Below are 70,000 nucleotides of genomic sequence, written 5' to 3'. Positions count from 1 at the left end.
GTCCTGCCGTCCCGATGACTGGTGGAGCCCGCAGAGCGCCTCCGTGCTGAGTGACGAGCCCAGGGCTCTCACCCAACCTCCTCTGGTGCTTTATACATCAGACCTTTTAAAGAAAGCAGCTGTGGCAGCCCGAGGACTACTGGGCACAAGGCTGCCCTCACCTGTCAGCCACCCCGTGAGCGCCAGCTACCCCCATGGCCCTGAGCTGCCTTTCGGAGCTGGCGGAGGAGGAAGGGCCACACTGGGATAAGGGCAGCAGCCCAGCAGAGGAAAACCCGCTCAGGTCCTCAGACTCTCCCTTCCTGCCTGACCAGGGGCACGCGACTCGCACAGCGTCCTGGGACAGTCCTGAAGCCCTGCCCCCAGTTGGATAAGGCAGCTCACCGGGTGGGAGGAGAGGCTGGAGACAACCTTCCTGCTTCTGCATGGCTCTCGGGGCCATGCCCTCTGCCACCCTCACATCAGCTGCTGAAAGGAGAATACTGATCCTCCTAGTCTGGTCACCAGAGGGAGGGACTTTTCAAGGGCCCAGACTGATGCTGGATCCCAGACCCGAGGTCCTGGTTCCGTCGGAGACGCCAACTCCCTGACCCACACAGGCCCAGCCGTGGGCCTGACTGCGAGGGAGCTCGGTGGGAGGCGGCACCTAGCGCGTACGTACCTTCTCTGCCCCCATGCTGGGGCACTTCCAATTGTAAAGGTAATACTGTAGGTTGCCGTCCCCTATGCCAAACTTGAGCTTCTCCAGGAAGGTTTTGTTCTCCATGAGATCCAGTGCATTGAATACGTCAAACCCTTTCTGCATGGCAGCAAGGAGAGACAAGAACAGGTGAAGACAGGTGAAAGCTACCTCACCTTCCTGCCCTTTTCTATCACATCAAAACCATCCACAGGCAGCCAGGGGAGCAATCTTCCTTCAGAAGCTCCTGCTGCTTCCGTGTTACATCCAGACTGCGGCCAGCACCCCGCTCTCTGGTGGTGGTTCTTATGATGCTCTGAGCACCCTACCCGGCCTCTCCTCGGCGTGCGCCTGACTACACACTTGTGTACGCAGTGTCCAGGCCACCGCTCCCACTGTTCCTTGTTACACTTCCCTGAAACACTCTCGTAATTTCCACAGCCCTCTCTGGAGACCAAACCCTGAACCTTTTCCTCTGAAAAGCTGACTCCCATGAGCCACTGGGCATTTGCACTGCTCCCTCACTCCCTGACATTCTAACTCCGAGGCCTTTGTGCACCGAGGGGTTTTACGACATTTGATATGCTGCTTTGAGGCTGCAACAGACACTTCCTGAATCTCACCAACTCGATCAGAAGCTCTCCCAGGGCAGCGACTGGCCCGTCATTGTTCAGCTGGCGCACAGTGGGCTGGGCCAGGCGCAGGCAGAACCCATGGGGCAGGACTGCCTGGAGGCCTCTCCAGTGTAAGAGAAGCCTGGGCCCCTCCCCCCACGCCCTGTCAGCCGCTCCAGTGACTCACCGCAACAGACACCCATCTCCCCATTCCCACACTGGGGAGGTCGTAAGGAGAACACCTCCACTCCCCGAGCAAGCCTGGCTCTTCAGGCTCCTTGGCAGTGCCTACCGTGAGAATAAAACTCACTGAAATACATCAGAAGGAGTTCAATGCCTTCACTTAGTGTGGGCGCTCCTTGCTCCCTCCTAGTTTTGAGCTGCTGGCTGAAAAGTGCTAGGCTGGTGGAGCACGAGGGGGAGGAGGCCTCAAAGCCCCCAGCCTGTGGACAGCTACCTGCGAGCTGTGCTCACCACCCCCCCCCCACGGCCCCTTCCCTCTGATCCGCTCCTCACCATTTTGGCGAGGACGAGGGCGTCGCTCATGAGGTCTAGAAGCGGGGTCTGGGTGTGGACGTTGTAGAAAGAATAAGCAGCCTTTAGACTCTTGTGGGTCGGGTGATTCATGATGGTGGACGGAAGTGTATAAAAGCTCAGGAAGTCGGTCACCTCACCGTTTGCATTCTGAAGGGGAGACAATAGGAAGAAGGCAGTGTCACACAGGCACAGGGCTCCTGCAACCTGGGAGCAAAATGTTTTCTACTGCACTCCGCCACCCTCAGGCAGCTCTGCCGCTCTGGATGAATGGGTGGAAACTGAAACAGGATACGCAGGGAGAAGAAAACACACGGCCGAGGGAACGTGAGGACAGAGCTGGGAGGAAAATCCAGGCCGGGCTGTGGGCGGAACCTGCCATGATCCTTCCCCGCCAGTGGTGCTAGGGCCTTCTCACGGCTCCCAGGACCCAGCACACCTGGCCGGCGCCAGACCAAGCGGGGACAGGCAGGGAGTCGAAGGCTCACCTGACCGAGAGAGGCTCAGCTCCCTCTACGGTGAGTCCCCAGTGGGGGAGGGGGAGAGGAAGGGCTCACACCAGGTCCCCAAGGGCTCATCTTAGCCAACGCAAGCTACAACTTCCTGTCTTTAGTGGGGACCGAGCACGGATGGTCAAGGAAGTCCAGGGTGCCCACGCTCCCATCAATCGCTCTTCAGTCACCGAGCCTGGGGACGCCAGCCACCTAGGGAGGACGTCTCCCCGCCAACAGGGCAGAGGCCAGAACGCCCCTCCCCACTCACCTCCACCACAAAGGTGTCGATGATATTCTCCTGGGGGTAGAACCAGTGTTCCACCTCCTCTTGGCTCATGACTGGCGTGAGGTGAAACTGCTGCAGGTACTGGGTGAGAAGCTGGTGCACGACTGCAATATCTTTCTTCTCCATTGGTCGCAGCCCAGCTGTCTTGGGAGTCTGGAAGAAAGAACCAGAGAGCGTCAGAGGTGCTGACCGTGAGCACCCTGGCTCCCTCTCAAGTCCTACATGAACCAAAAAGCTCACACTGTCTCCCTTCCTACCCCGACCCTGAGTCTATCCACCCAGGCCCTCAAGAGAGACTCCTCAGCTTTCCTAGGCAGCTCCCTCTCACCCACTGTCCACATCCACTCCGGCACAAGTCCTGCCCCTGCAGTGTCTTTGGCCCTTTCCCTCGTGGTTAAGGCTGCCATCCTTGACTAAGGCTGCATCAATCTCTTATCCACATGGCCCAGGCCGGCTTCCTAAGAAAACACAGCCCGTCACAGCCCTCCCTGTTCCAAGCTCCCTAACACAGAACACAAGACCTTCCACCCTCGGGACCAGTGGCTCTTCTGGCTGTGATCTTCTGTCTCTCTAGCCCAGTGGCTCTCAACAGGAGCAATTTTGTCCCCAGGGGACATTTGACAATATTCAGAGACATTTTTGGTCGTCACAACCAGAGGGAGGGGTGCTATGGCATCTAGTGGGTAGAAGCCAGGGATGCTGCTAAACATCCTACAACGCACAGGACGGTCTCCGTGATGAAGAATTACCCAACCCAGGGACTTCCCTGGTGGTGCAGTGGTTAAGAATCTGCCTACCAATGCAGGGGACACGGGTTCGAGCCCTGGTGCGGGAAGATCCCACATGCCGCGGAGCAGCCGAGCCCGTGCGCCACGACCACTGAAGCCCGCGCACCTAGAGCCCGTGCGCCACAACAAGAGAAGCCACCGCAATGAGAAGCCTGCGCACCGCAATGAAGAGTAGCCCCTGCTCGCCGCAACTGAAGAAGCACGCAGCAACGAAAACCCAACGCAGCCAAAAATAAATAAATTTATTTATTTAAAAGAAAAAGAATTACCCAACCCAAAATGTCAATGGTGCCATGATGGAGAAACCCTGACCACCCCATGGATGTGCTGGGGTAGGCCCAGCCCGGTGCTACTCCTGGGCCTCAGTAAAGCCTTCCTTGGCCCCTCTCCTCCGAGCCTCGCAACCTTTTCCCACTGAACTGCAGCTCATCTCTTCCTACACCGCTCTCTCTCCTACAGACTTAGAGCACTTCACAGACAGCCGCCCAGCCACAGGCACCATGGAACCCCGGGCCCGGCAGAGCCTACACTGGATGCCTGCCTTGCCTATCCACTTGGACACCCCTACCCCAGTACTGCCCCTGGCAGGACACTGCTGCAAGTAAAATTCAGAAGAAAAGCACCAAACTCCCAGGATTTAATCTCATGCCAGAATCCCACCCCACAGCTGCTTCTCCTTAGAAAATGCTTCAGTGGAATGAACCCATGTGATGCTCCAGAGTAAATACTGGGGCTGAGGGAACATTCCCAAAGGCTTAAAACACAAAGGTGGGGTCAGCCGAATCTGAAATCAGGGTAGAGTTAGTTTATATACCTCAGTCATTGCCTGACACAACTGCTTCCTAATGCAGGAATTGCTTCTTTTTTTTTTTAATTTTATATCAGAGTATAGTTGATTAACAATGTTGTCTTAGTTTCAGGTGTACAGGAATTGCTTTTAAAACTGCAGTTCCAGGGGACTTCCCTGGTGGCGCAGTGGTTAAGAATCCGCCTGCCGATGCAGGGGACATGGGTTCGAGCCCTGGTCCGGGAAGATCCCACATGCCACGGAGCAACTAAGCCCGTGCGCCACAACTACTGAGCCCTGGCACTACAACTACTGAAGCCTGTGCACCTAGAGCCCGTGCTCCGCAACGAGAAGCCACTGCAACGAGAAGTCCGCGCACTGCAACGAACAGTAGCCCCAGCTGGCCACAACTAAAGAAAGCCTGTGCACAGCAACGAAGATCCAAAGCAGCCAAAAATAAGTGAGTAAATAAATAAATTTAAAACTGCAGTTCCAGGACCTCTAGCTGCCATAATTCCTTGATAATCCTGATGTCTCTAGGGAACACTTAGTGACCTTGTTTCTACATGGTAGCTCCCAAAATGACACCTCAAATCCTGGACTGAAAAAGCAGCCATGCTGGGGTTCTCACCCACAGGCGGGGAGATCCAAAGACGTTCTTCCAGCTGCTACACTTTAAGAATGCTCTCCAGTGGCCCAAGGGGACACTCATCATGGCTCCCTAATCTGGTTTCCTGGGCAGTGCCTAACTATGCTGCAGCGGGCTCTCAAAGCGGGGCACTAATGACCCCAATCCAGGGGTGGATCAGCCCAATCCCAGGGCGATTAATCCAGTTTGGTGGCTGACGAGTCCAGGCGGGCAGCCCTCTGATCAGCAGGCATCCAATAACTGTGCTGACACTGCCCGGAAGAGCTCTGAGGGAAGAGAAGGGGTTTTAAGATCCATTAGGCCCCTGAAGACAGGCACAACAGGAGAACAAGGAGCGTCTGTCTCACTGGCAAACTAGGCAAACCGAGGCCCAGAGGAGAAAACCAGCTCACTGCAGGCTGCCTAGTCCTTCGGCGGCAAAATCTGGGCGGGAGGACTGGGACTGGAAATCTGGGCTCCCCTCACAAACTCAAGCCACCTCTCCTCCACCCGACTCGGCAGAGGGAGCAGCAGATGCTCTGTGGCTCATTTCCGCTGGGTCCTGGCATGTGCTGCATACCAGTGAGTGGATTCCTCTCTCCATTATGCTTCACTTAGGCTAAAATTACACGGAATAGGTGTTCTCTGAGTCTGCCAACAGATGGCAGAGAAACTAGCCCACGTGCAGGCTCAGGAGAACAGAGAAAGTCCAGCTAAAATAAAAACCTTGCTACAGATAACAGAACGACAGGATGGAAAGGCTAGGAACCCGGAAACTACGGGTTGAGTTGCTTTTCTGGTAAGAGCCCCCTCCTCCCCGCCCAGGCCCCACTCCTTTCCTGCTGAGGGCGAGGCTCTCCTTGGCCTCCCTCCTGCCCCTGCCCAGGGCCCCGAAGCACCACTGGCCTCTGGAAGTCGGTAGAGCTTCATGGTGCGTTGCATGGTCATATTTCTGCTCAAGTGGGAGAACTTCACTTCAATCAGCTTCCGGGGGTTTAGGGACCGATGCCAGTACCTGTGGGGACACAAATGTCCTGTCCTCAGAGGACTATGGCAAGTCTCATTAAAAGGACAACGGCGGGACTTCCCTGGTGGCACAGTGGTTAAGACTCTGCGCTCCCAATGCAGGGGGCTTGGGTTTGATCCCTGGTTAGGGAACTAGATCCCACATGCACGCCGCAACTAACAGTTCGCATGCTGCAACTAAGGAGCCCACGTGCCGCAGTAACTAAGAACCAGCACAACCAAATAAATAAATATTTAAAAAAAAAAAAAAAAAAGGACAATGGCACGGGGATCTCAAGATGGCCGGCAGGTGGCGTAAGAGACCCGTCAGGCCCCACCTGAGCCAGTGGCGTCACCCTAGATCTCCAACCTCCCCACAGTGAGTGCAGAGTGGCCACAGCGCTTCCTATATTTTCTTTGTCAAGTTCACAAGCCACTCCTCTGTAACAGTATTTGTCTGGGAACAGCGATCCCCACTCCTGGAATCAAGTCAACGGAAAAGACTTCTAGTTCTCTGAACGTTTACCTCTGCCTCCTCCTTTCCAGCATTTGCCTGGTGTTTTCACTTTTGAAGTTCTTAAAGCAGAGTATTCAATTGTTTCAAAGAACTTTCGAAGGCAGAGGTTGTGCTTGGTGCACACAGGGATCAGACATGCTCTCTTCGGCCCACATAATATTCAGAACAAAATTGAGCCAACCATTTAAAACTTTAGGACATTTACCATAAAAATCCAGATTTGGCCTCATCCTTAAAAACGAGAACAAAACCCCAGCAGACTGACCCCCACCATTTCCAAATGGAAGGAATCAGGGGCGCTAAGAAAGCCTAACCCCTTTGGGCAGGGCACGCACTGTGCAGGCTGCTGTTCCTACAGCCTCCCCGTCACTCCCGTGTGTGCCCCACCCGGCTCCTGTGGGCACCACCCCCCACCTTATCAGACACCAGAGCAGCGAGATGCTCTAGGGCACACGCTGAGGGGCAGAACTGTGACTCACAGTGACACAAGCTCCTCAACTAGAGCGGGCATGTCTCCGTTTCTAGGACCTTGCAAAGAAGAGTTTTTTTTACCTGCAGGTGCCAACAGGCTTTGGTAATACCACCCCGGCAGTGTAAACAGCTTGGAAGATGCCCTCCAGGTGCACCCGCCGGGTTATCTCACGGATCAGGACTGGAGCCACCCTCTTGGAACGCAGCTTCTTGTGGACACACAGGAAGTTGATCTCTACCATCTTCTTCTCTCTGAAGAGGAAGGAAACAACCCAGGGACAAGGCTCTTAACAGGCAAGGTAATCCTGTCCAGCACATGGAGCGCCCTGCAGGGACTGGGGCCCCCAGCACAGGCTCCTGTTCTGCCTCTGCCTGCACTCAGCAGTCGGGACTCGGACGCCCTCCCACTGCCCTGCTCTGCTGCACCAGGCAAGGGGCCCACTCTCTACAGACTCTACCTCCAAAGGTAAGTGGGACTCAAGCAAACTCCTTTATTTAAGGCACCACAGCATCTCCCTGGTGAAGCCCCAATAGTAGGCTGGCAGGGTCCTGCCTTTAGCCGTCAGGAACCCCACAGAGTAGGTCAAGGGTTATTCTAGGATTTCAGGGGTTCTGACTCCTCCAAGAATCCACAGCCTCTAAGCCCAGAAGGCTGTGGTAGATGGTTCTGACGTTTCCAGGGAAAATGAAGAGCAGAGCTTGAAGGCCCCGTGACAATGTGGCTGTGAGTCACACCCACCCACTTCTGAAGCGGCTTGAGTGTGTTGATGCGTGAGTGGCGCAAATGCAAATGCTGAACTGCTGGTCAGGGAGTGCACCGGCCCTCAGGGTGGACTCCTTCCAGCCCAGGTCACAGACAAGAGCACCAGCAACAATTCAGAGCCAGACAGGTGGTTCCTATGATGAATTTCTATTCCCATGACCCAAGCTCCCTCCCTTTGTGGGAACTTCCCTCTTTCTTCTACGGAAAGTATGTGCATGTTCCCCCCCCACCTTCCCAGACCAAGCAGGATGGTGGGGATGCGGGGGGTGGGAGTGGCGCTGGTGCTTACGTGTCATAGATATGGATGTTTGCCGGGATGGCGCTGATGAACCCAACCAGTTTCCGACTCGAGACCACTCGAACCCCACAGTGCCACTGGGGGAGCCAGCCAGGCGGCCGGAGAGCCCTAGAGGAGAGACGGGGGCTGTAGCCGGGGTGCTGCTCACCGGCGGGCTTGGGGGACCGTCTGGGCTCCACCGCCGAGTCTGGTTCTAAGCTCGCGCTACCACCTCCCTGAGTGGGGGTGAACAGCTCAATTCTCCTATTTCTCTTTAGGGCCAAACCCTCCTGGACACCAATGGGATCGAGCCACAGCCCTTTCTTTCTGCTCAGTTCACTTGGCCTGCTTGCTCACCCAACCCAGGGCTGTCACAGTGAAGATTTCATACTGATCCAGTTTCTTTGCGCTCACTTACTCTGACAGCCTGAGCCGGAGCACCGGCCTCCTTGGCTTCGAGTCCAGTGGGTCCCATGGTCGGGAGCTGACTGTGGAGCCTCTGGGGCTCTGGGCTCCACCTCCCCGCAAGCACCATCACCTCCTCTCTTTCCGCTTGGCCAGTCTTCCTTTCCCTCCCCTTTCAGGCAGACCCCCTCCGTGCTGGCCTCATGCCTCTACCTTCCCGGATATTAAACGAGGCCCGGGAGGGTGGGTGGCCCAGCCAGGCAAGGTCATTTTCATACAATGGAGCATGCTCAGGAAATGGATCGAAAACGACCTCTTTTCTTTTCAATCTTAGCAGGTCTCATCCCTCCCTCCCTTCTTACATAAAGTCACCATACAACAGACGATCTTTTCCTCTGGGTACGAATTCCATAAAGGAACCCCTCACCCAGTCATTCTGTCTTAAATAAGGTTTCGATTCTAAGCTCCACGAGCAGCAAGTCTCCTTCAGATGCAGGAACTCAAAAATCGCATACTCATTTGTCATTAAAAGGATGGCTCTTAGCAGGGATGAAAGATCTGGTGCCCTGTCGCTGTTCTGCTCCATGCCTGGCTCTGGAACCTGAATAAGAAAGCTCTGACAACTCACCACAAAAGAAATTCGGGAGAATAATCAAATCGGAACATGTTGTCATCATCTTCCACATAATTCTCGTTCAGGAGCGTGTAGAGTTCTTTCAGCTGTAGAGAGACGAGGAGTGGCCTTAGAGGTGTCCTGCCGGGGGTGGGGACGAACTCCAGTGCCCTGGGGCCCCAAGCCTTTCAGGACAAGGCAAACTACCAAAAACTATGCTTAATCTCACAAATCCTTTTCATGGCAGGGACTCCTGGAACAAGCGCCCTAGTGCTTAACAGGAAACTGAGCCACCAAGGGTAGAGTGGCAGACTTAAGTACCTGAAGGGGCGGACCAAGAATGTCACCCAACTAACCAGCCACTCCATCGTTAAGGCCAGGGACTGAATAAATGGATGAACCAGAAAAATGAAAGCATGAAGAAAAGGTATCTGCCTTGGGGAGTGGCAGGGGTTAACTCTCAACCTGCCAGAGAAGCCAAGAGCTATTTATGTGGAGTCGTGGGCAGGCCCCAGAGCCAACAGATGGGGGTCTGCTCAGACCTGCTTGGCTCAGCTCTTAAGAGAGCCCTTGAGAAAGGCCTGCGTAGAAGCCGTCTCGATGTGACTGCAGGCCTCTTCGTGCAAGTGGCAGCCGGTGCACACTGCTGGCCCACCCAGGCCTACTCACCACACCACGGTCCCCCAGGTCCAGGGCATCCCAGGTGAAGTCCTGGGGCAGCGTGTAGGGTTCCTGGCGGATGTTGTCTTTGTCAGGCTCCACGGGGCCATGTGTGTTCACGACTTCCCCTGGAAGAAGAGCACAGCCATAAGCCTCACGCTTGGCCTCCCAGGGGAAGGAAGGGGCTCAGCTCAAAGACTGACCTCAGCAAATTCCTCCTATCCCCAGGAGCCCTCCATCTGAAGAACACTCTGTTCTTGGCAGACCATCTCTCCAGCTACCCCTGGCCCCTAGCTGAGGGCCAATTCATGGCCAAACTTAAGAACAATCAGTGGGATCCAAGGTGGTTGGTTTCTTGCACATTCTTTTAAATCTCCCTTTGGTTACTGGATGACAAACATTTATCTTGACTAGTTTGGCGTCCTGCCTCCTGGTTGGTGTAGAGTGCTGTCATGGCCCTGGCCCAGGCCCGTCGACCTGGATGGATTTATAAGGAGTTGCAACAAGGCTGCTTTTGTGTCAACAGCAACAACAACGTACTGGGCCTATTCCTGAGCTAGACAATGGCGTCCAGGCGCCAGGCTCACTCTGGGCCCTGCCAGCCTTGGCTTTGAACAACGTGGGCCACTTAACTGCCGCTGCCAGCTCAGGCCCTCGGTGTTTACAGAGCTCTGTGAGCGACTTCAGGCTGAATCACTGAGTCTACACCACGCTGCTGGGAAGTTACCCTCTGACGGGACATCTCCACCCGGGACAGACACCCTTCCCCTGTGGAGTACGTAGGAAGTGCGGGGCGTGCTGAGAAGACAGAGCCCTGATTCCCAACCCCAGCCAAATCAGACCTATCTGATAAACTCAGACAAATCAGCCACTTAATTTTGGCCCCTGGAATTATTTGGCCCTGGCAGATTCTACAATTCAGAGCTCATTCATGTTCACAACTTAGAAGAAAGAAATGTTTAGTACATTTTGAAAACAGTCTTTACAGGGGACCACTCAGTACAAGGCTCTGTACATTCTAGGCACTCGGTTCATGCTTTTACTGACATTTGGACTCCTGGCCCAAACACCATTCTAACGTGTAACAGGAAGCTGTGGACCCTCCCAGTGATGGATCTGTGGGGCAGGTGTAGTAGAAATGGCTGCATCCAGCCATGAGCTGAGGACAACACCATCAGGACTGACCATCTAACTCTCGCCCAGCACATTTACTGAACACCAGTCAGACATGGTGTACCAGGACAGAGCTGGGAAAAGACAAGGTCCCTGGCCTCATCACAAGATGCACTACCTTCTGGGGAAATATTCAAGAAATGAGTCATTACCAATGTGCTAAGGGTCACAAATTGCAAAGTACAGGCAACAGTGGGGACACAGCAGGGAAGAATCCAGCTAACTCTTATTTATAAGCTGCTCCCAAAAAGGTTTCCTTGGGAGAGCGGTTATATATATATTTTTCCCCTGGTTTAGAAATTGGGCTTTTGATTAATTCATAAAGCAGCCCTTGTGAATTGGTTTAATATAAGTCAATCCACTTTCAATTCCCTGCCACGTATAACTTTTTGAGCCTACCAAGCCAAGGGCCGGACCCTTGGAAAGTACCAAGAATTTCTACTCTAGTCTAGGTGCTAATCAATTTTCCCTATCTTGTTTTGAATTTATACCCTTTGCAAAAGACGTTTTCATTTATCTATCTATGGCTGTGTTGGGTCTTCATTGCTGCACGCAGGCTTTCTCTAGTTGCGGCGAGCAGGGGCTACTCTTCGTTGCAGTGCGCGGGCTTCTCATTGCAGTGGCTTCTCTTGTTGCAGAGCACAGGCTCTAGGTGCACAGGCTTCAGTAGTTGTGGCACACGGGCTCAGCAGTGTGGCTCGCGGGATCTAGAGCACAAGCTCAGCAGCTGTGGCGCACAGGCTTAGGTTGCTTTGCGGCATGTGGGATCTTCCCAGGCCAGGGTTCAAACCCATGTCCCCTGCATGGGCAGGCAGATTCTTAACCACTGCACCACCAGGGAAGCCCTCCAAAAGACATCTTTAAACTTCAGAACCTTTTTATCAATTTTTTTTTCCCTAAATGATTTCACGGACAAGATACCGGTGGTCTTTGCCACTACATGACAATAGTCTCAAGGCCAAATCATTTCATTTAGGCTGGTTACTAGGTCCTGCATGCACCAAGCATTTCCATTTGCGCCTTCACCATGTGTTCACAGAATCCTAGAATGCTCCAGCTCTGGGGCAGGAGCTGGCAAATGAAATGGACGCAGGTCCTCATCATCATGGGCACCAAAGAGACAAGCAAGCAGGCACCTGTCACTCAGTATAATGAGAGTCCACGACAGTGAAGTATGGTAGGAGGGGGAGGAGGGGGAAGGGTCAGGAAAGACCTCTCAGAAGAAATATCTAAAGATGTGATCTCAAGGATAACTAGGAATTAGGCAGGAGTGGACTGGGTGGGGCAGGGACGGGGGGTACACAGAGGGAACAGCACAGTCAAGGCCTGGAGATGAAGCCGGGGAAGGAAGGAAACCAGGAGAGGAGGCTGAAGAGGAGAGTGGGGACCAATCGTGGAGGACCCTGCGAGATACTACCGAGGCTGGACTTCATCCTCAAGGCTGTGGGACATCCTGAACGGGTCTTTGAGGGGGCGGGGAGGGAGTAGTGACTTCCTGAGATTTGAATTTTACAAAGAGCACTCAATAAGTGCTTGTCAAGTGACATTACTGAGTGAACTTTTATACAATATTCAATTGGTAAGTCTTAATCTATGTGTTGACAAACCAGCTCTCACAGGTTATCTCAAGGCTGTGTGGCATCTGCAAGACATAGCTGACAAAGCAGACTTAGAGGAAACACTGAGAAAGCAGAAGCATTTTGAACAGACTCGCGGTCTGGGGTGCCAGCAAAGCTGAGAGCGGCCCAGGGCTCCTGCCTGCACTGCTCGGTGGAGACTGGCCTGCCTGCCACCTTCTAATGGCTCCTGAGCACCTCTGGCTGAGTTGGCGTGGGCTGCTCTGCAGAGCATGACAGGAATGCAGCCAGCTGTCTCTAGGCCACCATGAGCCAGCGAGCAGCTGAGGAGGACACTGGGAACTCTGAAAGAAAAACCTGGACTTTCAACGGGTTTCTTTCTATACACTCTACCCCCAAATTCTCTCTCTGCCTTCCAACATCCGAGATGCAAAACTAAGCGCCACAGTGCACCCGTGAAGGACCTGGGAGAAAAGAATGTGAGATCTGGGAGACCTTAAGCCAAACGAGCAGGACAAGGGACAAAGTGGGGAAGCTTCTCTCTCAGGGCCCGGGGCAACCAAGTACGAGTCTGCCTTCTCCCTTTCTTTGGGAGAGTTACTTTTTAAACTAATCTAACAGTGGCCAGATTCACCCCACTAAGGTTAGGCAAAGTAAAAGGATTCCTCACCTTCCCCCAACTAGCGTAGGAAAAAGGGGTGACTGAAAAAGGAGAAGGACATGGTCTGAAAAGGGAGATCAAAAGTTGATCTGGGAGCACAAAGAACTGTTACACAGCTGAAGACACTGGCTGTTTACAGGCCTTTCAATGGTGAACTTAGGATGATTTTTTTTTAATACATTTATTTATTTATTTATTTATTTGTGGCTGCGTTGGGTCTTTGTTGCTACGTGCAGGCATTCTCCAGTTGCAGAGAGCAGGGGCTACTCTTCGTTGCGGTGCACAGGCTTCTCATTGCGGTGGCTTCTCTTGTTGCAGAGCATGGGCTCTAGGCATGCAGGCTTCAGTAGCTGTGGCATGCGGGCTCAGTAGTTGTGGCTCATGGGCTCTGGAGCACAGGCTCAGTAGTTGTGGCGCACGGGCTTAGCTGCTCCGCGGCATGTGGGATCTTCCCGGACCAGGGCTTGAACCCGTGTTCCCTGCATTGGCAGGAGGGTTCTTAACCACTGCGCCACCAGGGAAGTCCCAGATGGTTTTAAACTTCTAAAGAATTCTAAGTCTTTTGAGTGAAATACAATCTAACTCTCGCCACAAGTTGGGGAGTGCTGCAAACACAGCACACTTGATATGCTTGAGTCTCACAATTATTAGCCCCCAGTTAAGTGGAAAAAATTAAAGAAGCTATACATCACTCTACCCTAAGGACAGTCAGAAGCAGAAATGGGGTGACACCTCAGCCCCGTGGACCAACTGATGCCCATAACGTGGTACTTTCTATGGGCTGACTCACAGACACAAAGGAATCCTTTATTTGGACCTGACTGGCCATGGACCTGAAAGGCAGACTGGCCAGAAGCTCGGAGTGATCACTCTTCCACAGAGCCCCACGCCACACACTGCCCAGAAGGCATATCGAGAAGAAACAAAACAGCCTCCTTCCACCTTCCCGAGGCCATCTACGTCCCTGTGAGCAATAGCGTGGCTTTTTCACGAGCTTTCTGAGAACAAAACAGGAGCACTGTCTACATACAGGTGGAGAAACTGAGGCAAACAACAAAGAGTAAATGAGCTAAAGCAGAAGAGAAGCCCATTACTCCCAATTGGCCTCTTCACCAGGTTCCATGTCTATGAAGAATGGAGCAAAGTCACCCATTTGCAAATTCTTAATGAAGAATAAAATCAAACCAAAACCCCACCTGAAAACAGCCAAGGTGCACAGAAGCCCCCCACCCCCAAATGCCTCTTCCTGCAATTCACTCAGAGGTGGAGTGTGTGGCTCTTGTTTCTTCCTGCTGCTTCGTGGGGGAGTGGTCACCAGGGCCCGTTACCTGTAATACCCTAAGAATAGCATTACTGTGACCCAAAACCTTGCTGGAGGGCTTAGACAGTGGCCTGGGACCTGGCTGACCTGGGCAGCTCAACAGACCTGGTGGATGGGTGAGGGCAGGGCTCTAGAACAGTGCCTGCTGCTGATTCACGACTCACAACCATCTAAGCACTGCTTTGCTTCGCACCCTCTGGGGGGCACGTCTCAGGTTGCTTCTGGATTGTGACTAAGCTGTCTACAAACTGCATCTGCTCCAGAGCAGAGCCTCTCAAACTTTCGAAGTGGACACAAATCCCCTGCACGCTCTGATTCTGCAGGTCTGGGGCTAGAGATTCTGCATGTCTACAAGCTCTTAAGCAATGGCCATCCTGCTGGCCGGAGGAGCACACTCTGGAGTGGACGATTCTCCTTGGGCACAGCCGCCCCCTCCCCTCACCAGGCTTTCATTCTGCCCTCGCCCCCCTCCTCCCCACCAAACACACTGTCAAATCTCACTGTGTCACCGGAGGGGAGCAGTAACGTGGACAGCCTGAAGGTCACTCATGTTCGTTGTTAACACGCGTTTTTTTCAACATACCTACTTTCCCAGTCACACAGAAAATAGGAACTGGGCTATCAATGGGTCCAGGAGCATGATGCAACCCACTGCGAAAACGTTCCGTCAGTAACACCCTCTGAAGTCAGCCGTCAAGGTGAGCTGTGGCTCAGTCTCGGCAGGCATCTCTAACTCTGCTACGACCAGTCTCTTCTGGAACCCTTCTATTTTCTGCCTGCCCCCACCCCTTTGAGAGTTCATCATAGCTTTTTAAAGAGGTGCCGACCAAACCTGCATATGGTATTCCAGGTGGAATTAAACTATCACTGTTAAGCAAAAGGTCAAATTATTTTGCATCTATTAAGCACGCACTGTCTGAGAGACAAGGGGAAGAGGCTGGGGACTGGCCCACTCCAGATTAAACACTTGCCCAGATAAACAAGTCTCTCCGTAAAATCTATGTGGGAAGACAGGTCCACAAGCACACATCCCCACTCATCACGTGCCAACGCCCTGTTTTTCTTTGTAGATTTATACGGGATGATGATGGACTAAAAGGACCATTATTTGTTCTCAATATGTGTTACTGTGAAAGGATGAGGTCCCTGAACAACAGTCTTTACTGAACTGCACTGTAAAGACGATCCTCTAAAAAACAACCACCAAGGAACAACAGAACCCTCTCACCCTCCCTCACAAATCGGGCACAGAACCCTCAGCATGGCTGAGGCACATCCCTTGCCCTTGCCCTTGCCCTTGCCTTTGCCTTCGCCTGGGGAAGAAAGCAAATACATACCCAGTTTGGGGACGGGCTGCGTGTCCCAGAACTGGTAGCTTCGCTTGCTAGCCTCCTCCATGGTTTTCGCAGGTCCCTGACCTACCGAAAAAAGTTCAATGGCCTTCTGTATTTCCTGGATCCTCTCTGCTGGCAAAGAGTTCATCTGAACAAGACAAAGTTGGGGAGAGAAAAGGCCCATTATATTAATAAACACTTTTGATTCATTCAAGTCCAAGAGTGAAGGGGGTACAACTCAAAGAAGCGGTGTGGTTCCTCAGAGGTCAGCTGTTGAAGGACAAGTGGAGAAAGAGTGGCTGACGATGAGCAGTAATGACAGGGAGGTGCTTCCGACAGGGTTTCTCCTCTTCTCAGTCTTACGACGGTTGACGGCAAAACATAGCTTAGTGTAAAATTTCAAACAATGCAGAAATGTAAAGACACACAGAAGATAAAAAACCCAACAGTCCCATCCCTCAAATATAATCCTCGTCATCAACAGTCTTAAATTTGGGAGGTAGGGTGAGAAGAGGCAAATATAATTTCAGACTTTTTTGCATGCAAGTTCCAAACACACACACAATTTTCAAAAACTCAAATTGGATCGTAAAGTATTATTTTACTGACTGTTCTTCTTTAAACACTATGTCTCAGAGACCGTTCCACACAGTCACACGGACCTGCCCATTCCAACAACTGAGTCTCCTGCGTGCACAGACTACAGTATATCTGGCCAACCCCCTAGCAATGGCATTTTGGTGATTTTGGTCTTCAGTTTTACAGACAATGCTGCAATGAATTTTCTTCTACATCTCTTTTTGCTCACTGAATACGTATTTCTGCAGGATAAAGTTTAAGAAAGGAGGCTTGCTGGGTAAAAGGAGGTGCACGTTTGAGATTATATATATTGTCAACTTACTCTCTAAAAAGAGAATATCAATTAACCCAGTGAACAGTGTATGGGAGCGTGTTTCTCAAGACCCTCATCATCAGATTTACCAAATCTTAATCTCTGCCAATCTAGGGGGAAAAAAATGTTGCTTTAATTTTCATAGCAAATTTAACCATCTTTTCATATAAAAACCTTTATTTTTTTCTTTGTGAATGGCCTGCTCATTTCATTATCTTAAATTTACTGATTCATGTATTGTAAGTACTTGCTCAGTTTGTTATTCACCTCTTGACTTCAACAGAGAAGTGTGAAATTTGTCACTTTTTCTTTAATGGCTTCTGGATCTTATATCCAGCTTAAGATTATAAAAATACCCATAACTTCTAATACTTCTACTTTCCTACATCTTTTATTCATTTAAATTGTGAAGGAAAGAGAGGATATAAACCAACATATTTACATTGCTTATTCCTGGGAGGTAGAACTAGAAATGATTTTCATTTTCTTCCTCTTGCTATGATTTTTTTCTAAATCCTTTACTATGTATTCCAACACTCTCATAAAGAGAAAAACAGAACGGCTACATAAATGGTGTTTTGTTGAGATTTTCTAATCTCAAAGTGAACCATTTTGATAAAGGTTTGAATTCAAACCCCCCTGGAGTCATCCAAACACTCATCCCCAGACAAACAAAGAAACAAACAAGAATCCCTAAAGCCAAAGCATGGGCTTGGGCTAGGATTCCTGACTGAAAGACCTGGGTAAACCACCTCCTCTTGTCTTTAAAATGGGAAGACCCCCACCTACCTTGTAGAGAAATTGAAGGTTGGGGTTAATTTAAACCATGTACCTGGCAAGAACCTAGCTGGCCAGCATGGTGGTCAATAACAGTAGTATTTTTTTTTTCACAGTGGGTATGGTATTGAAAATATCAAAAAAATTACTTGAAGCCATATCTCAATAAGGTAGGAGATTCAAATTGGAGTATGACTTTCAAGGCATAAAGCAAGGGGTGGGTATACTGGAATAAGACTGGATTTCTTGTGAGGCTTGTAACCTGAGGCAATTCTAGAAGAATTATGGATATGTTTCGAGCTTCCTCCAAGGCCTACTTTGAAGAGGACAGCACTTACCTGAAATAAAAGGTTTTCTTTTTTTAATGTGGCTTTATTTAAGAAACAAAAAAATCCTTACCCATACTTCTGGGTTTTGTGTCGGTGTGTCAGTCTCAAAGTTAAGCTCTAGGCCAGTGGTTCTCAACTATGGAACTCAGAAATGGGCTCTGTGGGAGTCTCAGTTCTCATTACAGTAACCATAGCATCAACAGAATGCTTGCAATATATAAAGGTCTGCCTTAATAGGAACAGGCCTTTCATTCTCATAGTGGTGGGGACTGAAGACAGAAAAGGCCGAGGACCACTGCTCTAGGCCACAGGGGCTGTCACAAGGGAATCACTCTATGGCACGTAGCACAACACCCCATGCAGGTACGCACCTATAAATTCTGAGGGGGCACCAGGCTTGGGAGTCAATGTCAAACGTGCTGTGCCTTTTAAGGTAGGATAGCAGTTTCATCACCTAGGTCTAGGGCAGCAGAGGGCAGCAGAGGGATCCAAGTCCTCCCTCTCGAAGGAATACCAGTGGAGACTGTCAATCTACACTGTTCCTATACATTTACCCCAACACCCTCAAATCTGAAAAAGCAACTCTGTCACCAGAAAACAGAGCCTCCTTGTTACCTTCACAGGCTGATCCTGGGCTGAATCTGTCTCACTGCCTTTCTCTTTCTTCTTTTTTTGTTTCTTTTTCTTCTTTTTGGCTCCAGTGTCATTGGCTGGACTCAAACCACTGTAAGACAAAGTGAATACTGATGCAGGGTTTTTAAAAAATCATCTGTTTTGAGCTACACTGACAAAGAGCTTTCTGTAGAGCCAGACCCTCCTTAATCAAGCCTGTTGGCTTCAGAAGCAGACCAGAGAATCCAGGCCCCAGAAGGGGCATTTGGAGGACACCAGCAGACACAGCTCTCCTCTCCACTCCCACCAGAGCCCAGGGAGGGAGCAATGTGCAAGGGATGGCCTATTTGTTTGAAAGAACCTTTTCTGTTCTTGCTTTTATTTTATGCGGTTTATTTTCTTTCTTTTTTGGCCGCGCTGCGTGGCTTGCGGGATCCTAGTTCCCCGCAGGGATCAAACCCGGGCCCACAACAGTGAAAGCGTGGAGTCCTAACCACTGGACAGTCAGGGAATTCCAATGGTTCTTTTCTTTAGATTGCCAGGTTGCTGGCAGCAAAGGCACATGATAATTGTTAACAGGGCATTCATACCACCAACACTTCCTTAGAGCCTGGAATTTAAAGGGATGACAGCCCAAAGTGGTCTTCTGGAAACTCTCCCTCACTTCCACTCCCACCCTCCCGACGCATTAGGTTTTCCGAGTTGCCCCATCTGGACCTAAAGCACAAGGCAGTACTGGAAAGGGAGGAAGGAACAAGGAAAAAGGCAGTTTAATGTTGCTGTGATCTGTGTCCAAAATAGTCAAACGCTCATGAGAAATGCCTAAATCAGGCCTGTAGGATTGAGAACTACCAGCCAGCTCAGACTGGGTGATCACCACCAGCAAAACCCGGCACTAGGAATCTTGGGAAAACAACAACAATGAATACCCAGCCACCCCTGCTAAGAAGAGATTTACATGAAACGTGTGTGCCTGTGAACCACAGTAATGGGGGTTTCTCATGCTGCTTTCCCTCTGCATGACTCACCCAATGAAGGCAGCAAAAACAGTTTCTTAGCCACATTTAACAGTTTCCTACAGGCTTTCATGATCGTTTTCTGTATTGTCTCCCAATATTTTTGAGACACAAATCACATATTATACTGTGTTTTGCTAACATTTTCCATTCATTCGCTCCCAGATGTTTTCTCCCAATTCCTGTTGATTTTAGGATGATAGTTTTGATTCTGGGTTTCCTTCATTTTACTGATTAATTGTAAGGTTCAGCTTGCAGGTTGCTTTCCTAATTACTGGTTTTTTAATAGATTTATGTATGTATGTATTTATGGCTGTGTTGGGTCTCCATTGCTGTGTGTGGGCTTCCTCTAGTTGTAGTGAGCAGGGGCTACTCTTCAATGCAGTGTGTATGCGTCTCATTGCGGTGGCTTCTCTTGCTGCAGAGCACGGGCTCTAGGTGCGCGGTGTTCGGTAGTTGCGGCTCACGGGCTCTAGAGCACAGGCTCAGTAGTTGTGGCGCACGGGCTTAGTCGCTCCGCGGCATGTGGGATCTTCCCGGACCAGGGCTTGAACCCGTGTCCCCTGCATTGGTAGGCGGATTCTTAACCACTGCGCCACCAGGGAAGCCCCCTGGTTTACTGTTGTAGTTGGTTTTTGCCATGTCTAAATTGATTTGGGCGCTGTCAGACTGGGAGTAATGCCGGACTATCACTCTGCCATCCTCCCTGGAAATCTTCCATTAAAAAGTCTAAATTAGGAGTCGAACGCAAGGGTACAGTGAACCCTAATCTGCAGAATCAGCTAAGTGCAGGGTTTTATTTTAGCTGTACAGTCTAGATAATCAATTTTTCAAAGAATTCAAACAGTATAAAATACATTTTACATACCATATGGTAAGTACCATTTAAGCTTTATTTTATAATTCAGAAAGGCTCTTGGAGTTATTATGAATATTAATTATCATCTCATAGCACGTACTGTATAGGGAGAAGGCAATGTGCTGCTATTTCCCGTTGCAGAATGTCCTCAGATTTCTCTTGTCCTAGTCCTGGTTAGGAATGCTTGCATCCAGACTTCACAACCTTGCACTTGGACTAAAGTTGTCTCCAGCCTTTCCTGGATCTCCCTGACATCACAACTTCTCTGCCTCCTCCTAAACTCTACATAGCAGTGGGACTCACCTCCGTGAAAATGGCTTTCCATGAGTCCCTCCCACGCTTGAAAGCCTACGGTGACAGCAGCTTCTTATTCTGGAAGGTATCAAGCCCCGCTTTCCCCTCGGCCCATCACATTCAGTTCCCATCTAGCTCATCCACCCTTACTTGCCCTGCTCGGGAAGAACTGTGCCTGCACCTGTGGGGCCAGGCCAGTCACCAGGCCCCTGTTGCAGAAAAACTAAAGTCAGGGAGAGCAAGTAAGGTCCTGACTTGAGTCGAAGTGTAAGGTTCTGACATCCAGATGCAAGTGCACCTCCTAGATACCATATTAATGGGACACAGAAGGCATAACACGGAAGGAAGACCGAAAACATTCAGAGGGGGGATAAGGTAGACGCCTTAAAACCAGATGCTCAGCAAAACCCCCAAGGCCATGGCAAAGAACAGGAACCATAAAGCCATTTACAGACTGAAGATAAAGCTTTCCTCTTATTATCTCAATTTTTTTATTATGCACAGGCCTGTTCGAAGCCTTTGACAAGCCTGTATGCTTTTCTGATGCCAGAGACATTCCCACTTCAGTCTCCGGATTGTATGCAGCATTATAAGGTTTAAAAGCTGGTTGATGGGGACTTCCCTGGTGGCTCAGTGGTTAAGAATCCACCTGCCAATACAGGGGACACGGGTTCGATACCTGGTCTAGGAAGATCTCACATGCCACAGAGCAACTAAGCCTGTGTGCCACAACTACTGAGCGTGCGTGCTGCAACTTCTGAAGCCCGCGTGCCTAGAGCCTGTGCTCCGCAACAAGAGAAGCCACCGCAATGAGAAGCCCGCGCACCACAACGAAGAGTAGCCCCCGCTCACCGCAACTAGAGAAAGCCTGCGCGCAGCTATGAAGACCCAAAGCAGCCAAAAATAAATAAATTTAAAAAACCAAAAAGCTGGTTGATGGTAGGAGACAAAGCAGCATTCCACTGTTGATACAATTTATAAGTCCTTATTCATTTCAGCTTATGGAATGAATTATCTGGTCCCTGTATATGAATTACCATAAGAACTGTTTTTATGGAAAAAAGAAGCAAAAAGGTTAAAGTGAAGAACTGCTGCATATTAACTAACTGAATACTTACTAAGCACAATTTCACATGAGGAAAACAGAAGAAATTACTTCCTCCGACTGCAGACATCTTCACAAATAGGCAAAATCACTAAAAACTCCCTTCCTGCCTTTGCTCTTGCTATTCAGTGGAGCCACTTCCGTGTATCCATCTCTTTATGGACCCCACTTTTGTGGACAGCCCTTGGGTAGAACTCTTGTTCTGTTTTATGCATTATTAATAAAAGTGCCCAGCAAACTCCAAGACCCACACTAAAACCAGAGAGCTACTTTCATTTTCCTTGGATTGGCTTGAATTTGCACATGCAGCTACTGAGCAACGATCCTGTCTCAATTTGTACATCAAGAATATGGAGACACCTAAAGAACAAAGGAAAGTTTAAAAAAAGTCACTGTCACTGAGCTACCAGGTACTGAGCCATATCCATGAGAACACTATGAGCTCAACATGGTTTGACAGTCAACAAGCCAAACAGGAAGACAACTGACTTGGCGAAGAGACTTCCAAGGAGCACAGTAGGGTGAGCTCTCCAGGTGATTATAATACCTTTAATTATCCATAAGAAACCAAGCTCAGAGGCCTTGAGAGTAGGTCTTTAGGAAGCATCTTAGGAAGCCAATACCATTTCACAGGATGGCCTCAATCTGGATTTGGGAAGAACCAAACCAAAGGACCCCACGGAAGCTAGGCTGGTCCTTCTCAAAAGAATTTAGCTTCACTTTTTTTTTTTTTTTTTTTTTTTGGCGGTACACAGGCCTCTCACTGTTGTGGCCTCTCCCGTTGCGGAGCACAGGCTCCGGACGCACAGGCTCAGCAGCCATGGCTCACGGGCCCAGCCGCTCCGCGGCATGTGGGATCCTCCCGGACCGGGGCACGAACCCGTGTCCCCTGCATCAGCAGGCGGACTCTCAACCACTGCGCCACCAGAGAAGCCCCTGGCTTCATTTTTAAAGGGACCTGGAGTCCATACCCACTGGGTGAGTATCCCTGGGCATGCTGGGGCTCCGCAAATTAAAACAGAAATCTCTCAGAGATCTCTCTAAACCTGCCAGTCACCTTAACATACTTCAAAGGGACTGGCCAAAACCTTGGAATACAGCAAATCAAAGTCTAACTTTGGTTCATTTGGTTCCAAAATAATGAGCAGAGAATTAGTGAAACTTGCCCCCTTTTTGCGGGGGGAAGGGCTTGCCTGCAGTGGAAAGGGAGTTGGGAATTCACATAAAAATTTTTTTTTTCACATAAAAATTTTGAAATGTGCTTTCTAAAGTAAAGTTGATCAACTCAAGTCATTAACGACCAACCTAGTGAATATGGGATGAATGAGCAGAATGACAAACCAGGAACAGAGAAGAAAAGTAATCAGGAAATGTCATTTTTAAATGAAGGTCAAAATAAGTTCAAACACATAAGAAATCCTATGGATGCTCTGGTATAAAGTCAGGGCTGAGGACTTCCCTGGTGGCAGAGTGGTTAAGAATCCGCTTGCCAATGCAGGGACATGGGTTCGAGCCCTAGTCCCAGAAGATCCCACATGTCACGGAGTAACTAAGCCCGTGTGCCACAACTACTAAGCCTGCGCTCTAGAGCCCGCGAGCCACAACTACTGAGCCCGCGTGCCACAACTACTGAAGCCCGCACACCTAGAGCCCGTGCTCCACAACAAGAGAAGCCACCGCGATGAGAAGCCTGCACACCGCAACGAAGAGTAGCCCCCGCTCACCGCAACTAGAGAAAGCCTGCGCGCAGCAATGAAGACGCAACGCTGCCAAAAATAACATGTAAATAAATAAATAATAAAATAAAGTCAGGGCTGGGGGAGGAGGTGGAAAATGAACTTCAGTACTTATTTCTAGAAATAGAATGCAGCACCAGAGTCTGTGCTGGTGGGAGGGAAGGGCAAGCTGACAGAGGAGCAGCTCGAGCTGCCAACCTCCAGACAACAGTAGCAGTGCAGGTCCATGACACAGGCCTCCTCTTAATCCTACTGATAACAAAATCCACTCAAAGGTGCGTGGCTGAGGGACGGAAGTTGTTATCCTGGGAGCTGAACAACCGGAGCTGGAAGGAATCTCAGGGCAGTCTGGCTTAACCTGTTGTTTACAGAAGACAAAACCAAGGCCCAGGGACATGAGGCATCAACTAACCAACTAGTACCCAGGGACAAGTCACCAATCTAACCACTTGGCCCATTCCTCCCCAAACACTGAAGTCTCATTCCCTGTGAGAATTTATCTGAGAACCTTCGAAAGCCCTAAAACAAATTTTTGCATATCAGAGGAGCAGACATTAAAGGCAATGAGGAGAGTGAGCCATGTTTTATCCAGAAAGCCTCCCTGACTACTCCAGCTCTCATTCTCATTGATGTCCATCTGTTTTAAGATTATGATCTCCCACACAATTTAATACTTTATATATATAATGTGTTGCTGCCTGGTTTCCCAATGAGATAAAAGTTTTCCTGGTATAGGGACCATATCTTTCACAGCTGTTTCCCACAGCATCCCCAGTTATGCTGAGCACACAGTTGACAGTTCAACAAATATGTGCTTGACTGATGCTTTCCAGGCATAACAGACTAAAATAAAACCCTGAAAAGCTAGAACCCAAAAGAGGGTCAGCAAAACATCTTTAGCAATGTTTCCATAGGACAGCTGTGTTAACATTCTATGAAAGCAGTGGCAATGCTGTGCTCTTTTGAGCCACTGTTTTGAGATTTTAAATTATCAAATTTCTTATTAAATTATCAACTTTCTTATTCATTGTCTTCTCCCTCCTTAGGACCTGTTCTATAAGAGTTAAAACAAAAAAGCTCCATTTTAACAACTCTGAATGGTTCCAATGTCTTAAACACAGACCATGGTTTAGTTTTGATTATGAGATCAAAAGAAAAAAAGAGTTCAGAAAATAAAATTCACGACTTTCGGTTACCTGTTTTCTACCCCTAAAAACTAGAAGTTAATTTTTTAGGCTAAAATTAAAAATTTCCAGAGAAACTTAATAAATCCTAGCCTCTAACATCCTTTTGATTCTACTTGTAGACATCAGGAAATCCTTCTGCAAATCAAAAAAAAATTTTTTTTTTGGGCCATGCCAGTGGCTTGCAGGATCTTAGTTCCTGGACCAGAGATTGAACCCGGGGTCACAGCAGTGAAAGCACCAAGTCCTAACCACTGGACCGCCAGGGAACTCCCCTTCTGCAAACCAATTTATTCATGAGGTATGATTTACCAGCAACCCTACTGGTACAGTATTCAGAAGGCCCAAAGCCAGGTGAATCAATTGCATTTACAAGGGGGTCCACATGGAAAACACATGGCATGAATCAGTATCAGCTGCCGATCCCCGTGCTGAGACTGCAGGATCACTTAATGCAATCCCCCAAACTTTGAAAACTCCCAGCAATCAGTTATGCTTTTTTTTTTTTTTTCTTTTTTTTTTTTCTGTACGCGGGCCTCTCACTGTTGTGGCCTCTCCCGTTGTGGAGCACAGGCTCTGGACGCGCAGGCTCAGCGGCCATGGCTCATGGGCCCAGCTGCTCCGCGGCATGTGGGATCCTCCCGGACCGGGGCACGAACCCGTATCCCCTGCATCGGCAGGCGGACTCTCAACCACTGCGCCACCAGGGAAGCCCCAGTTAATCTTATAAAAAACTGCTTGTGAGTCCTAAATTACTGTAAAAATAAAAACACTCTACTACTGCCGTCAAGGTACCCGGGAGGCCTGTGAAAAGAACAGCAGGTTGTGGGAAGGGATTTTACAAAAGACTGCTTTTACTGCCACCCTCTGCCCTCCCTGGGGTAGTTAGCCAGAGTTTTGGGCGTGAACAAGCCAATTCCTGTCATGAAGGAAAATTGTTTTTTTACGGGTCACAAAAGCTCTGATACACTAAGTAGTTTACAATGGGAATAAGATAGAAATGTAAATTCTACATACTCTGGGTTGGTTTGGTGAGCTACACTGTAACCTGGCAACTCCTAGGTCAAGTCAAATGCGGTTCAGAGACCATTTTCAGTCATTTTCAGAGCAGTGACTCAATGCTGGCAGCAATTTCACACACTGGAATGAACTCTGAAAAAGATATCAGTCTAGCAAGGACGCTTTAAAGGGGCCAGTTACCTCCATCACCGACTGGCTCCCTAGTTTGGGAAAGTCCATGGGTTATTGAATGCATCCAAAGACAGGACTCACACTGCTGCAGAGTCAGGAGGAAGGAGTCAATGTAGCAGGGAAAAGAAATTCAGCAAGTTCAGAATGGATCCTCCTGGGTGTCAAAGGGAGAGGTGGATTTGCAAATCCCAAGCCTCATTACAAAAGCTAAATCAGTCTTTATAAGTGAAGTCTACATGAGATAATCCATGTAAAGGGCTTAGCACAGTGCCCAGCACATAGTCATGCTAGCAACAGAGAACATTTATTGAACACTTAACAACAGTGAACCCTCCTCAGCTCCCTCTCAAAGAAAGCAGCAGTAGAAAAAATTCTGAAGCAAGTACCGACCCTGTTGAAGAATATTAGTTTCGTTTTGTTTTGGTGCTCTCAAGAGAGAACATAGTGTTTTGTGTGCCTTAAATGCAACAATCACAAGAGCACCGTCCTTGGGGAACTGGAAGAGAGGCTTGCAGGGCAGAGATTTCAGATAAAAGGTTAAGAGGAAGAGATAAAGCAGCATCCTCCTAAAGTTACTAAATTGATAGACTCTGCAGGGAAAGGGTTAATGGCAGACTTAGTAAAGCTGGGAAATTTTAGAGTGAGCACATTAAACAATGTGAAAAATCAGCAAAACTGGTTTGCCATGAACAGCAGTCTCCCTGAAATAGGCTCTCATTTACTTTTCATTTCTTCTGCTCTCCAGTCCCTTCTCTCTGAAGCAGCTCTTGATTAGTTTCTTTTTAATTGCCACTTAATTGGGAAATAAAATTAGAACACTTATTTGATATCAGTGATGAGGTTTCTCTTTTCATTTCTGCTTTGATCTAGTTTTGAAAAACCAAAAGCTGAAGAGAGAAATTAAGAAAAAGGAACTAAAAAGATCTCTTCTTCTAAGAGCCAGATACAGCTATAAGCCATCAAATAAATGTGGAAAGAACCACTCTTGGAGAATCTGAAGAATAAAACAGAAGCAAGTAAGGATAGCTTTATGGAATTCCATTCAAAAAGACCTTTCTTTTCTCTTAAGTTTCCTCATAAAGGATAATATCTCATGATTAGGAAGTGAGGAAAACTTTTAAGAACCCATATTAACCTGTCCCCATGGAGTAAGAGAACAGAATGGGAAACAGACATCAGACATCCCTTATCAAAGCATTCTTGACCCATGGCTTCCCAGCTTCTCAGTGGTATCAATGACACTGCAGAATAAATTCTAGGAACGAATCCTACAAACAAAATAGTCTAAAAGTTTTCCCTTTCCAAAACACCCAGATAAACTTTACTTGTTTGTTATCGCACAATTAAAATCTACTGCCAGCTGATAAGATTTATTCTTTAGCAATAAGTCTCTCACTAAAAACAAACAAGAAGCAGAAACTACTAAAAACAAACAAGAAGCAGAAACTAACACAACGCTGTAAAGCAACTATACTCTAATAAAAAAAATTTTTTTTAATTTTAAAAAGGGGAAAAACCAAACAAGCAAATTAAACCCATAGGTAAATCATGACCTGCAGGGGGATACAGCATAAAGATGATCTTAGTCTGAGTCTCCACTCAATTGCTCACGGTAACTTATGCCAGGCAAGTTACTGGGGAGGGGGTGGGGGTGGAACGCTACCCTCCTTTCTTTCCTCTGTTGAGTGGATTTAAAAAAAAAAAATAGCAGATAGAAAAACTGTAGGCAGATACATACACACACACACACACACACCGATATACTGTATGTGCACACATGTGCACATGTGTGCTTATATGTATACATGAAATTTATACTCACTAAATATTTAATTATGGAAGAAACACATGACTAAAAAAATCAAGAACTAAACTTCTACACAAAGAAGGGATGTAAGACTAGCAGAACTGTATTTCCTATTATTCCAGTGCATGAACGCATTTCACTTCATTAGTGTAAAGCACTGAGCCCATCCTGAAAGGCCCAAGAGAACCAGGGTTAGTTTGAACTATCATTAACTTTTATTGCATACTGTCTTTTAGAACTGTTAGCATAAAAAGGAGATATTCCCCTTCAATTCTTTTATCACTTTTGAAAACATTTAAACTAATATTAAGTAAAGGCAAGAAAAATTTCAAGAAGCCAAAAAACAGTGGAAAACTTCCACGAAAAATTGAAGGATCCTTGATATCTGTGGATTATTTCACAAAAACTGTAGTAAGGCTTACGAGACTTATTTGGGAAGAGAAAGTGTACATGTAAGAAAATCTGACATCCTTCCCCTCAGTGAGGAGAAATGAAGCTCCACTAACACTGGGTTACGAACTTCAACATTTGTCATTCATTCATCCAGCAAACACTCATAAACACCCACTAACTGCCAGGCAACTCAAAGACAGGATCCCTGTTCCGAGACACCTCACAGTAGGTAAGACACGGACTGGATATGAATGTTATTTAACTACTGTCATGATAAAAGCTACAAAAAAAAACACAGTACATGATGAGGGGGCAAGCTGGGGGAAGGAGGACAGGGAAGATTTGAAGAATAAAAGGAAGCGGGAAGGCTGCTTCAGATGTTATGCCATTTAATCTTTACAACTGGCGGCTAACTAACTTTCCCAAGGTCACAGGACTATTAAGTGTCAGAACCAGGCTTTGAACTCAGGTTTGAATGATTCCAAAGTCTATGCTTTTCCCATCATACCACACAGCTTCTTCCCCAAACTGTCTCCTCTGACAATTAATGGAAAAATGTTGACTCCATCCCAGATTCTACGTGTCAGAACTAGACTCTGTCCTGCAGGCTGGGTCCTCTGTTTTTCACCTGCCACCTCCAAACTTATTTATACAGATCTCTAGATTCGGGATGCTAAAAAACTGAATTTGTTCACCCAGACCATAACCATGTACAACAACATCACACCTCCAAAGGATTTTTTTTAGGTTACCACTTTGTTGTACTTTAAATAAAACACAGAACTTTCCGCCAAACAGCCTTGCAAAGTGATTCATAGATTATAAACCAATTAACGAGTTACAGACACTGGTCAAGGCAACAGTTTAGCATTGAAAACTAAAAGCAACTACACACACAGCAAAGATGAAGCCATACTTTCACTTCTGAAACGAATTTCGAATTCAAGAACTCTCACATACGACTGGAATCTCTACTCAGAAGGGCTGTACTTTCCCTCCTTCCAGTTCCTACTTCCTCTTTCTCAGTTCTTCCTTTCTCAGGAATCTCACACTTCAAAACAAGGCTTTCATTACATGAGATCTGTGTGCAAAAGAACACAGTCCTATAAAAACCAAATTTGACAAGCTTCCTTTTCCCCTACATTCTTCTTGTGTTTTTTAAAGCTGACTGGAGAACATAAAGCTAGATCTTTTAACCTAAGTATTCATCACAAGCCACTTACAAACCACTTAAATAGTCCTTTGTTCTCCCACTGCCTTAAGGTAGCAGAATTTCTCTTTAAAGTTTATCCAAAAATCTCAACCTTCTACTTTTACCTCCAAAACTACCACCAACCGATACAGCAAATGACAGGATGGCTATGAAAATCAGACTACCAAAGACTCAGCCAAAGTTATACATCCAAAACAGTCTCTCATGTCTTTCCGTTAGAAAACACATATGTAAATATAGATAGGGAGAGCGAGCGTCAGCGCCAGCCACTGTAACAATATGGAGAAAGAGAAATGATAGGGTGTGGCTTACAAGACTGAACACTGATTTGGAAGCTCAACACTCAAACGCCTGATGCATTTATTCTACCCGAGGAACGGTTACCAGCAGGCAAGACCCTCAAGTACAGGAGATGCAGTATTAAACCCACTTCCAAACACTGTCCAAGGAAGCACCATCACTCAATTTCTAGAAGCTCCAGGCTAGTTCGCAAAGTTAACAGAGCAAAGATACTGGAAGACCTAATTATGTGCTGTTCAGGAAACTTATGGATTATTTGGAGCAACAGACACGGTATACATCCAAACATTATCATACAGTAATTACGCAGGGTTTATAAGGTGAGTTTATATCTTGGGATTCTCTAGTAGTGATATTTTACAACATAATTATGGTTGGTATAGCCTGATGAATTTCCTCATTGAAGGTGAACTGCAGTGAAACGTTTTATTATTCGTTTACTGCTAATCACGTTGTTCACACAACACCTTATAAGTAACGTTCCTTTTGAACTGCACTGTTAGATTGACCTGTGTTGTGCCATTGAAGACCATCGTCCAACATGCTCTTTTCCTCGGACGCGCCTGAGCCACACGAGTGGAACATTACACAGAAGAACTTTTATATAATAAAAGTATTGAACGTCTCTGGGTCTTAATATACTAACCACCCACCCCTGATAAATGACACAGACAGCAACCAATCGCCAGGCAGGATTCCAATGTCTCAGCCAATAAGAAGGTGGGGGTGGGGATACACTAAGCTCCCGATGACTTCCCCGCACCCCAGAGACCCAGGTTGTGGGGGACTGGATGGGAATTGGACTCCGAGGATCTTGTTACCCCCGGTTGTAGCTGTTGTCCTCCTCGTTCTCGCAATCGCTGCAATGCTCATGGCCGTTTCCGTTCCCTTCCATCATCTGCGGCAGCGGAGGTACCGGCGGCTTCACTGCTGTATCACTCTCGTCCGCCATCTTGAGTTGCGAGAGCCGGCCTCCGCGCCCCGCTACATGGGGGGTTCCTATTGGACGAGGGGAACTTGCGCGATATTCTGGGTTTTGTAGTTTTTGTGGCGAAGGTATCCGTAACTAGGAGAAAGTCATTCCCGGGAAACCGGAACAAGATGGACTACAATACCCAGAAATCAAGAGGGGAGGCTGTCGTGGGTGGGAAGCCAGCACTACCCGGAACTTCTGGGAGTTCGGCCGCGCGGGAAGAAAGAACGGCCCAAGGTTGGCGAGGCCCACGCTCCGCCACCCGGGCGGCCGCGTGGCATGCTGGGAATTGTAGTTCAATGCAGGTCTAGGGTTTGGGGCGTGGGCTCCAAAATCCAAGGATTGACCTCATCCCGCCCTTGCTAGTGTCTGGGCCGCAGGTGAGCGAGCCGTTATTGGCTTCCGTTAGGGACTGTTACCATTCCCGGGTAAGTAAGAGGCCTTGAAGCCCGCGGCTGTGCCCCACTGGGAGCCCAAATGCATAGGGCCTTCTTGAAGAGCCCTTACAGCAAGAAGCCAGGTTGGCTCCTGGCCGCGTTTCCTCACTCGGGACTCTGGGCAGCCCCTGGTCGTTGGTAGCTCGAGGCCTCTTGAGAGGCGGTGAATTGTGATATGCGGAACACTGATCCTCAGCAAGGACATCTGACTGCTCTGCCAGGCCTTGTTGCTTAATTGGCCGGAAGATACTGAAGCTCTTCCACACACTCAGTCCCTTTCATTCTCCGCAGCAACCCTTCACAATTAATCTTAATGAGCACTTACATGCCAGGCTCTGTGGTAAGGCTTTTAGTACATCTCATTTAATCCTGTCAACAAGCCTAGAATGTGGGCACTGTTCCCGTTTTTCACAGACAAGAAATGTGGCCCAGATTGGTCGGTAAATTGCACAATCACATAGCTAATAAGTGGCAAAATCAGTGTACAAATCTGGATCTGTCTTAGGCCCTCTGAATTTTTCACCACCACAAAAGTCCCATTGTCTGATATATCTACCCAAGGAAATCAGTTATTAGAAGGTAATTTTGACATCTTAAGCTCTTTTTACCCTTGACTGAGTGGTCCACTCCCTTGGGTCTCACTCCTGTGACTGAGTAATCGCACCTGATTCTTGAAGCAAAGCCCAAAGACAAGGGTCCCATTCCTAGAGATTTCCCATTCAGGTTGAGTTACGGTGGGTGGTGAGGGAAGGACAAGTTCTTATCATCACAGAGCTCCAATGGCCAAAAAGGGAAATGATCTTTGCCTTTGGGAAACTCTCAACGTGGGAAGAGGAATAGAGTAGGAAGAAATAGTTCCCATCTGACTTAGGGAAACAAAACAAATAGAACAGCTAAATATAGTCAACTTTTGGTTTTTATATCAGTGGCAAGAGCAGAAGTAAATATGATCCAAAGCAGCAGATAGCCCCCAATCATTTATATTTAACTTTGGGAGGCAAAGACACCCACTCAGGCTGAGAGCTGTTACCCACACTCATCTCTCCAGGGCCAAGACTGCTGCGATGCCTTATATGCAGTGAAGACAAAGGGAGGAAGTCAGAGATAATAATAAAGCCTTACATGTGTTAGATGGATTTAACTCTTCTAAGTGTTTCACCTATTATAGCTCATGTGACTTTGTGAAGGAGACTTGAAGAAAATCGTGCTTGCAAAAAAAAAAATCACAGTGATACCTAGTTGCAGACCTTGGGTCAGAACCCACTTCTGTTATTCTAATTCCCAGCCCTATATTTTGTTTTCCCACAGATTCGTAGAGGTTAAACAAAGGCCAATGAAACGTGACTGATGAAGAGTGATTGTAGAGGATGATGGTGCTGGTGTCTGTGGCCCCTGCCATTCTTGCAATTTGAAGCTTAAGTAAGACACTCTGCATTGTATTTCACTGCAAACTGAGCAGTTTTTACTCAGTGGAGAGCCTTTCTGGGAGGTAGGCAGGCAATGTGACTGTTGTGACCAACAGGGCTCTAGAGTGCAGACTCAGTAGTTGTGGCGCACAGGCTTAGGTGCTCCGCGGCATGTGGGATCTTCCCGGACCAGGGCTAGAACCCGTCCCCTGCATTGGCAGGTGGATTCTTAACCACTGGGCCACCAGGGAAGCCCCAGCAGGGCTGGTTTTATTCCTATTTTACAGTCAGAAAACAAGAAGTGCAATGATTTGTCCAAAGTTTCACTGCTACTTAGGATGAGTTTGGACTTGAACCTGGTGTTTTAACACAAAGTCTGGTGTAGTAACTAAATTGCCTTCCTCCTTTGCCTTTCCCAGGGGGGAACATATGGTGAGACATATGGTGAGACATATGTCTGGAGAGGTGATCAGGGGCCAGGTTACAGAAGGCCTTGAGTTTCAGGCTTATCTTCAGAGTTTGGACTTTATCTCCCAGCTGGGAAAGTTTTCTTAAGCTGTTTAATAAAGGATAAATATTAATGATATTTGTGAGGGATGGTATAAATTTAATTGCATATTAATATTTATTTAAAATAAACATATGGAAAGTAAGTTTAATTTTAAGAAGCGAGTCAAAGACCCAGGAGTCAAAGGAGTCATCTCTATTGGACTCAGAAGGTTGTTCACCAAACACAACTTGATGCAACTCTGTAGTCCAGCCACCATGCTAGATGCTAAGGACACAGGGGTGACTGAGATGCAGGTCATTGTCAGGATGAAGTGAGATTGTGTAAGCAGCCAGAGCCAGCTCAAAGTTTATTATTGCCATCCCGAATAACAGAGGATATGTGTTTGAGCCAAAAAAGCCCTTGATGGCAACACCTCAAAACTGCAAAGGTGGAGGCTTCCCTGGTGGCACAGTGGTTGAGAGTCCGCCTGCCGATGCAAGGGACACGGGTTCGTGCCCCGGTCCGGGAAGATCCCACGTGCTGCGGAGCGGCTGGGCCCGTGAGCCATGGCCACTGAGCCTGCGCTCCGCAACGGGAGAGGCCACAACAGTGAGAGGCCCGCGTACCGCAAAAAAACAAACAAACAAAAAAAACAACTGCAAAGGTGGAGCTTCAGTTCAGAGGAGGTTCTTGGGTTGAAGCCCCTGCAGCAGCCCTTCAGCCTTTCTTCCCAGATCATCCCAGAGCAGAGATGCATCTGCTGTTGGCAGATTGGACCACAAGGATGCCTACTTAGAAAACAGAGCCCGCCCTTGTACATCCGTAGCTCACAGTACTGTAAGACAGAATCCAGGAAAAGCAGGATCACCTTGCAGGGGTTTCCTAACAATATACCCCAGGAAGAGCTTTATACCTTGGGGGGAGGGGCAGGCATCTTCCTATTCCTATCACTGCCATGGCCAGCCATGGTTACTGATGGGAGTCTGAGTACCCCTCTGATGTGTCAGGAGTAGATAAAAGGTGGAGAACCACAAATCGAGGTTATCTGAAAGTTGTTTGGTCCAGGAAGGGAACTGGGCCATTAGATCTGGCGCTATGGAATAGGAATTAGAATTGTTTTAGTATGACCCTATGGATTAGAATTAGGAGAGATATTACCTAAGGAAAAACTTTCTAACTGCCAAGACTGGACTTCAAAGATAGCACGAAGGTGTCTCGAAAGACAGTGAGTTTGCTGACACTGGACGTGTGCAAGTAGAGGTAGCAGAGATGATCTAGACAGGTGCTTGGACCAAATGGTCCCTTTGATCATGAGATGCAATCCTATTTATTGGGTGATGTCAGCCAGTGCTGTTGATATTAAGGAGAAAGGTTTCAGGGACTGGAGTGATCAGATAAAGATGTTGGATTACTTCATCCTTCAGTGTATTGGATCCCTACTATGCTGGGCACTGTTCTAGGCACCGAGGATACTAGTGGTGAAGACAGACAAGATTCCTACCTTAAAGGAAGCGGAAAGCAGAAGTACAGTTAAGGGAGAGGGAAAGGAGGCAGGGTAGGAGTTAATTAAGGACCACCTACTATATGTGAGGCACCATTAGATGCTTTTATGTATTTCCAATTCTTTCAACAAGCAGCACAGTAGCGATTATTTGCACTTTGATAGAGAGTGAGAGGTAAAGTGACTTACTAGGCTTGTATGGACACAATGAGCTCTGCGGCCAACGTACATTTTAAGAGAGGGCAAACGGATTAACCTTTAAATGTCAGTTTCCTTTTGTGTAAAATGGGGATGACGGTATCTACCTCAAGGACTGTGAGGATTCAATGAGCTAATGAATGCCTACAGAGCGCTTTTGAGACCTGGCAGGTAGAATGTGCTTAGAGGCTGCACAGCTAGTGATGGCCAGTCCTGAATTCGAAGCTAGGACTCTCCAGATTTTCTCCCCCAGCTTGGAAAGGCTTTGGCTCCGGGAGAGGAGTAACCCCGCGGTCCCCAGCGGCCCAACGCTCTAGGGCTGCGCGTTTCCCCGATTCTCCTCTCCCCGGTCCCGCCCCTTTCCGCGGGCCGGACGTCCGGTCCGCGTGCGCGCGCTCCTGAGGCCTCGCCTTCCGTCCGGGAGCCACCCAGTGAGCGCCTCTGAGACTGGGTGAGCCGCGGCGGCCAAGGCCGGGTCAGAGGCCCCGGGTACGTAGAGCGCCGCACGGGCAAGTGGGAGCTGCCGGGCCCGGGGGAGGGGCGGGGCGGGCGGCGGCTCCCGGGGTTGCATTGCTCTCTTGGGCGCCCAGGCCACCCCGCCTGGAGAGCTGGGTCCACCCCAGAGGTATTGTGTCCCGGCGCCGGGCTCTGGGCGCACCAGTCGCGCTGCGTGGTGTAGCGTAGAGTACGCGCCTTTCTTTCAAGGCTTGGTTACAGTTTATTGAGCACATACTATTTTACCTCCGTGGCTCATTGCCTTGACAGCAACCCTACTAAGTAAGGTGATGTTTTTCCTGTTTTACAGCTGTGGAAACCGAGAAAGGTTTACAACTAGAAGGCGGTGGAAATTGAATTCAAACTCTGGTTCAGTCCAAAGCTACTGCACTTCAGACCTTTGTGGTCAGATATAAGTTTGATTTTTGAATCCAGCCTCTGCCACTTCTAGTTGTGTAATCTTGGGTACCTTTCCGACTCTGCTCATACGAAAAATTGGAGTCATGGAGTTCCCACTCATGCATTGATGAAGAGGGCAGCCCGACCCCCTGCTTTTCTCCGCCTCCCAGCTTCCCAAACGGAGGCGTTGGCGCCTCTGGAGCTGAGTTTGTTTATGAAGTTTTCAAAGATGTTTCTCTCCCAGTTATGGGGAAATTGTCACCCGAATGAACTTTGACGTTAAGTCCTAGTTTTAAAGTTGAGGAAATGGAAGCCTTTGCATATGGTTTCTTTGGGGGCCAGCTGTGCAGATTTTGCCTAAGTAAATCAGATGGATTTGGCAGGGTGCAGACAGGCCTGGGGACACGATGAAATGCTAGAGATCTGGCTGATGATAGAAAGTGGACAGGCCAGTTGGGGTGGTTCTTCCTTAGAGCCCTAAATTCCCACCAGATCCTCTTCTGTCTTTCAAGCAAGGTCTGAATGTGTCCTCCTGGGTAATCTGGTTAAAGGGTTCAGAACCTCACTTAGTACCTGTGCCTTTAGGGCTGAAGGCAGGCCAGCAGTAGCAGTGAGCTTAGCTTTGTTTTGAAAACTACCCACTCTCCCATTTTTAGATTGCAAAAATTTTTCTCTGAAAGTTTCAAAGGATATGATTTCTGGTTAATTGTAAATATTGACATTTAAAAAATAAAACTGTTACATCAGGCACTTAAATCTGCAGTGGAATCTAAATACCATAGTGATTTGATTTCCTTCATCCTTTGAAAAGAATACATGAACCAGTTTTTTTTTTAGATATAGGGGTTTTTTAAAAATATAAATTTACTTATTTACTTTTGGCTGCGTTGGGTCTTCGTTGCCACGCGGGGGGCTTTCTCTAGTTGTGGCGAGCGGGGGCTACTCTTCATTGCAGTGCGCGGGCTTCTCATTGTGGTGCGCGCACTTCAGTAGTTGTGGCTCGCGGGCTCTAGAGCTCAGCCTCAGTAGTTGTGGCACTTGGGCTCAGTAGTTGTGGCGCACGGGCTTAGTTGCTCCGCGGCATGTGGGATCTTCCCGGCCCAGGGACCAGGGCTTGAGCCCGTGTCCCCTGCATGGGCAGGTGGATTCTTTTTTTTATTTTCTTTTTTTATTTTTGGCTGTGTTAGGTCTTTGTTGCTGTGCGCGGGCTTTCTCTAGTTGTTGTGAGCCGGGGCTACTCTTCATTGCGGTGCGTGGGCTTCTCATTGTCATGGCTTCTCTTGTTGCGGAGCACGGGCTCTAGGCGCGCAGGCTTCAATAGTTGTGGCACGTGGGCTCGGTAGTTATGGCTCGCAGGCTTCAGTAGTTGTGGCACGCGGGCTCAGTAGTTGTGGCACGCCGGCTTCGGTAGTTGTGGCTCGCAGGCTCAGTAGTTGTGGCACACGGGGCTTAGTTGCTCCGCGGCATGTGGGATCTTCCCGGGCCAGGGCTTGAACCTGTGTCCCTTGCATTGCATTGTCAGGCAGATTCTTAACCAGTGCGCCACCAGGGAAGTCCACCAGTTTTTATTTAACAGTTGAAATTTTACATTGTTCCTTTTTCCTCCTTGAACTCGTATTTCCACTTTATTTCCTCCACAGAATTTTTTTCTAGTAAAATCGATTTTATGCTCGAAGTCTTTGGTTTGTTGTCCTACTTCTCTGCAACAAAAATACATATAAAAATTAAAACACTTTTGAAAATTGTGTTGTCATAATATTAAACATTTTCTTTTGAATTGAGTTCAGAAATTGTAAAATACCCAATTGACCACAACAACTAGTTTTGATCATTGTTAAACCTAAGTTTTGTTTAAAATGCTTCTCTTAATAAGCCAAATGGAACTTTAAAAAAAAAATTCATATAGGTGTCCATGTATATTTGCTAGAAAGAGCAGAGCTTTTTTTTTTTTCTCATGCCGTAAGCATTGAAAAAGTTGGTTCTTGTAAATAAATACAGAGGAGTTGAAGACATTTCGTTGTGGCAGTAATACTCAACTCTTTGAACATCCTTTGAGTTATGGGCCAAAAAATCACCCTGATGTCAATTACTAATGACTTGTCAGCTGACAGTTCTTTTAGCTCCTCCTTTAACTTTACTGAAGGCAAAGGTTTAGAAAGCACCAGACTCAGCAGGAGGATTTGTTACATGGTCACTATAAACAATCACATTCTCGGCATGAATACTTATATATTTTGAATTGCCCCTTTGAGGTGCCAGGGGTATTTTGCACCGTGGAACAATGCACCTTAGTAAAATTTGGCGTGGGTGGGTAGTTACACCTTTCTGGGAACCTGGGGAAAGAGAGCCTGCAGCATGTTCCAAGGCTGATCTGTTCTCATAGGGAGACACTTGGCAAACTGAGTTGAAATTTATTCCTCTTAAACCATGTTTTTGTGTCCCTTGGAAAATCTTCGTGCCTCCCCCAGTATGAAGACCACTTGGAACTACGGTGGGCAAATACCTAACTTCTTTTACCTTCCGTTTCCTCACCTTTAGAACGGGAGTAAGTAAGAACTGACTTCTTTGGGTCATTGTGCTGCTCAGATGGGATCCACGACGCCCAGGCGCGTAGGGAGCAGCTCAGACGGTGGGTGGCAGCTCTTACGCTCCAGTCCCTGCCTGCTGGGAAGCTTGGCTTCCTAGGCGCTCCTTGCCTCGGTCTCCTCATTTGTGAGCCCAAGTATCTCAGTCCAGGAATGTGGGGGTGGGAAGTGATGTGGAAGAGGTTTTGTGATTGTCACAGTACGCTTTCTGGAACAGATAGGTTCTTATTTTAAAATAGTTAATGTTGAGTTCCTGCTTACCCATGAGCTGGACATTTTGCTGTGTGCTTTATGTACAGTATTCAGCAGATATTGTTTGAGGCCCTTCTGCTTATCGGGCCCTGTTTTAAGCACCTTGAATTCAATAGTGCTCAGATTCTAGGGAGAGAGGGAGATTACAGTAAATAATCACATAGACATAATATTTGAGGGGTGATAAGTGCAGTGAAGAAAATGAAACACGAGGGAAACGGGTGCTATTTTACATATTCAGGGCAGTCTCTGATAGGGTGACAATTGAGCGGAGAAGGGGGTGAGCCGTGCAACCCTCGGGGGAAAGGGCCTTGTGTGTGGAGGGAACAGCGTGTCCACAGGCCCGAGGTGGGAGTGCCCAGCACGGTCAAGGAGCAGCAAGGCCGCCAGGGTGGCTGGAGGGCCTCAGTCGAGGGGGAGAGTGGTGGGTGCCTGGAGAGAATGGAGCTGTGTCTGTCAGGAGGCCCCTACGGGACTCTAAGGACTGGGCTTGAAGTGAGACGGGGACCTTGGAGGGTTTTGGCAGAGGGGTGACACTATCCAACCACACTAGCTCCTGTTAGGACGAACAGACTGTCGGGGAGCAAAGGTAGCAGCAGATCACTGAGGCTGCTGCCGAGATCCAGGAGCGAGATGGTGGGCGGGGTTGGTGGGTGGGGGGGACCCGGGCGTGTCTGTCTAGGTGGTGAAGCTGGAAGGTAGAGCTGGCAGGGGGCGTGGGTGAGTTGGATGAAGGTTGTGAGAGAGGAGCCAGGAGGGTGCCAAGGGTTTTGGCCTGAGCAACTGAAAGGACGGAGGTGCCCTTCAGGGAGAGGGAGTAGACCGCAGTCACCGACGTGTCACACGTTGAGTTGGGGAAGATGAGGTGATGGGGGCATATGGTGGTACCTCATTCAGTCCTGACGAAACCCCCGTGAGTAGTCATTATTAATCCCGTTTTATATGCAAGGAAATAGAAACCCACAGCTGTGAAGTAAATTGCCCGAGGCCATGTGGCTGCGATCCCAGCCCAGGCCCCTGTGACTTCACAGCCCCTGAGATTTGGCATTCCCCGTGATCCTTTTTTCTGCATCAACGCCAGTGTTGTAGTCCAGTCCAAACGACCTCCCTGTCCACCCGTGAAAGCTCCCTGGAGTGATGGTGTGTGCCTGGAGAGGGCTCTAGAAGAAAGACCTGCTCCCTCCCTTCCCTTCCCTTGGTGTTTGTTGGTGAGGGCCGAGGGAGAGGGAGGCTGACCGCCAGCACCTGCTCTGGGGGCTCCCTCCAGGTCACTGGCAGCCTGGAGAAGGAGGTGGTGACTTAATAGGCCCAGCAGGCGAAGAGAAGAGAACTTGGACCCAGGTTTGAACAGCAGCCTCTCACCAATAATGAAAGATCAGGAGCCAGGAAACTGTAGATAAAAATAGCACTTATCAGTTAATTGGAAAACAGTATATTTTTGCAACCACTGCTTCCACAAGAAAATAATTGGGTCCCAAGGCAGGGAACAACTCGTTTTCATGAATGATTATATTGATCATTGGAGCCACGTGGATACATCCCCTTTAGAAAGCAATTCAGAGGAGAAGCGTGTGGCTGGTCAGACGCGCCCAGGGTGAAATCCTGAGAGGCTGCAGAAGGAGGAGGAAAGAGGCTGGAAGTTAATGAGGGAGCGGGCCCTGGCTGGGCAGGCCGGTGTGGGGCTGGATTGGGAGATGCGAAACAAGAGAACTCGCTTCCAACCCAAGTCCTGAGCTCTCCCGAGGGAGGGAAGAAAGTGTGTCCATTCACATATCAGTTCCTTATTCTTTTTTGTAAAAAAAAAAAAAACCCCACATTATTTATTTATTTATTTTTAAATATTTATTTATTTATTTATGTTTGGCTGCGTCGGGTCTTAGTTGCAGCACGCAGGCTTCTCTCTAGTTGTGGCTTGCCATGTGGGATCTTAGTTCCCTGACCAGAGATCCAACCCACATCCCCTGCACTGGAAGGCGGATTCTTAATCACTGGAGCACCAGGGAAGTCCCTCCGTTCCTTATTCTGCTTGAACCCACTGGGTGTTTTGTTTGTTTGCACTTTTCTCCTGGAGGAATTTACTAGCAATGAGCAGCATGTTCTTATGGAAAGAGGAGCAGGCGGGGAGCCTCCCCTTTGCCACTGACGGGAGAATGTGACCCCCAAGTCGTTCCCATTTCCTTTCCTGCTTCTGGAGTCATTCAGTCATTCATTCTACGCAGAGTTATCAAACACTCTCTCAGAACAAGAAGGGAACATTGGTTGAGGGTTCCTTGTGTGCTAAGTGCTGTTCTAAGTGCTTTGCATGTATTAACACATTTACTCTTCATGGCAACCCAGAGCAGGTGTCCTTAGCTCCATTTTACAGATGAAGAAACTAAGTCAAAGAAAGCTTAAATAACGTGACCAATATCACTCACCTGGTGAGTGACTGACAGACACTGGACACTGGGCTAGATGCTAGAGACAAAAGGGTCCAAACTGGACACAGCTTGTGACCTTGTGGAGCTTATTTTATCTAACACGTAGTCACACAAAAGTACAAAGCACAGTGGGCACAAGGGAAGGAGAGGAAATGAAGTGGTGAGAGATGTCAGAGGCCTGATTTGGGTTTGGGGGGTGGACGAGGCTGCACCGAGCGAGGTGGCCTGCTTCCTCGCTGCTTTCAGGTCCTCACTCAGAGTGACTGCTTTGGTCCCTCGTTTAAAACAGTGACCCCCGTCACTCTTGATGCTCTCCCCCACTCAGCACCGCCACACGTATCGTGAGCTTTTCGATGATTTTTGAGCCAGATCAAGAAGAGGATATCAGGGCTTCCCTGGTGGCGCAGTGGTTGAGAGTCCGCCTGCCGATGCAGGGGATACGGGTTCGTGCCCCGGTCTGGGAAGATCCCATATGCCGCGGAGCGGCTGGGCCCGTGAGCCATGGCCGCTGAGCCTGCGCGTCCGGAGCCTGTGCTCCGCAACAGGAGAGGCCACAACAGGGAGAGGCACGCGTACCGCAAAAAAAAAAAAAAAGGAGGATATCAAAGGTGGTCACTTTTCTGGTAGGTGCCTGCAGAGGAGCTACGGGACAGGTCTGCGTGGGTTTGGGTGCCTGACTTCGAGGCAGCTGGGAACCTAAACCTTTGTTACCTCCTTGCCGAGCCTTAGGGGGACAGTGGGCTCTCGGTCAGTGCGGCTCTTGGGCAGCCCCATCCCCCACCCTCCCCAGGCCCAGGGTGAGTACCACGTGACCGCTCTCGCTCACCTGTCAGTGCTCTGTTACTGACTGGTTCCATTTGTTACTGTCTGTCTCTCAACGTTTTCCTGCGGGACAAGACCTGTGTTTTCCTTTGGTTGCTGCAAAGCCCAGAGGAGCTCATTCAGCGGTTCGTGAAGGAGTGAGCTATGGAGGGGCTTGTCAGATGGGAACAGCTGTTATTTGTCCAGCCCCTTTAAGCCAGGGGCCCACAGCTTCCCCGGGCATGTGCTCCTCCATCCCCTTGGCCTTCCTGGCAGAGGCCAAGCAGCTGTTAGTCTGTTTCTACAGATGGTCATCCAAGGCCCCAAGAAGGGAAGATCTTCATTGGGTTACCCAAGGAGGCTGGGGCAGAAGTGAGCCTGGAATTTTATCTCTGTGCCCTGGTTGTTGTCCATAAGATCCGGCCCCCTATTCTGCAGAGGGAAAACACCAGTGTGATCATCAAGAAATAATTATTCTTTGGCCCCAAATTGATTTGCCTACAGACGGATGCGCCATCCTTATTTTGTCTTAATCTAAATGTAAGTTAATTTTCCATTCCCGGGGTACATTAAGGCAGGGGTCTAGACTTGGAGTTAGGAGCCCAGAATTCCATCCAGGCTCTGCTTTTAGTTGTGGTCCTGGGCAATTCCCTCCTTCTCTGGTCCTCAGTCTTTACCATCGTAAACAAAGAGTCCATCCCAAGCCCTGTTGCACAGCAGAACTGCCTGGGTGCCTCCACCCCCCCACACCAAGATCTGATTCAGTAGGTCTCGAGGCGGGTCCTGGTCCTGTGTACAGGAAGGAGGTGAGGTCTGTTCGGCCACATGGTCGGTCTTACAGGCCCCCTTACCCAACTCGGCAAACCTGGGTGACCAGGTGACAGTGGCTTGCTTTCATCGATGAGGGGTCAGGGCCTTGTAGAGAACCAGCCCTTGCCCCTTCCCTCAGCTGCGGCCTGTTCTCAAGATGGGTCTTCCGCAGAAGAGGACCCAGTGCTTTAGGGACAACAGGACGGAGTTTGGATTTAAAACGCTGGCGCTGGATATCCCATTTCAAAGCTTCACCATAAATAAATAAATGAATGAATGAATGAATGAATGAAGGAAAGAAAGAAAGAAAGAATTCCCTGGTGGTCCAGTGGATAAGACTCCACGATCTCACTGCTGAGGGCCTGGGCTCAATCCCTGGTCAGGGAACTAAGATCCCACAAGTCGTGCGGCCCAGCCAAAAAAAATTTTTTTTAATTTTTTAATTAAAAAAAATTTAAAAAGCTTCAGCTGAGTGGATGAATTTTTTTTTTTTTAAATCCCCGCAAGTGAACTCTATCCTTAACTGCTCTTTTGTAAGCTGGAGGGAGACCTACCTGGGGGCAACTCCAGTCTCAGAGAGATTGAAGAGAAATGCCTTGTAAACGGTTTAATAATTTAGTTAGATCTCTCCATCTGGATGATGACTCTGGTGGATATTTTCCTCTCTCCTCCCCGGCTTCCCTGGGTGAGAATGAGCGCGGGCAGATTTAAACATCTAGGTTGGTCCCCCGCCGCCCCAAGCCACCCACCCACTCAGCCCACACCCGAGCGGCTGCCTCCCCCTGTCGTTTGTTGTGTCCTCAGGGGAAGCAGACTCATTTCAGTATAAGCTCAAGCAAAATGTAATTAGGACAGTAAATCTGCTGTTTAACAAGAAAAAAAAAAAGTCCTAGGACAGAGTTCAGGGTCCTGGAAATCCTTCCTTTGATGCTGAAGGAAGGATGGGAGAGACCTGGCCTTTGATTTAATTTCTCCCAGTTTGGGAACAGAGTCCAGGACATGGTAACCATGTTTACTGAAAATGCAACACGGCTTAAAATCTACTGTGAGATCGTCTGAGTCTGCAGGAATGGGGACCTGACTTCATGAAAGTCTTTTTTTCTTTCCGTGCCTTGCAGTATGACTGACTCACAGCATCCGTCCTGCACCAGCACCCTCACCTCCTTTCCTGGGCATTTACCACGTCAGTGGCAGTGCACCAAGGGCTGTAGATGTGTTTTCTCAGTCAGTCTGCACAACAGCCTTAGGAGGCAGGTTCTGTCATCTGCATTTTACCCCCATTTTATGGATGAAAAAACTGAGGTTGAGAGAGGCAAGTGACTTCCCCCGGGTTGCACAGCATGCAAGTGGAGCAACTGGATTTGAAGGGGTCTGTGCTCCTAGCCTCTGTGCTGTATTGCAACTGCTCAGTCTGAGAACCACAGATCACCACGCCAGGCTGAAGGCTACCTCCCCACCAAGCCTGTTTTCCTCCCCTCGTTCCTTCTTGGCACGATCCACACTTCTCTAAACCTCAGGCTTAGTGGCCACTCAGCCAGTGCCTCTCACTGAGCTCCCCACCTGGGCTGCTTCTTAGATGAGAAGGAGGGATTATTCCTCTCAGTGTACACCAGTCACCCAGGCCGGCCCGGTGCCGGTGCTAGGGTGTGGCAGGCAGGCCATTTCCTCCCCGTGAGCCTCAGTGTCCCAGACTAGAAAGTGGAGGCTGGGGGCATCTGGAGAGCGCCTTGGATTCACCCCAGAGGGACAGGTGTCCCTTTCCTCTGGGGAGCTTGCCTGCCGTGGGGTACGGCAGCCTCCAGAAAGCTCACCCGACCTTGCTCTGCCTGCTCAGCGTTTTGATTGCTAAATTTATACAGTGTTAGTTGGCCTTCTTCATGAGTGTCTTTAAAAGATTACCGGGGGCCTTTCCTGAAAGAGTTTTCTGTCTCGGGTGGGCCCTGAGCCTCCCGAGCTCAGGCCTTGGCTCTGCCTGGCCAGGCTGTGTCTCCCTCCCCTGCCTTTGCCTTGCTGTCCCCCAGCCATTTGGCTCCACACTGACCAAGCCTGCTCTGTCCCCCAGGCAGGTCCTTCCGGCGTTCCTGTGCGGGACCATCGCAACCGGGGAGCTTGGCCTCCGGTGACCTCCCTCTTTCCTAGGAAGATGTTCCTGGTGGGCCTGACGGGGGGCATTGCCTCAGGCAAGAGCTCGGTGATCCAGGTGTTCCAGCAGCTGGGTTGTGCGGTGATTGATGTGGACGTCATTGCCCGGCATGGTGAGTTGGGGGGGCGGGTTGTACACCGCAGATCCCCTGGGCTCCCTTCCTTCCATGAGGCCTCACCTTTTTATAAGGCCCTTCAAGCCCTCAGGGGAGGGGAGGGCCTTCCCATCAGCCCTGGTCTCCTGCTCCTGCCCCACCCCCACGCTTCCCTCCAGCTCCCCTCACCCCGTGACCAACACCAGGGATTGTGCACACTCTGCTCTCCTCCCTGCTTTCCCTCCCCTCATCTTGGTTTTGCTGCAACTGGAAGAAGCACCCCCGGGTTCCCCCATCATTTGGCCTCTGGTCACTCAGAGTCCCCTGGCTGGGCTGGAGGCTCCAGCGAGTGACCTAGGCTCCTCTTCACGCCACAGTCGTCCAGCCAGGATACCCCGCCCACCGGCGTATCGTGGAGGCCTTCGGCACTGAGGTCTTGCTGGAGAATGGTGACATCGATCGAAAGGTCCTGGGGGACCTGATCTTTAACCAGCCCGACCGGCGGCACCTGCTCAACTCCATCACCCACCCCGAGATCTGCAAGGAAATGATGAAGGAGACCTTCAAGTTCTTCCTCCGGGGTAAGACCCGGGGCCTGGGACGGCGTGGGGCCCAGGCCCTTCTCCTCTGCAGAAAGGTTGGTGGGGTGGGAGGGTGGGGGGAGGAGCTGATTATCATCCAGGCTGTTGAGCTCACTCTGTTCATTGGCATCCTCCATGCAGCCCTGTACCAGCCCCAGAGAGAAATGATGTCCCTCAACTCTTAAGGGAGCTGACAGTTTAATGAGAAGAGACACTTGAGGCTTTTGAGCCATGAACCCCAGGAAGCTGATTTTTCTAGCAGGGGTGGAAGTAATAGTAGCTGGCAAATAGTGGAGTCATAAGACCTGAGTTAAGTCCTGGCCCTCACGGTTTCCAGCAGTGTGACTGTTGAGTGCACCCACCCCTCCGCCTCTTTCCTCCTCTGCATGGTGAGGCCAATAATGCCAACCTGGGCAAGCTCTTAGGGAGGCTAAGAGTCTACGCTGTGACTCTCAAACACCACGAAAATGTGAACCGCAGTCAGAGTCAGATTTGGTGCCGGTTGAGCCGCCTGGGAAAGTAAGTTTGCAGAGTGTAAGGTGGGGAGGCTCTGGGGTGGCCAGGACCGGTGGGAGTGGGTTCTAAGTGGAGGATGATCCTTGGGGGCTGGGCCTCAGTGCAGAGAGCTAGCCTGGCGTGCGCAGGGACGGCCAAGTGATGAGGCAGGACTGAAGGAAGGGGAGAGTGTTTGAAAAGCAGGGGTCTGTGGCAGCCTTTCCCAAGCCGTACGCCCCGGTCCAAGCACGGTTCTTCAGGGTGGCGTTGGGCAGGGGTGACCTGATCTTTACTGTCCAGGATGAGGTCAGTCCCCAGGAGAAGGGGGAGAGGTGAGAGCAGTGGTTCAGGATCAGGCGAGAGGCTGGCCCAGGGCCCCTACAGAGCGGCCTGTCAGCCGCTGGGCCATGGAGCCTCCAGCCCAGGCTCTGGGTTGAAGGCCTGGCTGATAGTCTCCCGTCAGTCACGAGGCTGAGACTTTGCTTCCTGGAGGGTATGGGGGAGGCTTCTTGCTTTTCTTCGGGCTTTTGCACTGTGAGCATGGCCAAATTCTCCCATGCGTCAAGTTCTGATGTACAGAGTGGGGACCCTCTCCCCACTCCTGTCCCCCTCTGGCCAGTACCTCCCTCCATAAGGAAAGGGATGACTTGACAGACATCCTTGATGTTGACCTTCCCCGCCCCCCAGCTCTGGCCAGGCAGGAGCTGGCTCCCAGCATCCTCCCTGCTGGCCCGGCTTTTGCTCCCCATCTCAATACCTTGCTGCAGGCCTCCCTCCCTCCCTCAAGGGCAGTCTCTGGACTCTTGCTGCCTTTGTCCCGCCTCTTGTATCTGTGCCAAGACCCCTCCCGTCGCTGCCCACCCCCCGCCAGGAGCGAGGCCTTCTGTCTTTCATTCCTGCCCTTTCGCGTTCGCCCTCAGGCCAGGCGCGAGTCCATCTATCTGCAGGGCTTTCAGGCACCAGTGGCTCTGCCCTTCTGAACTTAAGCATCGGATAATGTCACCCGCTCCAAAGTTCTCCCGCTGTGTCATCCACCCAACTTCCCCTCTCCCCAGCCACCACCACTTAAATAAAAGCCAGAAAGCTCCTTTCAGCTCGATAAGGTGAAAAACGGGGACGACAGCGGTGGCTTCCACAGTCCCAGTTTCCCCCGACGCGTATAACAAATACAGCTGCCAGAGTTGGTATAATCAAACGTCAGGTAAGATCACCAGCTGTTGGGAGGTCTCCGCGTAGGCCGACGGATGTCTTAATAGAGTCAGGGTGGTTTGCAGAGCTTATCAAGCAGGAGGGATGTGACAGCTGAATAGCCCTTTGCCAGCGAACCATAGAGCTGTCCGCGAGCCCCCGAGAGGGGCCGAGGAGGACGGACTGCAGGGAGAGGAAGGGACGGGAGTGGAGCAGAAAAGGGAGGTGAGAGGCCCGGTGAGGATCTGGTCTCAGCCCCTGTTCTGGGCTGGACAGGAGTGGGGGAGCAGCACTGCCAGCCTCCTTCCTCCAGGGAGCTGTAGTAATAACGGCCATCATCTGTGGAGCAGTGAGTGAGGGGCTGGGTGCGGGGCTGCTGAGGGGTTTACAGGCATGTGCTCGTGGAATCCTTACCATCTTCCTGTGAAGCGGGCCATCTGTTCACTCATTTACACAGGCGAGGTTTGGTAAGGGGCCCAAAGGGAGACCGTGGTGGTGACCAACCAAGGCGTGTCATCTGAGCCCATCTCGTGACCCCCCGCTTCTCACTGCTCCTAGACCCCTGCCAGCTTTTCCACGCTTACACAGCGGTCACTGGCCTCAGGAGAACTAGGAGCCCCAGGTGTTCCTGGGCGAGTAGCCCAGGGACATGCCCGCGCACAGTGGGTGAGGGTGCACCCCCTTGGCCGGCCTTGGCTTGCAGTGGGAGGGCTAGTCGGTGCCTTTTACCCCATGGGAGTTACTTCTATAGTATGAGTCATAACCACCCCCACCACACCCACCCCAGAATCGTGCCTGTAATCGCTGGCTGGAGGCGGCCTCTGACGCCGAGAAGCAGCCTCTTTCCCTCTGGGGCGCCGCATAGGAGTTTCTCGTGGAGAGTCGGCAGAGAGCGCCATGCAGGACCTGGCTCCTGTGGAGAACCTATCATTTTTTTTCTCTTTTTTTGAGGAAAAGTGGGTGAAGTAGGGCAGAACAGGCCCACTTATTCCTGGAAACTCTCTCCAGTCTCCTACAGCTCTGGCTGTGTCACCTCCCTGTTCAGAAATAACAACTCTTTGGGTTCAAGATCAAGTAAGCTCAACCCTGTGTGACTGCCCCGACCACCTTGTCAGCTTCGCCTCACTCTGCTCGGGGCCTCCGCTTCCGCCAGAGCTGTTCCCCTTCCTGGAACCCTCACCTCCACCTGCTCATTTTCAAGTATCAGAAGTCCTACCCGCTTTTCAAGGCCAATACAGAGGCCATCCCTTCTGTAAGGTCTTCTTGGATCATCCACCCCCAAATGACTTTCTGCAGCATTGTGTTCTGAATGGCATTGGAACTGGCTGGCATTCAGCTTATGCCTCTCCCTGGAAGGTCTCCCCCTCTGCCGGGCAGCTCGTGATGGTGGGGGCAGTGGCCTTGACTCTGTCCGCACACCGAGCACATAGTCCCTGTGTGTGCCTGCAGAATTGAATTTGTGGGTTTCCTGGCCTCCCCCCAGGATACCGCTACGTGATTCTGGATATCCCCCTGCTGTTTGAGACGAAGAAACTGCTCAAGTACATGAAGCACACAGTGGTGGTATACTGGTGAGTGTGTGGCACGGCCTGGCCTGACCGAGGCTGGAAGGAGGACCCCTGGGGTAAGGCGTGTACCTGCAAAATGGCCCCCTGCATTTTGCCCTTTCCCCACAGGGTGGCCAGGAGGCCCAGAGGTTTTGGGGAGCAGGGCCCAGAGCCTATAGAAACTGACCTCTGTGCCTGACCCAGATGTGCCTGGGAGTGGATGTGGGGGAGTGATGGCCCCCAGGTCTCTCTAGTGCTTGGGAAGGGCTCCCCCTGCTGGCTATTGGAGGCACTTCAGCCCAGATGCGCGGGCCCTGCCCTGGGCGACCATGTTCTTATTCATTGGTTCCCTTTTCCTTCCTGCGGCACTTCTCAACTTTCCAAACATTTATTACTTCCCTCAGTTTACCTCTCAACATAAGGTAGTCAGGACAGGAGTTGATATTTCTGAGTTATAGAAAACTCAAGGCAGGGAGTTACAGAATTTGTCCAGGGTCACCCATCGGCAAAATCTATGAACAGAAAGTTGTCGAGAAGGAGCTGTCAGAACCCAGGTAAGGAAGGAGCTTTGTTCATGTCCCCCAGGACATGAAGCAAACCAGAATCCAGGTTTGGCAAACAGAGGAGGATCAAGCTGTCAGAGAAAATGAGTCATAGTCCCAGCGGAGTGAGAGTGCAGATGAGGCTTCAGGGTGTCTCTGCCTTCCAGAAACTTCCTGGATGCCACCCATAAGTACAACAGACACAGAGGTGGACACTTGGCTCTGCAGGTACTTTGGGCACAGGGTTGCTCTCAAGAGACTAATGGTGGGGGAGTCTCCTAGCACACTGGAGGCGGGGCCTGGAGTGCTCAGTGCCCTAAGCATCACCCTGCCCTCTGCCCCAGCGCCCCGCTGTGGGTTGGCATTTAAAGGCAGCCTGAATCTGCTGAGCCTGGTGCAGGGACTCGGGCATCCTCTTCGCTCCCCCACTGGCCCGTGTCTCCCCCTGTAATCCTGCAGCCTCTCTGGGTTCTTTGTTCTCTGTTTGTGAAAGACTATCAGCTGAGACCAAGCCAACTCCAGGAGGACAGAATTCTCTTTGTCTTGGAATTTTAATACAATTGAAACTTTGTACCAAGGGATTAAAAAAAAAAAAGTCTTATTAGAGTGTAGGTGAGTAAACAAGACAGGGGCTGGTTGCGTCTGCAGTCACCAGGTGACTCCACGCTTTCCCTGCCACCTTCCTCTTCTATGCTTTCCTTTTGCTAAGAGCAGAGATAGCTGTGGCTCCTGGCAGATAATTGCAGCTTTGTAGATTCTGCCTGCTCCCCAGGAGATCCTCCAGCCCCACTCACCAGCCAGAGCAGCCTTTCCCAGGGTCTCGGGTGCCATACATGCCCCACTTTTACCACATGTGGTTGTATGGCTCTTGAGAGATGCCCAAGAGATGATGAGTGATTATTTGCTTTTCATAAAAGGGATCCACACTTTACAAAAATAAGGACCCCCTCGTGGACTCCTTTAACTGGCATTTGAAATAATATGGGCGTTTACCAAAGTGTGATTATACCAAAATGTGATTATTCACTTTTTCAAGGAGCTTGCCAATTGTGGGATAAATGTTTGGGCAAAAGTTCCCTTACCACAAACAACGTCAGTCTTTTAACCATCTGGGACTATCCCTGAGCTCCAGGAAGGGCTGTCAGAGAGTTCTGCCTTCACATCCCAGGAGGCCCCCGGTCTCGGCCTCACCGTCTGAAGGGTGTGCGCTCACTGGTGGCCCCAAGCCATTTCCATTCTCTCACCCAGACTTTCCCAGCCGCAGATGTGCAGTGTCCCTGACTAGGGTTGGGTATAAGTCCTTGTTCTCAGCCAGGCAGGGATTGGCCCCATGACCTTGACAGTATGCTGTCCTCCTAACAAAGGAAATCAGAAGTCCTACCTACTTTCCAAGGCTAGTGCAAATGCCATCCTTCTACAAGGTCTTCCCTGATCAGTCAGCCAGAAATGACTTCCTGCCACGTTCAGTTCTCAGTGGCGTTGGGATTGGCTAGTGTTCAGTTATGTCTGTCCTTGGAAAGTCTGTCTTCACATCCCAGGAGGCCCTTGGGTCTAGGCCACAAGTAGGAGGGGACTAAACTGTAGTCATCAAATCCTCCCATCTTATAACTGGGAAAATTCAGGCCTAGTGGCAAAGCAGAGAGACCCCAGATGGCAGAAAACAGCTGCTGCAGCCCTGTCCCACCTTGTTCCTATTGAGGGGCTTAGGCATTCATAGAGATGACCCCATTCCAGAGGACAGCTGGGCAGTTCCTGTGTAGCCAGAAGCAGGACAGGGAGTTTGCCGAGGAAGGACCCAGGTGGTAATATCAGAGTGCGCGAGAGAGGCATTCTTTGTATTTCCTATGGAGTTGGGAGACTGGGTGTTGCTTGGCTTACTGTGCAGTGCTCAGTCCTGTCCCAAGGACCGAGGGGATCCAGTTCTCAAGTCCTTGCTCCTCTTAGAAGCACCGTGGGCTCTGCACATCCCGCTTTATCAGTGGCATCAAGCCCAGTGGCCACCGTCTCAGCACAGTCCTTTTGCTCTGAATGTGCAGGACTGGGTGTGGGGAGACAAGGAGAGGGCTCTTTGTGGTGGACCGGGAAGCTGTTTTTGATGCCACAGGCCCAGGCCCCCAGGGGAACTGAAGGAAGTGTTTAGCTTGCAGACACAGGCTTTTCAGTAAAGCTCATCCATCCAGGGATGCAGGATGTAGCTGATTCCAGGTGATCAAATCCTCCCATCTTAAAACTGGGGAGTCTCGGGCCTGGTGGCAAAGCAGAGAGACCCCAGGTGGCAGAAAACAGCAGCTTCCCCCTTTTCCCTCCCCATTTATACTAAGGGGCTCAGGTAGCCCATAGTGCTACTAGGGTGCTCACAAAGAGTGGGGTGTGGTGGGGGGAGCCCATGAGCTTCCAGGGCTGTCCACCCCTGTCACACGCCATTGGGAGGGAGGCCGGGACCTGCGATGTCTGAGCAGCCCTTCTGCCCGGTCCCTAGTGACCGAGACACGCAGCTGGCCCGGCTGATGCAGCGGAACAACCTGAACCGCGACGACGCAGAGGCCCGGATCAAGGCCCAGCTGCCCCTGAAGGACAAGGCCCGCATGGCCCGCCACGTTCTAGACAACTCGGGCGAGTGGAGCGTCACCAAACGCCAGGTGGTCCTCCTGCACGCTGAGCTGGAGCGCTCCCTGGAGTACCTGCCACTGCGGCTCGGGGTCCTCACAGGGCTGGCCGGCATCGCCAGTCTCCTCTACCTGCTCACCCACTACCTCCTGCCTTCCCCCTAGCGGGACCCTGCAAGGCAGAAATTCCTGGGTCTCCATCTCCTCAGAGGCTGAAACCAGGTAATGAATGCATCGGGTTTCCTCCCAACCCATCAACACACACACTCTGGATCTGGGCTGGAGCCCTGCACTGGGCCGACCCTTCCTCGGAGCACATCCTGTCCAAGGCAGAGAAACAGCCCTCTGTCAGCAGATGCTCCTTCCCACCTCGCCCAGCGCCCCTCCCTCTGGAACAGTGTCCATCACGGGGTGAGGAAGCAGCAATGGTAGACTCTTGTAACTTTCTTGTGGGTGGGGGTGAGGAACACCTTCAGTGGCTGTCACCAGTGTTTAAAGCTGGGAGGGTCCCTGGGCTTGAACCCTCTCCTAGCACGTGCCCCGTCACGGCCAAACCCCGCTGCGTGGACCATGGGAAATCAGTTTGGACCAAGGGCTGCCTTCAAGCAGGATTCCCCTGTAGATTGAAGCCCTTGGCCAGGAGCCAGTAACAATTCCCTTGTGGGTGATGCTGTAGCAGGGCAGAGGCCAGGCTTCTTCTGGGATGACCCACTGTCGCACCGCACCGTGGCATTTCCCTAGCACTCCCGGCACCCTGCTCCCCGCCGCCTCCTACCACTCTACCTCCCTGAGCTCTTGCTAGGCTGCACGCGGTGCACCAGGCTGTTTCTGGCCTCTTTGCCTTCACCTTGCTGCTCCCCAATCTGGAAAACCTTTTTTTTTCCCCTACAACTGGCTACCTTCCAGCTCAGGCACCATCTGAAGCCCCAGTCTGGGTTAGGTGCTCTGGGATACCCCCCGCCCCACATTTTACCTGAATCCACAGTATAATAATCAGCCAAAAACTGGTTAGTCTCTCCTACTAGAGTGTAAGCCCTTTGAGGGCAGGAACGATGTCTTATTCATCTGTGTTCCTGGTGCAGAGCCTGACTCGCCATTGGTGCTGAATAAAGTGTGTTGATCTGAAATGCCCTGTGCTGCCTTTGTTCCCCAGCATCACCGACTGACCGAGGTTCCCAGACTTGGCTGATACCACTGGGGTTAAACTTGGCCTCCTCCCACACTAAGACCTGTGCTCCTCACTTCCCTGGCCCCAGAAGGTGCAGTTGCCTTCTGACTTCTTCTGGGGCCCCAGGAGGGTTCCATCCAGGTCCAGAGGTACCTGTATGAGAGGTGGGTGGAGGTTCTGGAGCAGCCTCACACCCACATACTCCATCTTCCTTCCCCAACCCAATTAGACCGATGTAGACATCAGCTTCCCCTTGCCAGAGCCGGCAGACCTGCTGATGTGTTGATCCTGCGGCCAGCAGCCTATTAAGACCAGAAATGAGTGTGACAAATGCGACTGCTGTGGTGGCCATACTTAGTGCCCCCTTTCCCAGAGCTGCTCATACTTCAGAGTAGCTCATTAACTCACTGCAAACCCGCGGGGGGCAAAGGCTGGTAAGGTGGTGGCAGGCTGTGGGGCGAGGCCCAGGGCAGGATGAGAATGGCAGAGGGCAGCCGCTTCTCCGGTTTGAGAGCTGGCAAGAGCAGGTAAGGGAGGAAAGGCATGGACCCCTCCCAGTGCCCTGTTACCTAGTCATTGAGAAGATGGCGCTTCGTGAAGGCGTGACATGCCGGACGCTGCTGGATGTTTGACACCCGGAGGTAACATAGCATGGATTATTCTGATTCCAGGCCCAGAGGGATGATCTGATGCGGGTCAGAGCCAGGCTTCAGAACTCTGCCCACTGTGTCCCTGGGCCTGCCTGGAAGGGGCAGACCTGGCATCGCTCTGGCCCACTGGGCTTCGTCTCCTACTCACGTGACCTCTTCACGATGCTCATGTCAGAGAACAGCGAAAGCCCTTTGCAAACTATAAAGTTCCAGAGTTACTTTCCTCCCTGACCTAGTCAACTGAGTTTGATGCCAGAATGTCAGAGGATGGCCAGCCTGTTAAGGTGTGGAGAAAATGCCATTCCGTCCTCCCCTTGCCCTGGTCCTGCTACAGCTCCCGCTCACCTCCTCTTGCCTCCCTCTCCACGGCCTCCCTTTCCCAGGCTTGGTGGCCCAAGACGGGCTTACAAGAATCCTACTTCCCCTGGGGCATCGCTTCATGTCTAGGTCGCTCGGGAGCCCCTTGGATACAGCAGGAGCCAGGACCCCGGGAGCCCCGGCCCCGCGCCCGGGCGGGCGGGCGGTCTCCCCTCCGGCCGGCAGGTGGCAGCACCCACCCAGGTTGCGGTCAGGCCTCGGCGGCAGGCGCTCGCCGAGCGGTTACTAACTTTCTCCCGGTGGCGTTTCCGCCTCTCCTACGGTGCCGCGGCGGCGTCAGATCCCCCCGCCAGCGGCGGAGGCGCGGGCGCTCGGCCCCGGCCCGGGTGCTAATCAACAAGCCGTGCGGCTCGCTGCGTCCTCTTTGCTGGAGCTGCAGGCACCCCGCGCCCCTGGCGGCGCGGGGCGGACGGATGTGTCCCCATTACACCCCGTGCGAGGGCGACCGGCACGCTCCCCAGGCCTCCCACCCTCCAACCGCGCGCTCGGGCCCTGCTCTCCGTTCACCCACTCTGGGCCTCACCGCCCCGGCGCGGAGCAGTAAAGACGCCAGCGAGGGCTGCAGGCGCACCGGCCTCCCGGCGGCGGGGGGATGAAGGAGACAGGCGGGCCCCTAAAACCATCCCCATCCCCAGGCCCAGGCTGGCCCTAGCGTACTTAGCAGAACCTTACAGATTCCAAAGCACATCCCGCAGCTATCTCCTTGAAGTCCCCCAACTCTGAGAAGGAGTGCAGGAGGCTCAGAGGTTGAGCCACGGGGGCCCAAGTAACCAACAGGCATAATCCCACGCTCTGGACTCCCAGTACAATGCCCCTCCCACTACCTGCACTGTCCCCATTAATGACGCCTCGGGTCTTTAGCTACCAGTTATTGTCAACTCTTCTTCAGATGCTCAGTCTCTCTCTGTCCTTGGGAGGGTGAAGGGAGGGGCAGGGGAAGGTTTGGGACACTCCGTAACAGGCCACCATGGCTAGACATTGGATGGGAGAGGGACAGCCAGGGCTGCTGTCACAAAGGCACTCCAGGTCAGGAGGAACCAGTCCCAGGAGCAGCAGAGGCAGTGGGGTGGCAGTGACGACCCGAGGGCTCGGGGCCACGTGGGGCGGGCAGGGGAGACCCCAGAGACGGCAGATGGAAAGGAGCAAAGTGCAGGAGATGCTGAGGCTCTGTGGGCTGCTCTCCTGCTCCTTCCCCGGGAAGGGGAGCTGTGGCTGGTGGCTCCTCTGTCCTGCCCGCAGAGCTGAGGCTGCACCCAGCTGGGGCCCAAAGAGCCTCCTCCCTTTGCTCCCCACCCTCCCCTCCCCATCGCTCAGATTCCAATACAATTTCCAGCTAACCAGCATGTCAATAGAACAAGTCGGGCAGCCGGATTGCTGGCCAATTACAGGAAATCATTCTTCTCCACAGCTCAGAGCCCAGGGAGAGGGAGGGAGGGAGGGAGGGAATGTGAGGGAGCAAGCCCCCAGCTTGCAGGCTGGGAAGGGGCTCTGACTTTGCGTGGGGACTGCTGCAGCCCCAGGGAGGGCCTGGGGTGGGAGAGCAGGGGTAGATGGGGAGGTTTCTGGTGGTGGCCCAGCAGGGGCTCTTCCTCATCCTCAAACATGGCCCAAGCCACAAAGAGAGAGAACGGGACTGAGGGCTGATGAGGAGGGCCCAGGAGGTGAGGCATCTGCTTGGAGTAGAAGGGGGTGGAAAGGGGGGATGGTGAGACCAATCTCCCCCAGAGCCCTGTGTTTGGGAATGGGGTTGGTACCCAGGCCTCCCTGGCCCAGAGGATCCCTGCAGGGCCATCTGAGCACCTGGAAGCTGGGGCCCACACGGGCAGGACCTTGCTTCCACACCCAACCGCGGACCAAGGGGATCCTGGGGGGACAGGGAGAAGGGGCTTAAAGAGGAGGAGGGGAGGAAAGGGGCTGCAGCCTGCAGCTACATGGTCCAGCAGCAGCCTCACTTGGTGAAGGGGTAAGTCCGGTAGCATCCTTCCACCCCAGAAGGTGGGGCACAGATATGTGGGAGGGGGCAAGGGCTTCCTCACTTACCTTCCCAGCCCCTCTGCCTTACTTCCCAGCTCTGGCCCTTAAGAAACTTTCACTCAGATGAAAAGATCCCAATCCCCACCTCCTCACTTTCCATCCATCTGAATCTACCCCTACCTTCCATTCTGACCTGGAGGCCTGTTTGTCACCCACACCCCCATCCACATCCCTCATCATATCTGTCCCAGAACTGCCTTAACTACTCCCAGGCTGCCCCACCCAGCAGACCCTGAGGTCCCCCTGCTTCACAGCACCAATGATTAGCTCCCTTTACCAGTGCTGGAGTCTCTCCCCCAAAGTAGTGAAAGATCCTCGACAGACAGAACTAACTGCACCCAGTGACTTCCCTGGTGACGCAGTGGTTAAGAATCCGCCTGCTAATGCAGGGGATTTTTTTTTTCTGATTACACCTGTTTAATTAATTAACAATACAGCAATTTTAACAGGGTACTATGTTTATCTGGAACCCCGATATGAAGCAGCTGTGACCCAGTGATCCCTTTCCCTGCTCCAGGCTATAGCCACCTCCCCAGGACCCCTCCCCAGTTTCTCAGCATCTTGCCCTGTCTCCTTCAGACCCCCACCCTTGGAGGGGCTTCGGTTGGATTTACCCCTGGTGCTTTGGCCAACCCAAGGGTACACAGGTGGGCAGACACCAGAGAGGAGACAGACCTCTGCGCCCAGTGACCCCAGGCACCCAGCGGCTCTCAGGAAAGAGGCTGAGCAAATGCTCTTGACTGCCAAGGCCGGCCTCAAAGTGGTGGGTGCATGGGGAGAGGGGGTCAGCGCCCTGGGACCCCTCCTTCCCCGGGATCCCTGCCCGAGCACACAGGCTTGGACGTCCGCAATGGGGCTGTCAGGGCTGGCCCTGTTTGTGTCCCCCGCTTGGCACAAAGCGGGCGGCCTCGGCTCTGCGAGGCTGAAACCTCGCCGCGGCTCCAGGCTGGTGGAGCCGCCTTCGCGGGCCCTCCCTCGGGCGCTGCCTCTGGCGGGCCCGCCGCCCGGTGCTCGGCGATCCGGAAGAGGGCGCCCGGCCCGCCCTCGTCCACGGTGCCCCGCGGCCGGCGCGCCGCTCTCCGCAGCCCGCAGGCTCCGCGCCATTGATCGGGCCGCGGGGACCCGGGCGCGCAGCCCCCCACCCCCTCGCTTTTCGCTTTTAATTGAAGTTTGAGCAGAGTGCGAAGCGGGCAGAGGCAGAAACCAAATATTTAGTTGCTGCAAATTGGCACCTCCAGATCAATTACCCGACCCGTGTCAGGGCCTGCGCCGCCCCCCGCGCCCCGCGGAATCTCAATGCGTTGCCCCAGCCCCGGCCGCCCGCGCCGCCCGCCTCCATTCCGCCGCCCGCTTCTCATCAGCTCCAGCCCTACATCACCCGTGGCCGCGAGGGGAACAGATTTTCAATGGGAAAAGTTCCCTGGGAGGGTCCTCGTTGCTGATTCTCCCGCCGCGCCCTGTGCTGTCTGCCCCCCACGCGCCCGCCCCGGCCGTCATCCAGCCTGTCAGATGGGGGCAGCCCGGGAGGAGCAGCGCGATAAAGAGGGAGCTCCAGAGCAAGGACTTTGGGTCACATGGACTTGACCCAACCCTAGTATCTCCACTTATCCTCTGGGTGACCTCGGAGAAGTTGCTTATGCTCCCTGAGCCTCGGTTTCCCCATCTGTAATATGGGGCTCAACCTTCACGTTGCAGGGTTATGGGGTCAACACGGCAGAGGGACCCTGCCCTGCCCTGGGCTGGCATATCGTGGCTTTACTTCTCAGCCCTGCAAGAGGGGTAAAATAGTTTCCAGAATGAAGTGAGGGACACTGGGTTTGTAAGCACTTCAGCCAAGCTCCTGGAGAACAGCAAAGGGAAGGCAGGGGGGCAGCCAGCCCCGCAGAGTCCCAGGCAGAAGCCGGGCAGGCGGGGGCACCTGGGTCAGCCTCCATCACGGAATGTCTTGACCTCCAGCCTAGGTACATCTGGGCACACTCAGAAGAGGAACTGCTTCTCCAGTACCAAGGATGGAGAGTTAGCTGGGCCTGGAGGTGAGCCATGCCCTCAAGGCTGGGCCGGAGAAGGAGGCTGGAGGGGTCTGAAGGTCACCAATGGCTGAGTATCAGGAGGCTGCGCCCATGGCAGGGGCCCGGAGGTGAGCTCTGCGGAGGAATCAGGAATCGGGCTGTAGTTGAGGCTTGCCTTTTCCCTGCTCTATGACCCTGCGCAAGTTCTTGAACCTCCGTTTTCCAATGTGTAAAATGGGGCTGACACCCTCTCCCTCCCAGAGTATTTGTGAAGAAAAAGGAGATGATGTATTTATATGAGAGGGAAGGAAACTCGCCGACAGCCATGGAGAGAGTGGTGCTGAGCCCATGTGAGTTGCCACGCTCAGCACTGCTTCCATTCCAAGAGCTTCCTTGGGGGAACTGGAGCCAAATGGTTTGGCATTTTTATTTTTTTATTTATTTTATTTTTTAATTTATTTTTTGCGGTGCGCGGGCCTCTCCAGTTGCAGAGCACAGGCTCCGGACGCGCAGGCTCCCCGGCCATGGCTCACGGGCCCAGCCGCTCCGCGGTATATGGGATCCTCCCGGACCGGGGCACGAACCCGTGTCCCCTGCATCAGCAGGTGGACTCCCAACCACTGCGCCGCCAGGGAAGCCCATTTTTAAATGGCTGCCCCACCGAACGGAGCGACTCGCACTCTGGGTGGGAGGGGAAGTGTGGCGGGAGGCTGTGGTTGCCAGGCTTAGGACTCTGAGAGCCCTTCCTTACCCCATCTCACCTTAAAGAATCAGAAGCTCCAGACTGTCTGTCCTCCTTCCCGCCTCTGCCTCCCCCCAGCCAGAGACCTATGCCCCCAGGGCAGGAGTCACCTCAGGGCAGGAGGCACCCATGCCTGGGGGAAAGTTTTTTCCCATCAAACTCAGGGTCCAGATGGAAGGCAAGGCTGAAGCCTTGGGAAGTAAACTCACTTCTCACCTTATTGAATTTCCCAGCTGTGAAATGGGACCATAAATTGTGAGCCACTAATCACAAGGGGCCTTTTGGACTGATGGGTGACTTCTAGAAGTTACTGAATCCATTGCCCCACTGTCCACACACATCCTACCCATCCCTTTTGCACACCTGCCACAAGATTATCTCCGCTGGCAAGACAACCCCACCACCTCCTTGGGGATGGCAGCCACCATTTGTCAAGTCAGGAGGTCCATCTGACAGTCTACCTTAAATGTCTCACTGCTTCCTTCAGGGAAAAGTTAAAGAATGAACAACAAAAGATAAATGCTTATGGATAGGCAATGCCACACTATTTTTTTTTCTATTTTCAAGACTATTTTTTTTATTTTTTTTTATTTTACAAATTTAATCAGTTATACATATACATATGTTCCCATATCCCCTCCCTTTTGCGTCTCCCTCCCACCCTCCCTATCCCACCCCTCCAGGCAGTCACAAAGAACCGAGCTGATCTCCCTGTGCTATGCGGCTGCTTCCCACTAGCTATCTACCTTACATTTGGTAGTGTATATATGTCCATGCCGCTCTTTCACTTTGTCACAGCTTACCCTTCCCCCTCCTCATATCCTCAAGTCCATGCTCTAGTAGGTCTGTGTCTTTATTCCTTACTCCTAGGTTCTTGATGACATTTTTTTTCTTAAATTCCATATATATGTGTCAGCATACAGTATTTGTCTTTCTCTTTCTGACTTACTTCACTCTGTATGACAGACTCTAGGTCCATCCACCTCATTACAAATAGCTCAATTTCATTTCTTTTTATGGCTGAGTAATATTGCATTGTATATATGTGCCACATCTTCTTTACCCATTCATCCGATGATGGACACTTAGGTTGTTTCCATCTCCGGGCTATTGTAAATAGGGCTGCTATGAACATTTTGGTACGACTCTTTTTGAATTATGGTTTTCTCAGGGTATATGCCCAGTAGTGGGATTGCTGGGTCATATGGTAGTTCTATTTGTAGTTTTTTAAGGAACCTCCATACCGTTCTCCATAGTGGCTGTACCAATTCACATTCCCACCAGCAGTGCAAGAGTGTTCCCTTTTTTCCACACCCTCTCCAGCATTTATTGTTTCTAGATTTTTTGATGATGGCCATTCTGACTGGTGTGAGATGATATCTCATTGTAGTTTTGATTTGCATTTCTCTAATGAGTAAAGATGTTGAGCATCCTTTCATGTGTTTGTTGGCTGTCTGTATATCTTCTGTGGAGAAATGTCTATTTAGGTCTTCTGCCCATTTTTGGATTGGGTTGTTTGTTTTTTTGCTATTGAGCTGCATGAGCTGCTTATAAATTTTGGAGATTAATCCTTTGTCAGTTGCTTCATTTGCAAATATTTTCTCCCATTCTGAGGGTTGTCTTTTGGTCTTGTTTATGGTTTCCTTTGCTGTGCAAAAGCTTTTAAGTTTCATTAGGTCCCATGTGTTTATTTTTGTCTTTATTTCCATTTCTCTAGGAGGTGGGTCAAAAAAGATCTTGCTGTGATTTATGTCATAGAGTGTTCTGCCTATGTTTTCCTCTAGGAGTTTGATAGTGTCTGGCCTTACATTTAGGTCTTTAATCCATTTTGAGCTTATTTTTGTGTATGGTGTTAGGGAGTGATCTAATCTCATACTTTTACATGTCCCTGTCCAGTTTTCCCAGCACCACTTATTGAAGAGACTGTCCTTTCTCCACTGTACATTCCTGCCTCCTTTATCAAAGATAAGGTGACCATATGTCCGTGGGTTTATCTCTGGGCTTTCTATCCTGTTCCATTGATCTATCTTTCTGTTTTTGTGCCAGTACCATACTGTCTTGATTACTGTAGCTTTGTAGTATAGTCTGAAGTCAGGGAGCCTGATTCCTCCAGCTCCATTTTTCGTTCTCAAGATTGCTTTGGCTATTCGGGGTCTTTTGTGTTTCCATACAAATTGTGAAATTTTTTGTTCTAGTTCTGTGAAAAATGCCATTGGTAGTTTGATAGGGATTGCATTGAATCTGTAGATTGCTTTGGGTAGTAGAGTCATTTTCACAATGTTGATTCTTCCAATCCAAGAACATGGTACATCTCTCCATCTATTTGTATCATCTTTAATTTCTTTCATCAGTGTCTTATAATTTTCTGCTTACAGGTCTTTTGTCTCCTTAGGTAGGTTTATTCCTAGATATTTTATTCTTTTTGTTGCAATGGTAAATGGGAGTGTTTCCTTGATTTCACTTTCAGATTTTTCATCATTAGTATATAGGAATGCCAGAGATTTCTGTGCATTAATTTTGTATCCTGCAACTTTACCAAATTCATTGATTAGCTCTAGTAGTTTTCTGGTAGCATCTTTAGGATTCTCTATGTATAGTATCATGTCATCTGCAAACAGTGACAGCTTTACTTCTTCTTTTCCAATTTGGATTCCTTTTATTTCCTTTTCTTCTCTGATTGCTGTGGCTAAAACTTCCAAAACTATGTTGAATAAGAGTGGTGAGAGTGGGCAACCTTGTCTTGTTCCTGATCTTAGTGGAAATGGTTTCAATTTTTCACCATTGAGGACGATGCTGGCTGTGGGTTTGTCATATATGGCCTTTATTATGTTGAGGAAAGTTCCCTCTATGCCTACTTTCTGCAGGGTTTTTATCATAAATGGGTGTTGAATTTTGTCAAAAGCTTTCTCTGCATCTATTGAGATGATCATATGGTTTTTCTCTTTCAGTTTGTTAATATGGTGTATCACGTTGATTGATTTGCGTATATTGAAGAATCCTTGCATTCCTGGAATAAACCCTACTTGATCATGGTGTATGATCCTTTTAATGTGCTGTTGGATTCTGTTTGCTAGTATTTTGTTGAGGATTTTTGCATCTATGTTCATCAGTGATATTGGCCTGTAGTTTTCTTTCTCTGTGACATCCTTGTCTGGTTTTGGTATCAAGGTGATGGTGGCCTCGTAGAATGAGTTTGGGAGTGTTCCTCCCTCTGCTATATTTTGGAAGAGTTTGAGAAGGATAGGTGTTAGCTCTTCTCTAAATGCTTGATAGAATTCGCCTGTGAAGCCATCTGGTCCTGGGCTTTTGTTTGTCGGAAGATTTTTGATCACAGTTTCAATTTCAGTGCTTGTGATTGGTCTGTTCATATTTTCTATTTCTTCCTGATTCAGTCTTGGCAGGTTGTGCATTTCTAAGAATTTGTCCATTTCTTCCAGGTTGTCCATTTTATTGGCATAGAGTTGCTTATAGTAATCTCTCATGATCTTTTGTATTTCTGCAGTGTCAGTTGTTACTTCTCCTTTTTCATTTCTAATTCTATTGATTTGAGTCTTCTCCCTTTTTTTCTTGATGAGTCTGGCTAATGGTTTATCAATTTTGTTTATCTTCTCAAAGAACCAGCTTTTAGTTTTATTGATCTTTGCTATCGTTTCCTTCATTTCTTTTTCATTTATTTCTGATCTGATTTTTATGATTTCTTTCCTCCTGCTAACTTTGGGATATTTTTGTTCTTCTTTCTCTAATTGCTCTAGGTGCAAGGTTAGGTTGTTTATTCGAGATGTTTCCTGTTTCTTAAGGTGGGATTGTATTGCCATAAACTTCCCTCTTAGAACTGCTTTTGCTGCATCCCATAGGTTTTGGGTCGTCGTGTCTCCATTGTCATTTGTTTCTAGGTATTTTTTAATTTCCTCTTTGATTTCTTCAGTGATCACTTCGTTATTAAGTAGTGTGTTGTTTAGCCTCCATGTGTTTGTATGTTTTACAGCTCTTTTCCTGTAATTGATATCTAGTCTCATAGCATTGTGGTCGGAAAAGATACTTGATACAATTTCAATTTTCTTAAATTTACCAAGGCTTGATTTGTGACCCAAGATATGATCTATCCTGGAGAATGTTCCATGAGCACTTGAGAAAAATGTGTATTCTGTTGTTTTTGGATGGAATGTCCTATAAATATCAATTAAGTCCATCTTGTTTAATGTATCATTTAAAGCTTGTGTTTCCTTATTTATTTTCATTTTGGATGACCTGTCCATTGGTGAAAGTGGGGTGTTAAAGTCCCCTACTATGATTGTGTTACTGTCGATTTCTCCTTTTATGGCTGTTAATATTTCCCTTATGTATTGAGGTGCTCCTATGTTGGGTGCATAAATATTTACAATTGTTATATCTTCTTCTTGGATTGATCCCTTGATCATTATGTAGTGTCCTTCTTTGTCTCTTCTAGTAGTCTTTATTTTAAAGTCTATTTTGTCTGATATGAGAATTGCTACTCCAGCTTTCTTTTGGTTTCCATTTGCATGGAATATCTTTTTCCATCCCCTTACTTTCAGTCTGTATCACACTATTTTTTAAAAAGACCCCCGAAGAGGGTGTGGGGTGGGAATTACCTTCGGACACAATGCTTTTTACACTAAACATCTTGGCGATAAATATAGCTGTGTAATTCTTTTTTCTCCTTGGCAGAGAGAAAGGCTGAGGCTGGGCAGCAAGGCAGAGGGACCCGAAAACATAAATCAATATGTGACTTTAATATATGTGCTCTCGGTGTCTGTGTGTGCTGGGGGATTATTAGTAACCTTGATTCCAGCTCAGTGTCCATGTGAGGCTGGGAGACGCATGGCCCCCAGGGAGGAGAAGAGAAATTAGGAAGCCAAATTCTTCTCCTGATTGACACCTGGGTAAACATTATCCCTGGCAGAAGGGGAAGAAAAAAAATCAATGCTGGGTATTTTTATCACGTTCCAGGGACAGACGTGGGGGGGGGGTGTAAATTAAAGAAACAGTTCCCCCAACAGAGCCTCATTGAATATGCTCATCTCCAAGGAGGTGGCAAAAGGGTTGGAAGCCAGGTGGGGAGGGCAAGGGGAAGATCGCGAATGGGAGGGACAGTGGGTGCGTCCCAGGGAGCGTGGCCGTTGCTTCTCATGCTCTGGAGCACTTACGTGTGTGGCAGCAGGTACAAAGGAGCCCACTGTTAATGACAGGGCAAATGCACCAGCTTTGGCGGGGGTATCATAGGCCACAGAGTCTAATGTCAGTCTCTGGCTTCAGTGGAGGACCAAGAGGCATTCATCTTTTTATTTATATTTTTTGGCTGCATTGGGTCTTCATTGCTGCGCGTGGGCTTTCTCTAGTTGCAGCAAGTGGGGGCTACTCTTTGTTGCGGTGCGCGGGCTTCTCATTGTGGAACATGGGCTCCAGGCGCGCGGGCTTCAGTAGTTGTGGCTTGAAGGCTCAGTAGTTGTGGCACATGGGGCTTAGTTGCTCTGCGGCATGTGGGATCTTCCCAGACCAGGGATTGAACCCGTGTCCCCTGCATTGGCAGGAGGATTCTTAACCACTGCGCCACCAGGGAAGTCCCAAGGGGTATTAATGCAGTTGTCAGGGGGATGTTTCTAGCAGGAGCTTTCCAGAGCATGGGGAGGGGAGAGTGGCTTCGGTGGGGGCTGGGAGGAGTGAGTGGCCCAGGGAGGTGGGGTGGGGGGCAGGTCAGCACCAACGTGGAGAGAGAGAGGCATCTCTCTGGATTGTCTTGGAAAAAGCCGGTCTCCGTTCTACAGTCAGGAAAACCTGGCCTCCACTCCTTTGTATCTGGCCTCCACCTCTTCCCGGCTATATGACCTTGACCAAGTCATTGGACCTCACAGAGTCGCACGTTTCCTATCAGTAAAATGGAGGCAAGTAGACCCCACTCCTCTCATCTCACAGTGTTTTTAATGATACTATACAAAATACTGAAGTGGTAAGGGGTTATTGCTATCTAGAGCAGCTCTGTCCAATAGAGATATAATGCAAGGCATAAGCATGCTTGGAAAGGTTCTAGTAGGCACGTTTAAAAAGTACAAAGAAATTGGTGGAGTTAATTTAAATCATATTTTTAAAATTTAACCCAGTATATCTAAACTATTATCATGTCAACATGTGGCACTGGTCACATTCCAAGTGCTCAGTGGCCACATGTGATGAGTGGCTACCATATTGGACCAGCACAGATCTAGAATAAAAAGCCCACAGGGGAGGGGCTTCTGCCTCCGTGACAGTGGGGAGGGGCCCCTTTGAAATGCCAGGCAGAGCACCCCTTTTGCGGGGGGCGATCTTATAGCTACAAAAGGGCCACAGCGCCCCCGCGGGAGGCTCCCTGGGGGAGGCAGAGTGACAGCGGAGGTCCTCCCTCAGGAGGCTCACCACAGGTCCCCAGATGTGGGCAGGACCTGGGGCTGGGGTGGACGCTGAGCTCCCGGTCTGGCATCCCCCAGGCCTTGGAGCAGCCTGGTGTGGAGGGAAGAGCCTGCCAGCTGGACTTGGACACTCTTTTCATTCCTGGTGCTTCTGCTTCCTGGCTGTGGGATCTGAGGCACAGCCCCCCTCTGAGCTCCACTGTCGATTAAATGGGGATGGTCATGATCAACACCATTTCAACAGGGGTAGAAAGGCTTCTTACACAAAGAATGTATGCTTCCGAAGCCGTGAGCATGGGCGAGGGAAAGAGAAAGTGAGGAGGGAGGGCAGGGGAGCCCCTTCCAAGGCCGTCCCATCCTGGGTGGCTTTTGCTGGGTGTGTTCTCAGGGTCTGCAGGGACCACCCTACTCCTGGGGGAGGCTGGCTTCCGCTGCAGGAAGAAGGCAGGAGCAGAGACCCAGGAAGGGTGTGATTCCCCAGGAGTCACACAGCAAACCCAGAAACAGCTTTGCTGGAGCTCCCTTCTTTGGGGCCAGGACACCTGGGTCCCGCTTCTCAGCTGCTCTCAGCACTAGGATTTGTGAAAAGGATTGAACAGGGCTACTTCAGGGCAACTCAAAGGGAGTTCAGTGCTGGCAGGGAGGCAGCTCTCCTGGGTCTAGCCAGACATTTTTTGCTGATGCTGGGAGCCAGGGAAGGGCGCCTGGCAGCCTGGAGCTCTCATACCCGGGCTGGCTGATCCTGTGCCCAAGTGGCCCCAAAGCCCCCATTACCCACTGGTCCTCCCTGTCCTGGCTGCAGAATTGTCCTGCCAGGGGAAGGATATGCAGAGAGGCTCCAGGCTGCCCAGGACCAAGACCATGGTGAGCTTTCAGTTACAGCTTTTGCAGACTCTGCAACTAAACAGGAGAGTTGGGATTTTAAGGTGATCTGAACCCTAGGAGGTCCAGCAAATGGGCTTCAGGAGATCCGTGAACACGCCTCCTGTCCCCATCATTGAAGTCAAAATTTTGAGTCCGTGCATTTTTCTAAACTAAGGGTCTAAGCTTTTGTCAAGGCTTAAAGAGATCTATGACTCCTAAGAGTAAGAACCACTGCTCTAGACACACACACACTCACAAATACATGCAAATATGTATATACATAACCACACGTACACACATAGCCCCCTCCCCCCCATACACACACACACACACACACACACACACACACACACTTTCTCTCTTCCTGTTTCAGGTCTCTTCCATCTTGGTTCCATCCCGCACAGGGCTGCCCCCACAGACATCCTGTCTCCAAAAAATGCTGTAAGCCCATTCTTTCCAGTTAGAGACTGGCAGTGATTCCCAGTGCTTACCAAATTCAACTGTGGACCTCTGGGTTTGGCATTCAAAGAGCCCCCCTAGCATAGAGCCCTCTCTTCCTGCCACAAACGGGAACCTTGTTTTCAGCCCAGCTTGTGGGGTCAACTAACCTGCTGTACTCAGTCCACCCTCCCTGCCTTCCCCCCGGCCATTTTCTCCTCCTGAGACACCCTTCCCCTCCACACCCCCTCCTACTTATTGGAATCCCAAGGCCTGCAGGACCTGGCTCACACGCTGCCTCCTCCATGAAGCCTTCCTCAACCTCATCAGAAGTGCCTGCCTTCCTCTAGTCCATCTCCCACAGTCCCTTGCATGGCCCAGGCCCCGAACCCTTATCTCTCACGGGCTCAGACTCTGGGTCACCAGAGACGGCACTTAGCTTGTCGCCCAGTGGAAACTGTAAGCCCCTGGCAGGCAGGGCCTAAGGGGAGGGGGTGTCCGTGAATCCTCTCTGAATCCGTCTCCCACCACCACACTTCCCGTCCTGCTCACCTTCCCCCAGCACCAGGTAATACCAAGGTCGGATGTGAGAAAAAATAGATGAAACATCACTTTGCAAATCACAATGTAAACTCTGCTCAGGTGCTCCCCTCCTCCCAATATTCTTCCTGGACTCCTGCCCGCCCTTGGCTCTGAACCCTCAGGCCCCTCCCCATCCCCCCAAGTCCAGATGTCCAGAGCCTGAGCGGCTCGACTGGAGAGACGTGTCTCTCTGTCTCTGAGTCCTGATCTCTGTCTGTGTTCCCAGGAGACATCTGGCCTCCCTCATCAGACTGGGATCACTGGGAATGTGAGGACCTACCTTTTTTGTCTTTTTGGTTTTCTTCCTTTCCTTTTCCCATTCCATTCAAATAAGGATTTCGAACAGCTTTCAGAGACACACGTGACAAGATAAAAAATGAGAGAGGAAGCTGGGGTGAAAGAGTCCCGATTTCTCTTTCCCCAGGTGCTGTCTCTGGCACCCAGCAAAGGGCAGCTTTCAGAGTGGCCCATCCTGGGCCTTTGCTGAGCCCATTCAGCCTCCTTCCCTGGGACTCAGGTGCGGACTTGGCCAGCGCCCTCCTCCCTTGCCAACCCGCCAGGCTCCGCTGCCAGCCCCGGCCCTGCCAGTCCAGCTCGCCTCACCCGGCCCTTCATGCTCTGGCTCTTTCTCTCCTGCTCCCATTTGCAACCACAGCGCATCTCAGCTGTCTGATTAACTCAATTGATTAATTAAGCTCTAATGAGATCTGTGACTCACCCCTGCAGCTGCTGACCGGGAGGCCAGCCGTGCCAGGAAGGGCGTGAGGTGGGGGGGGGCACAGGCATGGGCTTAGGAGGGCCCAGGGGGCAGGAAGCTCAGTGGTTGGTGCCACTGATAAGGGAAGCACAAACCTTGCCCAGGGCTAGGTCTCCTCCAGAGCCCTCATGGAGGAGGGGCGTTCTGTGGCCTCTCTGGGCCAGCCAGTCAGTTCCAGAATGACACAGCTAGCCCAAACCCTGCCGAAGGCAGGGGAGCAGGGCAGGTATTGATTGGCTGAGACGTGCAGGAAGGGGACTAGACATCACCCTCCCACCCCCCCACCCCACCTCCTGGCCCTGCCCAGAGTCTCACTTTGACTCCCTGGGCCTGGAGTGCCCGAGGCCCAGCAGGTACTAGTCTTGTGGAAGCTGGACCCTGACCACAGGATCCAGGCTTAGCCCTCCCAGCAGCTGCCAACTCCGAGGTTTCTCCCACCCCAACTCCCAGCCATGTGGTCAAGGCACCTTCTTTCCTGCCCCCCCTCAACTGGCTCCCATATCAAATAACCACAAGGGCTCCGCAGAGCCAGTCCTGAATTCCAGTTCCCTGCCCCGCCCTCCTCCCCCACCAACCCTGACCGTGGATTCACCCCTCCCCCAGACTCTATCCCCTTGTCTGCGCTGGGGGACCAATGCCCCCCATTAACAACAGTAATCAGTGGAATGGAATTTTCCATCTCACAAAGTACATCCATATCAATTCCTCTCCAGAACCCTGAGAGGCGGAGCAGGGAGTCCATTCTAGACATGAGGAAACTGAGACCTCAGCTGGCCCAAGAGGACACCTGGGTTTTTGCTTGTGTCCCGGCCATTGCATTCATCTTGAGAAAACACGCCTCTTCAGCTTTGACGCCTCGGCTTAGAGGTCACTTCATCCAGGAAGCCCCGCCCCTGCCCCGCCCCGTCTCTCCAGCTGCAGGTAAGGACCCTCCTCTCGTGTTATAGTTGTTCATTTGTTCATATCTGCCATTGGGCCATGAGGGCAGTTGCTGCCGTGTCAATCCTTGATCACCCCTGCATCCTGCTCAGGGCTTCACATGCAGCAAGAACAAAGGAAGGAAAGAAGGAAGAAGTGAATGAACCACGACAAGTGGCAGATATTCTGATCCCCAGCCTCAGCCTCGTGCTGGGAGGGACAGGGCAAGGCAGCCCAGTGTGGGCATTTCAGCTGTGGGTGCACAGGGAATCTGCTGTGTGCGTGGTCCATTAGACCAGAGAGCAAGCAGGTAAGGCCTTCCCCTCCCCTCTGCAGGGAGAATATGGTGGGACTGACCCAGGGAATCATGCGAGATGGGGGTGGGCAGGGCGGGAGAGGGTGGGGAGAGTGTAGCTCTGGGGTATTGGGGCTCCTTCAGGAGAAACAGGAAACCTAGAGTGGAGATAGAGCGGTAGCTGGAGAGTAAGGCCTGGCTGGAGCCCTAGCTTTGTTTGACCCCTTGGTAGACGTTGGCCTCCCCATTTAGGCCTGTGAATTGAGCAAGTCTGATGACGTAATCTCTGGACCTGCTGTCCTCCTGATGTGGGCTGGGAGCCTTGCGACCTCAAGAGACATTGTGACCAGAGGAAGTGAGTGAGATGGTGACGGACAACAGGAGTGGGGTTTGTGACACCCCCGCTGCTGCAGTGCGAGGGGTGGTCACAGCCAGGAGCCTCTGATCCCCAGGAAGAGCCCCTCCCACCCCAGCGCCTCTGCTATCGCCACTCCTCAGGTTCAATTACCAGATCAGCTTTCAAATCGGGCTCCAGCCAGTAACTTTACAGGAGAAAATGATTGTGTGATTATTTCAACCTTGCTCCAAACAACGTTTTAATTGGATCTGGGAAAAGGCGATTTGGGCACCGGAGGGTCCATGCGAGGGCAGGCGCGGGAGCAGCAGCCTGGGAGTGTCAGGCAGCTCCTGTCGGCCCCTGAACTTTGAATGGTGGTACATGCTTCCCAGCCACTCCCCAGACCCTCACCCTCTCCCTGATGTTCAGCCTGCATCCAGGGTTAGCCTCAGCAGGAAAGAAAACATTGGTGGTGGTGCTGGTAAGGGGCATTTCCCAGGCAAGCAGGTTGGGGGAGCAGACAGGATCCAGCAGCCGTGTTTCCTGCCCCCCTGTCAGTCACTTGGAAAACTGCTTTTCTGCCAATCTCCTTTCTCTGCCTTCAGCTCCAGCCCACCCGGGGGTAAACTTTTGCTCAAACAAGTTTAGCCCTGAGGAAGCAGCATTGGAAAGAACATCTGCTTTTCCAGAACCCAGCAGAGCCTTCTAGAGGGATTTGGGATTACCTGCTCCAGGGATCACCCAGCCAGTTTTCTCCTTATTAGATAGTCCAGATTTGACTACATACTAATCTTTCTGAGCCTCAGTTTCCCCAGCTGTCAAAGAGAGAGTTGGTCCTAGGTGACTCCTGAGGTCCCTCCCAGCTCTGAAGGAAGCCATTTCAGCTAATTCCCTGCGTGTCCTCTGTGAGGCTGGGGAAGTCCAACCCTAGATCCTCAGTGGCCAGTTCCGTGGAGACGTGTGGGCCCCAAGCCTTGCAGGGCCCTTCTGCCTGGCAGCTGAGGAGGTTCCTCCTCACCCCTGAGCCAGCGCTCAGCCAGGTGCCAGGTAGGGAGACTAAGCCTGGAGTTGGGGCAGGAGGGCAGGGGCGGGTGTGCCCCAGAGGTTGAGGGGTCTGGAGGAGGGACGAGGGATGGTCCACCTCTGACTCCATCTCCGTGTGTCTCGAG

General features: G+C 50.6%; 2 protein-coding genes across 7 annotated transcripts in view; one reads left to right on the top strand and one right to left on the bottom strand.

The window, feature by feature from the left end:
• The window catches only part of NMT1 (N-myristoyltransferase 1), a 30,942-nt gene extending 657 nt beyond the window's left edge, over positions 1-30,285 (bottom strand). Inside the window, exons 1-11 of the mRNA XM_060080383.1 lie at positions 30,117-30,285; positions 18,201-18,309; positions 15,591-15,735; positions 9,531-9,649; positions 8,877-8,968; positions 7,856-7,972; positions 6,885-7,055; positions 5,717-5,825; positions 2,590-2,760; positions 1,810-1,977; positions 662-799 (exon numbers count right to left, since the gene is read on the bottom strand). Of these exons, the coding sequence (XP_059936366.1) occupies positions 662-799; positions 1,810-1,977; positions 2,590-2,760; positions 5,717-5,825; positions 6,885-7,055; positions 7,856-7,972; positions 8,877-8,968; positions 9,531-9,649; positions 15,591-15,735; positions 18,201-18,309; positions 30,117-30,247 (1,470 nt within the window). The 5' untranslated portion in view covers positions 30,248-30,285. The remainder of the gene's footprint in view (positions 1-661; positions 800-1,809; positions 1,978-2,589; positions 2,761-5,716; positions 5,826-6,884; positions 7,056-7,855; positions 7,973-8,876; positions 8,969-9,530; positions 9,650-15,590; positions 15,736-18,200; positions 18,310-30,116) is intronic.
• A 4,419-nt stretch (positions 30,286-34,704) lies between these two features.
• On the top strand, positions 34,705-52,385 carry DCAKD (dephospho-CoA kinase domain containing). 6 transcript variants are annotated; one of them, XM_060082163.1, is made up of 6 exons: positions 34,705-34,789; positions 44,125-44,317; positions 44,677-44,880; positions 47,572-47,637; positions 48,047-48,134; positions 51,132-52,385. In XM_060082163.1, exons 2-6 carry the CDS (start codon positions 44,206-44,208, stop codon positions 51,421-51,423), a joined length of 762 nt encoding a protein of 253 aa, XP_059938146.1. In that variant the 5' UTR covers positions 34,705-34,789; positions 44,125-44,205; the 3' UTR covers positions 51,424-52,385. The 6 variants fall into 6 exon arrangements, with proteins under 6 accessions (XP_059938146.1, XP_059938145.1, XP_059938142.1 ...); XM_060082162.1 differs by having other exon boundaries at positions 47,521-47,637; XM_060082159.1 differs by having other exon boundaries at positions 47,515-47,637.
• The last annotated feature ends 17,615 nt before the right edge of the window (positions 52,386-70,000 follow it).

This window comes from Mesoplodon densirostris, chromosome 18 (genome assembly GCF_025265405.1).
Source record: "Mesoplodon densirostris isolate mMesDen1 chromosome 18, mMesDen1 primary haplotype, whole genome shotgun sequence".
NCBI classification, from domain to species: Eukaryota; Metazoa; Chordata; class Mammalia; order Artiodactyla; family Ziphiidae; genus Mesoplodon; species Mesoplodon densirostris.
Note: the sequence above shows the minus strand (reverse complement) of the source record. Positions and strands in the feature narration are given on the sequence as shown.

Coding starts and splice junctions, on each gene's coding strand:
- DCAKD (XM_060082159.1), top strand. CDS start 44,206: ATGTTCCTGGTGGGCCTGACGGGGGGCATTGCCTCAGGCAAGAGCTCG. Junction 44,318..44,676: donor GGACGTCATTGCCCGGCATG/GTGAGTTGGGGG, acceptor TTCACGCCACAG/TCGTCCAGCCAGGATACCCC. Junction 47,638..48,046: donor CTCTTTGGGTTCAAGATCAA/GTAAGCTCAACC, acceptor GCCTCCCCCCAG/GATACCGCTACGTGATTCTG.